The 70720-nt window shown below is 34.0% G+C and overlaps 7 protein-coding genes across 8 annotated transcripts; 5 read left to right on the top strand and 2 right to left on the bottom strand.

Annotated features, from left to right (window-relative positions):
* Nucleotides 1–3625: 3625 nt before the first annotated feature.
* LOC115988133 (protein CHROMOSOME TRANSMISSION FIDELITY 7-like) lies at nt 3626–7767 on the bottom strand. Its single transcript, XM_031111778.1, has 6 exons — nt 7269–7767; nt 6413–6677; nt 6012–6107; nt 5670–5738; nt 4401–4753; nt 3626–4028 (listed from the first exon to the last, which is right to left on the bottom strand). The coding sequence occupies exons 1-6, from the start codon at nt 7427–7429 to the stop codon at nt 3875–3877; spliced, it is 1098 nt and encodes a 365-aa protein (XP_030967638.1). The 5' UTR covers nt 7430–7767; the 3' UTR covers nt 3626–3874.
* Nucleotides 7768–22177: 14410 nt separating this feature from the next.
* LOC115986683 (uncharacterized protein At2g38710) lies at nt 22178–28623 on the top strand. Its single transcript, XM_031109918.1, has 5 exons — nt 22178–22679; nt 25024–25143; nt 26542–26656; nt 27237–27330; nt 28079–28623. The coding sequence occupies exons 1-5, from the start codon at nt 22576–22578 to the stop codon at nt 28282–28284; spliced, it is 639 nt and encodes a 212-aa protein (XP_030965778.1). The 5' UTR covers nt 22178–22575; the 3' UTR covers nt 28285–28623.
* Nucleotides 28624–31656: 3033 nt separating this feature from the next.
* LOC115987069 (vesicle-associated membrane protein 727) lies at nt 31657–40985 on the top strand. Of its 2 annotated transcripts, none has more exons than XM_031110517.1 (6): nt 31657–31825; nt 32439–32699; nt 32786–32984; nt 33073–33193; nt 40427–40489; nt 40579–40985. In XM_031110517.1, exons 2-6 carry the CDS (start codon nt 32510–32512, stop codon nt 40720–40722), a joined length of 717 nt encoding a protein of 238 aa, XP_030966377.1. In that variant the 5' UTR covers nt 31657–31825; nt 32439–32509; the 3' UTR covers nt 40723–40985. The 2 variants fall into 2 exon arrangements, with proteins under 2 accessions (XP_030966377.1, XP_030966378.1); XM_031110518.1 differs by having other exon boundaries at nt 31708–31860.
* Nucleotides 40986–48496: 7511 nt separating this feature from the next.
* LOC115986844 lies at nt 48497–51435 on the top strand. The gene is made up of 3 exons (XM_031110183.1): nt 48497–49437; nt 50369–50523; nt 50760–51435. The coding sequence occupies exons 1-3, from the start codon at nt 48774–48776 to the stop codon at nt 51012–51014; spliced, it is 1074 nt and encodes a 357-aa protein (XP_030966043.1). The 5' UTR covers nt 48497–48773; the 3' UTR covers nt 51015–51435.
* Nucleotides 51436–52909: 1474 nt separating this feature from the next.
* Nucleotides 52910–59310, top strand: LOC115986845 (ribonuclease H2 subunit A). Its single transcript, XM_031110184.1, has 8 exons — nt 52910–53165; nt 53259–53330; nt 55212–55335; nt 55426–55513; nt 56111–56248; nt 56330–56417; nt 56511–56631; nt 58935–59310. Exons 1-8 carry the CDS (start codon nt 53075–53077, stop codon nt 59110–59112), a joined length of 900 nt encoding a protein of 299 aa, XP_030966044.1. The 5' UTR covers nt 52910–53074; the 3' UTR covers nt 59113–59310.
* A 2360-nt stretch (nt 59311–61670) lies between these two features.
* On the top strand, nt 61671–64858 carry LOC115985337. Its single transcript, XM_031108289.1, has 8 exons — nt 61671–61786; nt 61966–62096; nt 62454–62591; nt 62660–62807; nt 62895–63346; nt 63440–63693; nt 63739–64127; nt 64312–64858. Exons 1-8 carry the CDS (start codon nt 61671–61673, stop codon nt 64856–64858), a joined length of 2175 nt encoding a protein of 724 aa, XP_030964149.1.
* Nucleotides 64859–66425: 1567 nt separating this feature from the next.
* Nucleotides 66426–69540, bottom strand: LOC115983591. The gene is made up of 2 exons (XM_031106311.1): nt 69279–69540; nt 66426–66930 (listed from the first exon to the last, which is right to left on the bottom strand). The coding sequence occupies exons 1-2, from the start codon at nt 69373–69375 to the stop codon at nt 66590–66592; spliced, it is 438 nt and encodes a 145-aa protein (XP_030962171.1). The 5' UTR covers nt 69376–69540; the 3' UTR covers nt 66426–66589.
* Between the last annotated feature and the right edge of the window lie 1180 nt (nt 69541–70720).

Raw genomic sequence — 70720 nt, 5'->3', positions numbered from 1 at the left:
TGCACTTCAAAGCGTTGACCACGCGAGAAGGATTGCTAAACGGAATGCAGTTCTAGGGGCTTTTAACGTCAGATGTGTGCCCCGCGCGCTTGTCAAGGGGCTAACTCTCACAGGCCTAGTAGTCCGGTTCGCTAAATCTCCCCCGGAGAAAGATGTCGAGGGCCAAACCAGAATCTTTTGAAGCGATTAAACAAAGCCTTAGCTACGTCGAGTCCTCGGACCTCCGGCTTTGGGAAATTGACGCGCACCGACGACACCTCAAGAAGATCTAAGTACTAGACAGAACAAAGGTCTTGCATGGTCCTCGGACTCAAACCTATAGGGAAACTAGCTACTCCAAGGAGATCTAAGTACTAGACAGAACCTACTCCAAGGAGATCTAAGTACTAGACAGAACCAAGGTCTTGCATGGTCCTCGGACTCAAACCTATGGGGAAACTAGCTACTCCAAGGAGATCTAAGTACTAGACAGAACCAAGGTCTTGCATGGTTCTCGGACTCAAACCTATGGGAAAACTAGCTACTCCAAGGAGATCTAAGTACTAGACAGAACCAAGATCTTGCATGGTCCTCGGACTCAAACCTATGGGGAAACTAGCTACTCCAAGAAGATCTAAGTACTAGACAGAATCAAGGTCTTGCATGGTCCTCGGACTCAAACCTATGGGAAAATTAGCTACTCCAAGGAGATCTAAGTACTAGACAGAACCAAGATCTTGCATGGTCCTCGGACTCAAACCTATGGGGAAACTAGCTACTCCAAGGAGATCTAAGTACTAGACAGAACCAAGATCTTGCATAGTTCTCGGACTCAAACCTATGGGGAAACTAGCTACTCCAAGAAGATCTAAGTACTAGACAGAACCAAGATCTTGCATGGTCCTTGGACTCAAACCTATGGGGAAACTAGCTGCTCCAAGAAGATCTAAGTACTAGATAGAACCAAGGTCTTACATGGTCCTTGGACTCAAACCTATGGGGAAACTAGCTATTCCAAGAAGATCTAAGTACTAGACAAAACCAAGGTCTAGCATGGTCCTCAGACTCAAACCTAAGTCCTAGACGGGACAAAGGTCTTGCGTGATCCTCAGACCTTAGGCTTTATGGAAACTAACATGCGATGGTACCTTTCTAAGCGTTCAAGCTAAGTTCAATCATGCCTCGGTCCTCGAACCAGACACCTAAAGCAAGTTAAAGTTATAAATATCAGCGGAAACGTGGAAAAGAACCCTATTACCCGGTGATCCCCTCGGACAGCTTACTTTAGGTTACACGTCCTCGGGCAGTTACTCTGTTCGCAGCACAGAACATGCGGTTGTTTTTCCCGATTAGCCTTATATAATTGACCTACTTAAAGTTGGCGTTGCTGTTCCCGTCAGTTTTGATAAGTTCAGAGTAACAACTCTTTACCATCAATGGCATCAGTTCTAAGTACTATTTGAAAGAAAAGACACCAGCATATCCATTCATAAAACAATTATTGCAGAAAAGAAAGGATATGCAAAGTGAAATAAAATCATCTTTTTATTAGATAAATGAAAAGTACAATATACATAAAAAGACTTAGACAAGCCTATATCAGAAGCTAACTATATAAAAAAAAATAAAAATAAAAAAAATAAAAAAAGATGGTACACGAGAACGATAAATCCTCAATCTAGCTCCAGTAGCAATTGAGCAAGTACGGATGGCATCGGTGGTGGAAGAGAAGAAGAAGCGGAGGCACCCGATCCACGACCTTGCTCTAGCAGCAACCAAGCAAGTCTGGATGGTACCGGCGGTGGAAGAGAAGAAGCAGGAACGCCAAATCTCCATACTTACTCTAACAGCAATCGAGCAAGTATTGCTTTAGCAGCAATCGAGCAAGTATTGCTCTAGCAGCAATCGAGAAAGTATGGATGGTACTGGAGATGGGAAACCCAAACCCTCACATGCGTGACACACGGTGCTGGATGAAAGCCCAAATTTTGTCGCACCAAAAATCTGATGTGACCTACACCTGCCTCGAATTTTGGCTGAAGGAAGAGAGGCTTCTTTCTTGTCCAGTCAAGGGGGAGAAATATCTTTAGCCTTTGTCTCCCTTGCCCTGACTGGGCCATTCAGAATCTCGAAGACACCCGAGGCCTCTGAAGAGGGTTTGGTTCCTTCACCCTCACCTTAACCTTGACCATTTCACTCCCTAAATCTCAGTCACTCTCACAGTGGGGACTTTGAGAGTATTTGGAGAGTTAGAAACCTAAAAAAACTCAAGAGTCTGCGAACAAAGGGGAATGATCTCCCACCATGCGTCTTATGTAGGGGGCAAACCTAGTGGCAATCAATTCACCCAAATCTCCAAGAAGGAATTACAAGCGAGATAAATCTCACTCAATTTCCAAAGTAGCCTTCAGCCGTTGGATTCGAGTCGCCTCATGAGGAGATCCTAATAAAAGCGCGCCTCGTGCACCGAAACGACAAGAACGCGGCTTGGATAGACTAAAAGAATGTCTCATAGCCAAGAACATGCCTCAGGCAAGTGAAGAGGCTCTGGCATTAATGGAGGACAAGACTTGGCAAGCTGTGACAAAGGCCCAATGTCACCAAAACCCTCCTCTCCGTCCGAGGAGTCGGACAGCAGGATTTTGAGGGGCCCCCATCACACCTGAGGCACCAGAAAAAGCTCCTCGGATCGCGCCGAGGACCAATCCTCTCTGGTAAACTCGGTCCATGAAGAACACCGTGATAACCGTTGCCCATACACTAAAGCCTAGCTTTTTGGCCTACCCTCTACAAATTCATTGTACCGGACTCACTGATCTAAGGTTCCATGCATCTTGGACAAGGCCTGAAAAACGTGACCCTACAATAATATTTTTCATAATTTTTAAGTTGGATATATTGGCACATCAGCTATTAACGTAGGAGTTTTTTTTTTTGGTTAAGGGATAATATATATAAAACTAAGAAGCCAAAATAGCTAGGTTCGCGGCTGTAATTAACGTAGGAGTTATGACTTCCCATTTGAAGTCAGAGATAGAGTCAATCCATTATTGGTGGTCAAGCGAAGAAATAGTAAACAAACACCAATTCACCTAAAAGAAGTATAATCAAGTTTGGTAGAGCTAACTTGTGCTGACAGTAATAGTTTAATTTATTAGACCTCTCTTTAGGTCTTAAAACACAAATATTGTTGTTCTGAAAAGATATCCACAATTTTTTAAGGATGTCCACACTTAACATTACTGAGTGTGTACAATAGTGTGCAAATAATTATTGTTTTTCTTAAAAATGGTCCTATCTACTTTATTTTTCTCTTTCATATTTATTTCCCCTCATTTGGGTTACCCTAACGAGTTACAGATATCTTTTACTCCCCCCCCCCCCCCCCCCCCCCCCACAAAAAAAAAGAAAAGAAAATTGCATGCATACAAAGGCCAGTTCATCATGAACAAAAAATCAACTTTTCTTTTGGTTATTGCTCAGGGAATTTAACTTGAGAGATGAAATGAAACCATGTAAATCCAGCAATGCCAATCTACAAACGCTCACTTTTCTCACATGGAAATGCTAGGGGTACTACAATTTTACAATCTTTCTCACCCCAAAACTGAACTATAGAACATGATACAATCTCTTTCTAACCAGATTGTGGAAATTATAGAACTTTATAAATGCAAAATTAGTCCCACTGATTGTCTAATTTAGTCTTATGATACAAACAATTAATAACACAGCAGATATGCATCTGCATGACTCAGCCGAACCAAGGTGGTAAATACTTCCATCAAATATTAGCAATAGTTTCCCTAAAAATTAATGCAAAAGCAAAAAAAAGTTTTGCAAAGCTTCCATTGAAGTAAACAACTTCATCAGGAGATGCTTAGTCTAGAAATTTTTAATTAACCATCTGTGAGTTTAGACTGTTGGTTTTGTACACCAAGAAAGATCCAGTGCTAAAATAATTGGATGCCAGTGCCTTTCCAGCTGAGGTTGGCTGAGAGAGTGCCAGTTGAGAAAGTTCAAGAACAGAACCCATGCAGAAACTCATCCTGCAATTAGCATAAAATAAGAGAACAGCCAAAATAAGACCAAAACACATTGGCAACTGATTAAGAAAAAGCAATCAGTTCAGTTTACTTCCAAGGGCTGCAAAAAGGTTTCATATTTGCGTTGAAGAAAAAAATGATTGTGAAATGTTCCACTCCATTTCAAGAAACAAGTGGTACACATTCACATTTGTCATTAAGATATCCGAGGTTTAAACTAGTCTTGATCTTCATTTAGCTGACATGATTTGGCTGTATGTGATAGAAATACTTGAAGATGCCATATATAATTCAGTTACTTTATCAAAAACCCCAGTGAAATAGAACACATAGAGATGAAGTGTGTCAAATGACTCAAATTATAAAAAACCTTACCTCACAGCATCCAGTAATTGGCTAGCTATGTGCTTTCTTCTGTTAGAGGGAGTGACCCAAATAGCTCTAATGCCACAGACAGCAGGTACCCCTTCGTTTTCACAAATGATTGCTCCATTGAGATTCCCATCCAAAACCTCAGAACTATTAACAGAATGGGTTCTTTTCTTGACTTCCCTTTTAAAACTGATATCCCCAAATTGGAGGGAGGATGAACTTTGTCTTGCCACTTCCTTGGCAGAAGTGCCCTCAGATCCCCCATTCAATGAGCATGAGCAAACTTTGAATGCTTGTTTTATTGGTTCTGCAAGTAGGCAACCTACAACCCTTTGGGAGGAAATAAACAGATACACCTGCCAACATGAGAAACAAAGCAAAGAACAGCAAGTCAACACCTCAATGCACTATCTTATACAACAGAGGCATGACCCCTGATTCAAGCACTGTTCTTCCAAAAAAATTAGAAAATATAGCAAATGACTCTAAAATCTACAGATAGCATACCAGAACCCTCTATCTGGTGCAACTAGACCATAAGGAGATTCATCTATTACAGCGGCAGAGTGGGGCTTTAAGGGGAGGTTTGGCCCAATCAATTGCAACATGGAATTAGGTACATCCAAATAGAAGACAACTTAAAAGTGGTCACCAATTGCGTTATTTGAAAGTCTGTCATGCCTTGAAGAAAATGGATGCTGATCCAAGTTATTATTAATTCATCAGATGACTGCCAGGAAGTTAGAATTAATCATACTCATCGGGAAGCAAATAGAGTAGCTTTGCTGTGTTAGAATTGGGTATTGTTATGGATAATTTCAGTCATGCGAAAACAGATTTCCTCCATCAGTAGGAAGAATTTTAGGAGAAGATGCTGGGGAACTATCATTTCCATATACTTTTGAGTCTAGATTATTGTTTTTCTGTTTCTCAGAAGGCAAAACTAAACACACACACGCTCAACACACAAAGAAGATAATAAAGTTCAGTTCAAAATCCACACACATGTATGTATGAGAGAGAATTCAAGGATGATAAACTTATGCAGACAGAACGGGAAGGAACCATAAAGCAATCATCATAGAAGTTGTAGTTTGTTGAATGTGAATTCATAAAATTGATGTTCTATTCTGGAATCATTGAAATCTGAATGGAATCAAGTAAAATTTAACAAACAAATCAATAACAGTGAAAGAATCCTCTGGCAATTTCTTTCATTATAAGAGGAAATGAAACCTTATGAAACTATCAAGTAAAAGATAATGCCGATACCTTACAACTCTTATGGAAAATCCATCCACTTCCAAGATCAATCTCCATCATTTTTACCACTTCCTCCACCTGCCAGTACAATATTGTCCCAATTTATTACCGCAAAGCATTAACTCACAAGTCCCATTTGCATACCAATTAATATAAACTAACAAATTTTCTTTTTTATTGGTAAATTACACATGCATCTAATGGATTCTAAATCAGCAACGTCACCCTCTACATATTCTTATGGGAGGAAAAAGTTCCATTTAAGCCAAAACTCATTAGTGTAGGCATAAGCTAACAATTACAAACCATCTTATTCATTAATTTCAAAGAAATCACAAATTAAACACAAACCTTGCTCCTATGTGCAACAGGATCACAATCTAACACCAAAATGATTCGACCACCTTCAATTGAAGGCATATGGACAACCCTTTCACTGCACCAACCCTATAAAAAATATAAATAAATAAAAAATAAAAAATAAAAAACCTCCAAGTTAGCAATATAAAAAATAAATCACTAAAAAATAGCAGTGCTAGAGAGAAAATTTTCAAAACTTTTTTCCCACAACTTGCCAAGGTAGTAAATTATGATTGGTGTAACACTATTTTCACATCGACCCATCATTGATAATACTTTTATTGTAAACCAATTATAAAATGTCACATCAACAGTTGTGGAAATATCATGAATTTTTTTGTCACTAGACTTAAAATCAAACAGCGAATCACATAGTTCTTAATGTAATATACCTTGAATGGAATCCCAAGGGTATAGTCTCTATGAAATCCCTTGTGAGCCTTCTCATCCTCTTCCTCTCCAGGAGCATACTTGACCCCACATGTTGAACATGTGTGTAAATTAAAATCAGACTGACCCAAATCCAAATGCAACTGTGCATAAGTTCTCTTCTTGTTCGTCTTAATTGCTCTTTCAGAACTCTTCGATTTCGCTATTGAACACAAATTATCTGAATTGGGTTTCTTCACTAGTATGTCACTGATTGACCCTTTGTTACTGTACACCCAAAAAAGTGTCATAGAATATATAAATTCATCATTATTCTTCAAAGCCCATGTGTGCAAACAAGTTGAAACACCCAAATGTTTAACTTAATTGATTATTGTTTAGATTCCCAGATAACAAAACAGTGTATTAAAGCCAATGAATATATAAAATTCATCATTATTCTTCAAGACCCATGCATGCAAACAAGTTGAAACACCCAAATGTTGAACTTAATTGATTTATTTAGATTCCCAGATAACAAAACAGTGTATTAAAGCCAATGAATATATAAAATTCATCATTATTTTTCAAAACCCATGAATGCAAACAAGTTGATACACCCAAATGTTTAACTTAATTGATTATTATTTAGATTCCCAGATAACAAAACAGTGTATTAAAGCCAATGAATATATCAAATTCATCATTATTCTTCAAAACCCATGTATGCAAACAAGTTGAAACACCTAAATGTATAACTTTTAATTGATTATTGTTTAGATTCCCAGATAACAAAACAGTGTATTAAAGCTAAATAGAAGCAAAAATGAAGAGCCTAAGTTATAAGATCATTCAAAACCCATAAACAAAGAGCTTTACCTATCTGGGTTTTGAGCTCTGCGTGAGTAGGTGTTGAAGAATTGGTGCTGTTTGTTCTCCCAGATGGTGAGTTCGTCAAAAATGGGAGGTGGGTCTGGAGACTTGGGTGCTATAGAAGTAGAAATTGGGTTTTTGAAGAAAGTAGTGATCTTAGCTTGCATTGTTGTATGGCAATGTGTTTGGTTTTCTTGCCTAAATTTGCCGGAAAAGTATTTTCAGTGTTTGGTATTGCATGTAAAACCTATTTTCAGAAAACCCAACAACCACAATCACCACCGTAAACCCAGCCACCACCGGCAACTTGCAAGCACGAGAGTGAGTGAGGAAAGAAATTTTCTGAGGAGAGTGGAAGTGGTTTGAAGGTAAATTGAATGTGTAAAATGATTTACGTATATCATCAAAATGGGTTGTTAGGGCCATGAAAGCAGAAAATTAAGCAAAGCAAATCAAATCAAAGAAGACCATCGGTCAAAAACTAATAGTAAATAAATAAAGAAGATCGGCGAAACATTATTATAGACTTGATCGATCGGTACTCCAGAAACTCGGGTGGGACCCGAAGATGCGCAATATATTTTTATATATAAAAAAATAGTGACTTTCATTTCTTTTCTGTTTTTTTCTTTTTCTTTTTCAAACAAAATTAGTACTTAAAAGAAATTTTTTTTTAAAGTATTGAATCAGTGACTGCATTCTGCTCTTTGGTTTTTGATTCCTTATCATGTATCCATTTTATGGTTTGTTTTTTTTTTTTTTTTGAGAAATAAATACAATATGCTACTAACTTCGTAATTCGAACTATTTTCCCTTTAGATCCACAAGCACTTTGTAAATCGGGAGGTGTTAATTCAGGTACAAGACCTTTAGCATTTTGATGGTTCGTATTAGACATTAGATATTATAGATGGTTAAATATTCATTCACATTAATTTACATCAGTTATTTTACACATATATCTATAATTGATGCGAGAATGTTTATATTTTAACACATAAAAAATGATGTAAAAAAAAAAAAGTGAAATTGTAGATGTGTAAATATCAAAACCCATTACAAATCTAAATGTGTATTCATTGTCCCATTATACACTCAAATCTAAGAAATCTAATCTTAACCTTGAAATGGAAGAAATTTTTATTTTAACATGGACTTTATTTTTTCATTTATATTTCCTGTACCGGAATTCCCAAAGAAAAAACAAGAGAAAAGAAATGAAAGTTAGGCAAATAATGTAAAAGTGATGATTATTATAGGAAACAAAAGTAGTCACTATTTTAGTTAGTTAGTGTTTGTTTGAGAACACTTATTTAGTTGAAACTAAAAATTTTTGTTAAAAATATTGTAAATAAAGTTCAAAGGTAACTAAAATAGTATAATAGAACCCATGAAAAGTATCAAAAAGTGCAATAATACTCATAAATAGTAGCAAAAATAAACTAAATAGTAGCAAAAATAGTAATAAAAATAAACTAAATAATAATAAAAATGACCTTTTAAGTCAATGCCAAACACGCATTTATTATATTTATTTAAAGAGGAAAAAAGAAAAAAGTTAACTATTTAATTTGCAGAAAGATGCCGTATGGTTGTGTAGAAACACTTAAAAAAGACATAGCAATAGCAATCACGTGAGAAAGAGTGAGTTTTGTGAAGAGTGGAAAGCGGAAAGCTTTGCTTTGTGTTTGTGTTTAGTTTTAGTGTTTTGAAGGGTTTGTGTTGTGTTGTGTTATGAGTTATGATTTTCTCTCTCTTCCATGATCCTCAATTATTTCAAGAACCATCTTTATTAATCTTTCTCAGACTCTCTTTTTTTCATTTTATTTCCCATTAAATACAAACCAGCGAAGACCAAAAACAAAACCAAACTCAACAAACAAAAACCTTATATGTTCTGATCATTTTTTAACCTGAAAAAACATCAATTTTTTCATTAATTTAACAAAACAAAAACAAAAAACGTTTTTTTGTTTTTGTTTTTTTGTTTGATGTTTCTTAAAGAAAAGAAAAAAATGGTGACGGCTAACCGTGAAATGGTTGTGTTTTGCTTCGACACTCTCTCTCACTACAACAGCGAAGATGCTTCTCCTACGATAGAGGGTTTATATGAAAGTTGCAACATCCGAATATAGATATATTTATATATATATATATATATATACAAAAAAAAAAATTTGAAGTATTTATACTATTATTTAAGGGGCTTTCCTTGTTTGGATTCCTCTTTTTTTTTGTTTCAAAAATGTCTCTACATCTCTATGTTTAAGTAGAGACGAAACTAAAGGACAATCAAGTAAAAATACTACTCTAACTCCCACTAAAATATTGCCTAAAAAATAGAGTAACTCTTCTACTATTTTCAAATAACTTTATCAACTTATAAATTAGATTTTCAAAATAAAACACATGAAGCGTGTGTGATAAGACTAGTAGCATTTAATGTTGTTAAACTCATGTTGCTCCAACTCATCTATCACGTCATTGGCCACATAATCATTTTTTTTCTTAGTTATTTTTTATTTCTAATTTTTTAGAATATTAAATATATAAATAGATTGACCCAAAATATATATATAGATATATATATTGACTTTAAACATATATTTTTAGCAGTTTTAACTTTACATATGACTTTTTCTTTCTCTCTCTCTCTCTCTCTCTCTCTCTCTCTCTCTCTCTCTCTCTCTCTCTCTCTCTCTCTCTCTCTCTATATATATATATATATATATACACAATAAAATCAACAAAGAATCAAAAACCAAAAACAATGTCTATACATATCTATTTATATTATATATTATAATATAATAATGGAAGTTTGCAATAAATTTTTGTGTTACATCACTAGAATCCTTTCTTTTCTCTTCTTTTTTTGTAATTTTTTACTTTATTCAACATTTCATCATCTTCAACTCCTGGCTTTTTAATTCAACCATTCATCTCCTCAAATCATTGTCTTCTTTAATTCTTAATTTGATTCCCTTTATAGATTTTTAGATTTTCTCTTTTATATCTTCTTAAATTCTACTGTTTCATTTTGTTAAACATTTCATCTACTTCCACCCTTCCTCTTCCATCTCATTTTTCATATAAATTTCTTATTACTTCATTTCCAACTTTCTCTCCTATTCCTTCCAAGTTGTTCATGACAAAAATAGTCAATATTCTTGGTCTCTCTCCAATTTTTATTTTATTTTTATTGTTTCAACTACACTTTTTTTTCACTAATGGTTCTTTTTGTTATTATATTGTTGATTTAATTATCACATCCCATTTGTTTCTCTTTTTGGCAAATTTGTATCGATTATATGCAAATTTAGGTCTTTCGGTATTTCCTGATCACCTAATCTTTTTCTTTATCCGATTAGTTTGACTTGATTTGGGTTAATACTTAGTTGTTTTGTAAGTTAGGATTTGATTTTTTTAGTGATCCATTTGGATATTCAACTATGAGACTTTACTAAGTTTTGTTTATACTTTAATCCTTTTGGGTAGATAAATTTGTAATTTTTGAGAGAAGGTACTCTTAACAGGTGTATTAGAAGTACTTTATAGTGCCACTTATTTAGACAAAAGCAAAGGTTAGTCAAACCAAAATAATTAGATGAGTGACAACACATAGCTTTTCCAATTGTAATAATATTATTATTATTATATAAGGATACATATAGAAACTTAATTATGAGATTTTGCTAATAATTTTTTATTTAATAATCTTATTGGATGGACGAATTTGTAGTTTCTGTAAAGAAAATAATCTCGATAGATTATCAACAACAAATTGTTTTCTTAATCAGTCCAATTAATCATTGTTAAGCGATGATTGATATACCATTTTATTTGTTTGCAAAGCATCTTCATATGGGTATGTTTTGATTTGGTATATATTTATGAATATATTGAGATAAGCAATGTATTCAAGAAAAGAAATATGATCAAACTTTGTATACTTCAAAAGAGATAGATTGGTTTGGGATTAAAGATAACATTAAAATAGAAGGCTACAATTTGAAGTTTTATGAATGATGGAAATACTCTATTTTTCTCGTTCATTTTTAACTATCATGATTGAAAATTTTAATTCTCCCTATATTCTACTACTAGCAAATTGACTCATAATATGAGTAAGTGAAAATTTCAATACAAAAAAGAAAGTAATATATATAAGGGGCAAAGCTTGAAACCAAGCCCAACCCAAATGAGACTGCCTTAAGATGGAAGCCCAATACAACTAAATTGTAGAGGTGGGTGGTCAATGTCAACACTTTGATCCCTGGCAGCTACATAGGGGTAATTAAAGAAAGATGATCAATAAAGACAGCAATACATGAGAAGATTTATGGTAGGAAAAGAGATATTCTTATTTAAGTCATTCCTTGGGCTAGTCAAGAAACAATTGTTCTTTAGGAAAACGCCTCTCGATTTTACAATGTTCACTTTCTCTCTCTAACTCCCTATTTCTCTAATCCCCCCTTCAATGTGGATCTTCCTTCCTATATATAGTTGTTTGGATTGCATCTCAGCCTTCCACTTGGAAGGCTGTTGATCTTTCTCTAAATACTTGTCCCATTACTACCTTGCTGGTAGTGGTAAAGGGGGCTATAGGCTGTGGGGGCACTGTTGAGAGATCAATTTGCCATTAATGTGGCAAACTGAGTTGGTATAGTGCATTAAATATGGAGGTGATGGAAGCTCTATTTGAAAGTTTCCTCCTACCTTTGCTTGTACGTCACTACAATCCTCCTCAACCTTCAACCTTATGGTCTTGGTGGCTTATCTCTAGTATTTCGAGAAGTATTTGTTTCTCAAGCTTCTCGGGCAGGTTGTCCTCCTCGATTTTCCTGACATGGCTATCTTGACTATTCTGGGCCTGGTTTGGCGAATAGTTAGGCCCAGTTTCACCTTAGGTGTATCCTACTTGATGATTCCCTCTCTTCGGGCTTCCTCCTCCCACAATATATATAATTTTTTATTTATAGAGAACACAAAATTTCATTACTTAAAAAAGAAAATAAAGCAATAAAACATTGTTTATTTAACAAAAATTTATTAGATTATTGCCCTTCTTGGTTTGGACCCTTTGGTAAAGGGATATATAAACAAAGATCATTTTTAATTAATAATTTAATATGTCTAAAATGAAATTTTCTTATGAAAAAAAAAAACCACTTTGTTACAAATGATTAATCATAATATATGATTTTATGAATATTTAAAAAAATAAATTATCAATTATAATTTATTAAAAAAATAAAATATTCTTGTGCAATGCATGAATTTACAACTAATTATGATAAAAATGGTGACATACAGGTTGCGGTCAATTTCACTTGAATTCTATACATTTTAGGTTGTTAGAGCATTCTCATCAAGAATGCTAAATATTTTAGCATTTACCACTTCAAAATCCTACTTTATCAATTTTAACACACCATTTTAAAATCCACCAAATATTAAACATTCTATTTTTTTTACAACTTCATTTAAATAATAATATTTTTATTTTACCACTTTCTCTCTCTTTCCACCACTTTCTTCTCAACGGCTAGCCATTGACAACCACCACCACCATCATAAACCATTAACATTCCACAGCAAACCCAGAGCCATGGCCAATCCACTGCCACCACAATCAGCATCCATCCAAAAATCAACCCCATAGCCAAAAAAAAAAAAAAAAACAACAACAACAACAACAAAAACTAAACTAAACTTGAGAGAGAGAAGCCTCACCGTGAGAGGAAGAGAGGGAGGCGAAGGATAGAGAAACCCATCAAACCCAAGACCCACACCTTAGCCACAGCAACCCACCTCCACCACCACCCACCCACTTCCTTCTCAACCCCAACCAAAACCCACCACCCCGATCTCAACCCCAGCCAAAATCGTCGCCGAGCACCACTGATACCCACCAAACATTACAGCCACAGCTTCGGTCATAACAAGAAACCACCACCACAAGAACCACAAAAAACTACCAAAAGAACCACAAGACACCGGCCACAACAACCACAAGAAAACACACAACACACCGATCTCCACGTCAATCTCCTCCACGCCGTTCTCCTCGCCACCAAGCCGATCTCAGACGTACGATCTTGTTGTGAGGGAGTGAGGAAATGAGAGAGAGAGAGAAAGAGAGAGGGAGTGAGGAAATGAGAGAGATGTAGGAGACAAAGATAGAACTAGAGAAAGAGAGAGATGTAGGAGACAGAGAGTTGGAGAGAGAGAATAAATAAATTAATAAAATATTATACAATACTATTACAGTGCGCTCTCAAAAATGAGAATGCACTATAGCAATATTGCAAATTTTATAACATTTACCAGGTTTGATGGAGTGGATTTTTGGGTTTAAGATGCTAAAAAATATCATTTATAGCATATGCAAGGCTTGATAAGAGCACTTATAGCAGTGGTGTTATATTAGCATATTGCTATATTTTAGCTCTTCAAACACCAAAATCATGCTCCAACAGTGGAGCTAAATCTTTTTTTTTTTAGCTCCATTGCTACAGTGCACATCTATAGATAGATGTGCATTGTTCATGAAAGCTAAAAAAAAAATTATTTTATTCTTGCCGATTGATTAAAATAATAAAAACTCTCTCTCTCTCTCTCTCTTTCTCTCTCTCTCTCAGACCCACGCCTCCGTTGGCCTCAACGTCACTGGCCTAAGCTGACCCAAGCCCCAAGCCGTCGATCCACGCCTCCACCCAGTCCTTCATCTCAACACTCACCCAACCCCAAATCATGCTCCGCCGATCCATGTCTCCGACCCAACGCCTCCGCCTAGACCATTGCTTTGGTTTTTTGTCGATTAGACCCACGCCTTCGCCCAGTCCTCCATCTCAACACTCACCCGACGCCGATCAGACCATTGCTTTGGTTTTCTGCCGATCAGAGCCATCCGCCTTAGACCCACTTCTCTTCCATCGATCAGACCCACGCCGACACTATCCTTCTCACCGAAGCCAAGCTCTGTGATTGGTGATTTTTTATTTTGTTTGTGATTTGTGATTTTGTTTGGTCTGGGTTAAGGAAAAAGATTGGAGATTTCGGTTGGTGGTTTTTTTCTTTTTTTCTTTTTTCCTGCTGTGGACTGGTGGTGGTGGTGGTGGTTGTGGCTATGGTTATAGCTGTGGCTGATGGTAGAGGTGGTTGTGGTTGGTGCTGTGAATGTTTTTTGGGTAATAGGATATATTATTTTATTGTGATATTTATATTATTTTATTGTATTAAAAGTTAAAATAGATCCACGACTACAACATGTGTATAAATAAAATAGATAAAATATCTTTTAATAAAGCTAAAAATTAAATTTTTAGTTCCACAATTGTGATGCTTTAACAATGCTCTTAGACGGCATGGGAATCTCCATAAAGCAGGTAGAGGACCAGCATATAGGGACCTAGGATTGGAAATTGGGAGCCCTATTTGCTCATTAAGAAGGGAAGCATTTTTTTTTTTTTTTTTTGATGCGCATTTTGTGGGGATGCTAGCTAGGCAATAAATGCAAGTTTCTCTTTGGTCTGTAGTTGGTGTCCACTGCCTCGTGGCTTTGGTATAGAATTAATCAACCCCAATGATTGGATGTCATATAAATTGTGACACTTAGAGCATCCATATCCAGATTTTATATTTCATCTTATTTTACTATCTTAAAAAGTTACTTTATCAATTATACCATATCATTTTACAATACACCCAACATCCCAAAACTCTATTATTTTACCATCTTATTAAAATATTGTTCTTTTAATATTTTTTTATTATTATTTTTCCAACCGTCGTTTCTTTTTTCAAAATCAACTATTCCCAGCTTTTTCAATGCTTGCATTTCCAATAGTCATCCTGCCGGCAAGAGAGAGAGAGGGGTTGAACGGACTGTGCACTATTAAAATAATTGTTTTTTGGATGGCATAGCGCTACAGTGCGATCTCATTTGTGAGATCGCACTGTAGCAATATGCCAAAAAATTTTGGCCAGTCCCAGGTATAGCTATCCAATTGCTAGAGTAATTTGGCCCAAATGCCAAATATATTTTACAATTTGGCATTTAAGAAGCCCACTGTTGATGCTCTTAAGGAACCAATGTGATATCTTTCTTCTTCTTTTTTTCTTTTTTTTGGGACTGCCGTGCAAGTTTCTCCAAGGAATTTGCTTCCACGCGAATGCTATTGTCATAGAAAATGCATTTTGCGTGTTAGGCAATGTACGGTGTTATCTAACTTGCCATGGGCTCGACCATCTGTCTATCATTGATAATAAAACTCTTTGGGAGGAGGTTGTGCCACGCACCAAATGATTCACTCGAGTGGTTTAAAAGAGGGAATCGTGGCTCCGTACATCATAGCATGGCTGCTATGTCTCTAGACTCCCACCAACAACCAATAAAGAAAACTCCTCTAGATTGGGCGTTTGATAATGTTTTTTTTAGTAACGTTATTTGTATTTTATAAAAATAGATATATGAGTAAAAAAGTATATAAAAATATGTGTAATGTTATTTAAAAATTAAAAATATATATTTAAACATATGTACCAAACAGGCCCATACAAAGGAAATTCTCCTAGGTAGGGGCCGTTTGTTAATGTTGTTCTAGTAACGTTGTTTATATTTTTTTTGAAATACATGTGGCTAAAAAAATGTGTGAAAATACGTATAATGTTGTTTAAAAATTGAAAACAAATGTTTAAACGCATGTACCAAACTGGCCCGTAGTGTTTCAAGGGTGGAGCTTGTGTCTAGTGACCAACGTCACTAGACACATTGTGATGCGGACACATGTTCAAGACTGACCACTGGACACAAGCTATACCCATGTTTCAATGGCAATATTTAGATTTTAAATCAATTGATTTAAAACACCTTGATTCTAAATCCTTTGATTTAAATTTTGTTTTTCTTTGGATCTTCTTATAAATGGAAGGTTTTGAAATTTCATTGTTTGGATACCTATATTCAAATTTGAATTTGAATCAATAACTTTTTTTTTAATAATTATTTTTTAAAACCTTTCGTATTTTAATTTTAGTAGCATTTTTAATACATACATGTAGGGATAGATCGATTGACAAGATGATGACTAAATATCTTCTATTATAACAACTAAAGAAAATGTCTTACCAACTCTAGAGAGAGAGGAAGCCCAAAATACATGTGTTTCTTTCACAACATTCAAGATCTCAAACTATATTAGCATACCCCAAATATGTATTTTACACAACATCTAAAAGAACAAAGTAGCACTCGAAAATAGAATCAATGGGGACTAAGTGGAAGTTTTTTCTGGTCTTTCTTATCATCATCATTTGAAGACTTTTCAAATACTTAAAGTCCTTTGCACAATAAAATACTTATATTCGAATTTGAATTTGAATCAAAAAAATATTTTTTTTAAATAATTATTTTTTAAAACCTTTCATATTTTAATTTTAGTAGCATTTTTAATCCATACATGTAGGGAATGAAGAAGCCATTGATAGATCAATTGACAAGATGATGACTAAATATCTTCTATTATAACCAACTAAAAAAAATGTCTTACCAACTCTAGAGAGAGAGAAAACCCAAAATACATGGGTTTCTTTCACAACATTCAAGATCTCAAACTATATTAGCATACTCAAAATACGTATTTAACACAACATCTAAAAGAACAAACTAGCACTCAAAAATAGAACTAATGGGGACTAATTGGAAGTTGTATTTGGTCTTTCTTATCATCATCATTTGAAAGACTTTTCAAATACTTAAAGTTCTTTGCACATTCATGCGTTAGTTTCTCAACTATTTTAGATATTTCAAGCTAAGTGAGTCTAGAAACCTTTGAAACACTGCATGTATATCTTCACCAAAAGGTTATGGTTGCTCTTGATTTTTCTTTGCTATGAATTGCTCAGAACCCGCTTTTGTATTTTTCTAAGGAGTAAAAAAAAGAAGCAATGAGTTAACTTAAATAAAATAATTTGGACAATAAAGCAATGGGAAAGGGAAAAAATAAAATAAAAGTTGGGCATTATGTAAGCATTGTATTAGTGATAAAATGTGAGTTTTACTTAGCTCAACTGGTAAAGTCATTGAGGGTTGAATAAGAAATTTGGGATTTAATTTTTGCCTACACCAAAAATCGATTGGTGTCTTGGTCTGATGATAAAGAGCTATCATTAAAAGCGGATGCTATAGGTTGAAACTCTCTTAAAAAAAATATTAATGATCAAATTATGTTTAATTAATAGCCTAACAATCTATACCCACAACATAGTAAGCACATGAAAAAGACAAGTTCATATATAAGTGAGGGCATAATAGTTTTTTCATTAGAGTTATTTGGAGAAACTGAGAATTTCTTCAGTTTTAGCATATCAGCGTACTAATCCTACTAGTAAACTGTGAAATATAGTAATATACCAAATTGCATCAACAAAACCATCAAACTGCACTAATCGAATGTAGAAGACTACAATGCATTTTGCTTAAGCTTCAAAAGTTATTTAAAAGATTTAAGATTATGAAACTTGTCTGAATAATGAAAAAGTTAAACAAAATGAGTAATGCTATTTTCACCAGGTTTCTCACTTGTAAGATAATCCTCATTCAAGCAAAGTTTTCACTTTTGGAAATGAAATTCATGGGAAATGAGGGGAAAAAGTCTAAGCAATAGCACCCTATGATTTTTAAAAATGATAGAAATCAATACATTACATGCAATAGATAGAGTATGTTAATCCTGCAACCACTTCACAAGGTACAAGTCTGCATAAATGTCCTCAAAGTCAAAGATAAATCAATCCCTGAAATCACTTTGAGTAGACCTTGTACCACAGCAGCCCAGTGAGCACCAATCCCAGAAATGAGCCAAAATTTTTCATTCCTCCACCACTCTTCTAATCCAATACCAGCCCATTTCACCTCTAGGATAGCAAGTGAGATAAGGCATATGGTTATGATAAGCGAGTAGACCAAGAAGGTCACACTTAGAGTTTGCACAATGACATGGCCAGAGAAAAGTGAGAGTGCATGGAGGAAACAATAGACAATGAGCCATGTAAGATACCAACATTAAGTTTAGCCATGCGTTGGAGAAACTTGAGCTGCCTAGAATCTAGCAAAGGATTGTTTCTAGGAAAGAAAATCTACTGCTATTAAGAAGCTATAGCCAATACATATGGTACTAAGCACTAACAATTAACTCGCATTCATTCAGAAGTCACAACCATTTACGAAAAACTAGGTTCATCACACTCGTTTTTCACGTACAATAATACTCTTTTATTTTTTATTTTTTTAGTTTAGTGTTAAAATGTTTAAAAGTGATATATAAATAATTGTTTGTATTTTTTTTCCTTAACAAAGAGGTAAGGTAACGTGGAATAATATTTAAAAATAAGAAAGAGATAGTGTCCTAAGTTTTAGGCTGAATGGAAAAGATAAAGAAAAAAACCTAAAACTTAGGAACATTAAATTACTTTTTTAACAAATTGGTATTTTTTAATTTAAAATTATTTAACTAAAAAATAGGGGTATTTTAAAAAGTTTAAAAATTTGTGTGAGGATATTTTAGTACGCAAAATTTTGAAACCCAAACATGAAATCCTATTATTAATAGAATAGATAGATATATATGTTCAACCCAATATCGGTTTGGATAAAAAACCCTAAATTTTAAGATTCTTATGCCACACTTAGGGCCAATTTGGTAAGAATATTTAAATATAATTTTTTGTTTTGCAATTAATAAAATGGTGGATCCCACACATGAATATATTGTTTGACTGATGTTCTTTATATACAGTTTTCAAAAACTTGTCCCATATTTTCCTTATTCAGAACATGATTTTGAAAACGGCTGAGATGATGTTTTCAAGATATAAAAAATGTTTTTAATGACATAGTTGTAGATAAATTGAAAACTGTAGACTCCATAGATTTGTCCAAACTCTTTTCTATTTCTTAAATTAAGGAGCTTATCTTTATCACAAAAAAATTTTCACATTTCAAATTTAAACTTATCATTATAAAAAGAAAAAGAAAAAAAAGAAGCTATATGAGCTATATTCCCTTATAATTATCTACACACACATACACTGAGGGTTTTTTTTATTATTATTATTTATTTTTCATAGTCTAGTGTCATAATTTTCCTTTTAAAAAAAATTGGATTAGTTTGTTTTGAAAACATGGATTAGTAGGAGAGTGTCCTATTTTGTAAGCATTTTAAATGGAGTTTGAGATATATTTTTACTGGGTTGTCCTCAAGTTTTTTCTTTGTTAAACTTAAAGTTTAGAAGTACTTTTAAACAACATAAAAATCCTTTTTTTTTTTTTTTAAACCAGTCCAGTTTAAAGAAGGGAATCATCTTATATATATATATATATATATATATATATATATATATAGAAAGTAATCTATAGATTTTACAAGTCACTTTTATAAAAAAAATATAAAAAATAGAAATGGTCTCCCAAACATTTTTTTTTCCGGTAATTTGAAATTTTTTCTTTAAAATGGTATACAAACAAGTATAGTGTAAAAATTATTATTTGGAAACTAGTTCCAATTTCAATTTTTGAAAATTTTTTTTATACTATTTTGAAAATAAAAATAAAAATTCTCTTACTAAACAGAACCTTATATATTCATAGTTCTCGTACTAATTTTCTAAAGTCAGAGATTACCACGAAGCATGGCTTTAACATTATAGAAAGCCCCACCAAATTAAACCCAACAATTATAAAAGCAAAAACACAAGCGCATCTGTCAAAAAGCACAAGATTAAAAACAAAAGCCCAATAGACTGAAGTAAAATTTTCGTGTAAAGAAAATATATAATCGAAGAAGAAAAATCATGCAAAGCTCAGACAAAACACAAGCAGCCACTTAGCTTAGACAATCGAACAAGAAAAATCATGCAAAGCTCAGACAAAACACAAACAGCCACTTAGCTTAGACAAACAAAATACTTCTAAGGACCCAGTAACCATAGTAAATAAAGAAAGATATCAAAATCATCTCAGTCAATAAATCACACATAGCTCACAAAGTCATTTTCAATTAGTCCATCATTGTTGAACTCTAAAAACATTTAAAAAAATCCAACAATTCCTTAACAAAACTGAACCAACACAGTTCACTAAACCTCATTTATAACTCCAAAAAAATTAAAAATTTCAACAACATTGCCATTCCTAAGTCCTAGCCTTGCAATAGATACAAACCCACGTAGACAAATCCAAACAAAACCCACACAACCCAAATACAAACAAAAAACAAAAACAAAAACAAGAAGAAGAAGAAAAAAAATTAAAAGAATGACAAAGTTTGGCTACAAACTTGGTTGTACCCAAGGGTTATAACTCTCACTTAAAAAAAAAAAAAAAAAAAAAAAAAAAAAAAAAAAAACATGATTACATACTTTGAAAACCTAATCATTAAATTGTATGTTTTTTATATTCTTAACTTGAATGTCAAATTCTGTACTAATAAGATATTATTTACTATTTGATCCATAAACATACTTATTATGAATAAATTTAGACAATAAAAACTTGAAATTTAAATATTTGATTGATGACATAATTGTTAATTTTTTATTTTTTGAAAATCTTGCAAGCATGGAGGATATAAAAAGAAAATGTTATCTAATGGTAGATTTATGAAAATTCACATTCAATAAAAAAAATATTGAGTAGCCAAATAGCTATTGGCTACAACCAAGCTTGTAGCCAAACTTCCCACAAACAACTCATAGAAAATACAAAACCCATAGACGTTTTTTTTTGTGGATTCAGATTTAGTACTAAAGAAAGAGAGAGATACAAAGTTTAAGAGGATGAGAGGAGTTGAGAGAGACAAACCTTAATGCCAATGTGGATTCAGCTTCAACGTTATTGCAGCTTGAGGAAGGGTGGAGAAGAAGCAAGCTGTGGGAGAATTTGTCAAATTTCATTGTTTTTTTAGAGAATTTTTTCAAATCAACAAATTTGACTAGATTTGGGCTAAATCCAAATTCATCTCTTTTTAAGTAACTTAAACAAAGAATTTAGATTTAGACCTCTCATATCCAAGTCCATAAGGTCAAATCCAGCTTCTAAACAAACCATAGGGGGTTATGCCAAGTTCAGCTATACTCCTTTGACAAACTTGTCACATTAGTAGTTTAGCACCAACATCAAACTTGAAAAACACGTACACAAACTAGTACTCTTGTATCTCAACCGACACATTCAAATTCTTTTATCCTTTTATTATAACTATCAAATTATAAAAAAACACACCCACACATTCTATCTCTCTCTCTCTCTCTCTCAAAGGAGAGATCCATTTTAGCCTTTTTAGGACGTCTTGATTGAAAATAGAATTTAGAACCCATGCGCATATCTCAACTCACAAAAATGATTCTAATATTGTCGCTTTTGTCAGACGAAAAAAAAAAGTACCATGTAAAGCAAAAGAAGAGAGCCCACCAAACCGAATTCCTAAAGAAAAAACAAGAGAAAGCAATGAAAGTTAGGCAAATAATGTAAAAGTGATGGGTATTATAGGAAACAAAAGTAGTCGCTATTCACTCACCAAAAATACTCATCAAAATAAAGTAGTCATTGTTTTAGTGTCAATTCGAGAACCACTTATATAGTTGGAATTAAAAAAAATTTTGTTGTTGAAAATACTATAATTAAGCTAAAAAATAATTATAATAATATAATAAAATTTATAAATAATACTAAAAAAATATAATAATACACATAAATAGTAATAAAAATAAACTAAATAATAGTGAAATAATGATAAAAATAAATTAAATAATAAAAAAATCTTACTTTTTAAGCCATGCTTACGCACACTTACTATATTTATTTTGATTGAAAAAAAAAAGAGGTAACTATTTAATTTGCAGAAAGAAGCCATATTGTTGTGCAGAAACACTAAAAATAGCAATAGCGTGAACGAGAGAGAGAGAGAGAGAGAGAGTTTGTGAAGAGTGGAAAGCTTTGCTTTGTGTTTGTGTTTAGTGTTTTAAAGTGTTTGTGTTGTGTTATGAGTTGTGATTTTCTCTCTCTTCCATGATCCTCAATTATTTCAGGGACCATTTTTATTAATCTTTCTCTCTCTCTCTTTTTTCATTTTATTTCCCATTAAACACAAACCAGCGAAGACCAAAAACAAAACCAAACCCAACAAAACCTTATATGTTCCGATCGTTTTTTAACCTGAAAAACATCAAATTTTACATTTAACAAAACAAAACAAAAAACGTTTTTTTGTTTGTTTGTTTGTTTGACGTTTCTTAAAGAAAAGAAAAAAAAATGGTGGCGGCTAACCGTGAAATGGTTGTGTTTTGCTTCGACACTCTCGTCTCTCACTACAACAGCGAAGATGCTCCTCCTCCTGCCTTCGATGAGGGTCAACAGTATACTCTCTCTCTCTCTCTCTCTATATATATATATATAACATATGGGTTTTGGGTTTTTTTTTTTTTTTAGTTTTATTATGCGATTAGATTTTGTTTATATCAAGTGCTATGATATGGTGGCAAAAAATTAGTGGGTATTTTTTAATTATTATTTTTAATTTTTCTCTTGAGGTTGTATATAGTGATTTGGGGCTACATTATTGTCTGGCTAATTTTATTTTATGTTATTAATGTGTTGGTTTGTTTATCAGGATAGCTAGTTTCTTCACTGTTTTAATTATGAGATTTTGGAGTCAAATTAATTTCTTTTTAGTGTTACTTTCCTGAATGCACATCAATTGTTCCATGATATGTAATGGGGCTTCAGTCTGTGACTAAAATATTTACTTGTTAGTGTTTTCCATTCAGTTGTATTCCTAATGCACAATTGTTAACTTAATATTGTAGTTTATGCATTAAAATTACCCCCAAAAAAAAAAAAAAAAAAATTGCAGCTAGTGTATCAACTTTGTACTGTATATCATATTAAATTATTTTTATTTAGGTCAGAAGCCTTTACAATTTGTAGTTGGTACTCCCTATTCCTTGATTTACCATCCATGGGTAGTTAACTTCACCATTTTATTGTTTAAGTTTTTTCTGTTACATGTTTTTTCATTCATTTGTGTTAAAATATATTAGGATATTACGATAAATATATAGATTATAGTTTTGTAAAATACTGCAGACTACCATGGTTACCATACAAAGTATAATGTATTCCTGTATATACCCTACAATTTGGCTCCTTGTGACTTACAGTTTAGAATAGTAACAATGTAACGATTAAGGGAAAGAGGGGTGGGGATTTATATCTTCCCTTGTTTTGATTTGTTTTTAAAGGAGAGGGGGGAGGGATTTGGGGGAAACCCCTCCCAACCCACTATTTGTAATCTCCCAATTTGAGGTAATTTGGAGGGGAAGGGATTCTAGATTATTAAATTCTTCCATTTTGCCCTTAATATTTCTAACTGTTGAGTTACTTATCAAAAAAAAAAAAAAAATTAACTGTTGAGTTTAATAAAGAAGGGTATATTTTTCCATTTCTTTATATATTACAATCAAATAAGAAGAGGGGTAATTTTTATGTACTTCCATTTTCCCCTTATTTAAATATCCAAATAAGATATCTACTCTATTAAGGAGGAGGAGTATCTATCTTCCTCTTCTTCACTCTCTAAACATAGTGTAAAGGCTCTAAACCTTTTCAGCTTTTTTTTTTTTTTTTTTTTGGAGGAATAGGGGTGGGGGGGGGTTTGATAAGTAAGGTGTTGGGGTGTTTAAATGTAGAATATGGGTGAAAATATAACATTTCCATTTTGTTGATCTCCTCTTCTGCCTTTTGAAGCTGTGACTCAAACCTGGTCAGACCCCTAAAGTCGTTTTTCATTGGAGTTGCTGCTGAATGCACTTTTTTCTCTTCATAACAGCTTATTGTTGCTGCTTGCATATGCATTTAACATGTGATAAAGGATAAGTGTCTCCTTGTTGTTTGATACCTACTGTTCTCTACTTTCTTTTTCTTTTTTTTTTATAAAATTCTTTTGTTAACTAAGACCTATATAATATTGGCCACCTGACTGTTATTGGTTACATTAGACAGATTTTTCAGTTACTTATATTCATCTGAGCAGTGAAGTAACATCGTAGGGCTTTATGTTTTTTTTGCATTTTTTTTGCTTTCGACTAAGAACATTCTGCTATAGCAGTGCTGGATGTCATAAACAAGTTCTAGCTTTTATTTTTTTTGGTTGCTTTTACATTTTTCCCCCTAATATTATTTTTTGCTAGCGTACTGACATGGGGATGGAGTTGTAGTGGCTCTTCAAGTTCACTGCACTAGTTTGAAATGGCCGTTCCTTTAACTGCTTTTTTTGCTTCATTTTTCTTCATCACTGGTATTACAATATTTTTGCTCAATGTTTGGCAGTAACATCTCCCATTACATGGCTTGTGCATTCACATTCCTTGATTCGTTTACTTTTGGTTTTGATGAATCCAATAATACTATCATGCATTTCCCCTGCAAATTTGTTTTTGATGGTGCTTGGATATACGTTTAAATTGTTGTTTATTTCATGTTTTCTTAAAGAATGCTATGAGGAAAGAATTGTATGGTTCTGTAATTTGCACAGTAGAACTTTGTTTTTGATGGTGCTTGGATATACATTTACATTGTTGTTTATTACATGTTCTCTTAAAGAATGCTATGAGGAAAGAATTGTATGGTTCTGTAATTTGCACAGTAGAACTTTGTTTTGCATGATATCCTTATTGAACACAAATAAATACTCTGGTCCAGCCCATTGTTTGTGACTTGGAAGAAAGTGGTAAATGGTGGGGAGCCTCGCTTACGTGGATGTATTGGAACTCTAGAAGCTCGTTGGTTGATTAATGGCTTCAGGGACTATTCTCTAAACAGGTACTTTCCTCTAAACTATTTAGTTGCTGTTCATTCTGGCACATGTACTTAACACTCATGGACAACAACACCCCCCCCCCCCCACTCCTCTCAGAAAAAAAATTTGGAATCAAAATTTTTTATGGTGTTTGACTAAAAAAAAATTTTTTGATGGTTTTTGGCACACACAGCACATGTATTGTGTGTATTTTTTTTATATTGTAGCAATTGACAGTATTTTGGAAAGTTAAATTTTGGTGTTATGAGATAAAAACAGAGGAGAGAAAACCATAGTATGCTATTGTCTGAGAGAGAGAGAGAGAGAGAGAGAGAGAGAGGGAGGGTGGGAGGGAGGAAGAACATCTTTGAAGAAACTTTACATGGTAAGAGAAAGGGGAGAGACTAAAGAATTAAAAACAATAAAATTTCTGTGTTGTTCTCTTTTATCTGTTATCATTGCAAGTAACTGAAAAAGTTTGGGTTAATTACTAAGTCTTTAAGTTGGAAGAGTGATGGTAACTCAGGGCTTGGCTTTGTATGAGAGTTCATATATATAGTCTATGAAGGGCATTGAAAATAGAAATGGAAACATATATTTGTAATATTGAAAGTGATGTTTAGGTTGGTCCTTGCCTATTTACAAAGTTAACAAAATTGGTGATCACAACTATAAATATGAGGGTGCCCAATTTTTCTTACAATTGCAGAATATAGTTACAAATTATTGGGTACTGAAGCAGCTTAGATCTATGGCTCTGGAAAATCTTATTTTGCTAAAAAAGACTTCAATGATTGGTCTTATCACCACTGAAGACCATGCTGCTCTTTTTGTGCCCCATTTTTTATGCTAACCATATTAACCCTGAGCTAGATGTGGTTTTACTTACCATTTTAAGAGCTGTTAGATCTCCTTATCAAGAGCTCCTATGGATGCATGCATTTGTTTGAATCACTTTCATACTTTGAAATTATTATAGGGCATGTGGCCCACTGGAACCCAGAAAAGGTAATTAAAAAAAAAAATTCAGATGGCTTTTCAGGTTCAATGAATATGAGAAAGTCCTTCTAATGGTTTAAAGCTGGCTAACAGCTCTCAGCCTCTCACTATCTTAGAAATGAAGCTTCTAATTTTTCCCTTTGTCAGGGGAAGCCTCCTAGAGATAGCTTTGTTCTGAGATTCAGATTATTTATCTTGGAAATTGGCAAGGGGCCTATGGTTCTTTCTCATTGCGTTGTGATTGAGATCTAGATTAAGGTTAAGCCTGAGGTTAAGCAGGGTTTTCCTTGCCTCATCCAGAGGATCAATGAGACTGGAGAACAAGGATATTGCAAATTTTGTTTTATCTATTTTTGGTCCGTCCTTGTTGCTATTCCCATTCCATGTCTCTGAATCTAATTCTTATCTGTGATTTTTTGTAGCGCTTTGAGGGACCGCAGGTTTCCCCCCATACAGGCTAAAGAATTACCTTCTTTGGAGTGTACAGTTTCCATTCTGACTGATTATGAAACTGCTAACCATTATCTTGATTGGGAGGTATCTACCTATTCACTTTTTGACTTTTGTGGCACCTTAGGTGGATGGATGGACATATTTAATTTGTTATCCTCTGCTATGATCTATTGCATTCTAATGCAATCTGATAGCATTTTCTTGCCCCAAGGATACCCTGGGCTGGTCCTGAGTTCTGACAGTTTGGTGTGTTATAGTTGTGTCCCTGGTTAGGGATGATGTAAACAGTGAGGTTGATTGAACTTGTTAAACCTAATTTTATGGATAAGTTGATTTTAGAATATCTTGTGGGAAAACATTTTCCCTTGTAGATATTTCCAAATGCATCCATAATGTTTGGATTGTGGAATTTTCAGATTGATTAATTGTCAAGATCTGGTGGTAATTCGATCTAGAATTAATTGTTTTAAATATTTCAATTGGTAATGTTCTAACCATGGTTTCCCAACATATAGGCTAAAGCATTACCTTTTTTGGAGCGCACTGTTTCCATTCTGACTGATAAAAATGGAAAATACTAGTGTTCTACTTTAGTGAATTCTTGTAATATATGTTTATTTCTTGTCTTTTCTCACTCTCTGAACTTAGTGGGTTCTTGTTACAGGTTGGAAAGCATGGTTTAATTATTGAGTTTACTGATCCTGATAACAATACAAAGCGAAATGCAACATATTTGCCTGAGGTGGCTGCTCATGAAGGTAACAATTCTTACTTCGGACAAATCAATTGGGTGAAAATTTTTTCAATTATTTTTCTATTGTGAAAAAATAATAATGAAAATGCTTTGACCTACAGATTTGTTCTGATTGTACTATAATCTTCTTGAAATATATTAGTTCTTTGTGTCAAATTTGATGTTGAGTGGATGAACCATCAGGCTTGTTTCTCTGTTTAAAAGTTTGTTACTTCACTTGCTTTCTTTTTATTAATCGCACAGGTGTTCTTACCACTTTCCACTGAGGACATGAACCAAGATTCTCCATAAAACTCTTGTTTAGTCAACCCAAATTATTAGTTCAACCTTAATATGTCATTTTTATTTAGTGAACACTTTTTTTCCTTTTTTTCACTTTCTTCTGCTAATCTGCTCTGATGGTTCTTCTTGTTTTTCTTATGCTTTATTACTACCAGATTAGAATGGTAAAGTATTCATCTAGATTAAAAATTTTGCCTCTTTCTGCCACATTTTGTGGTGGAATGCCAGGTGACATGATGAATTGCCTTTATGTAATTGTATTAGTTTTCTTGGAAGCTAGAGTTCCATTAGTGGCTAGGGTATCTTTGGAAGAATAAGATTTTTTATTCTATGGTTACCTTGAGGTGGATTTAGTTCTCTCTTTTTCCCCCCTCCCTCTGACCAGGAATGTGATTGTACGTAGAGCTTGTTTTTGTTCAGCTAACTAAGGGGTTTGTTTTTTGGGTCTCTCTGTGTGTGCTTTGGATTAGGTTGGACAAAAACGGAGGCAATAGACTCGCTGATGCGAAAATCTGGTTACAATGGCACCATTACTGAGTCACTTCGGAAGCGTGTACGACTGACCCGATACCAGAGCACATTGTTTACAATGAATTACAGTGAATATGTTGCCTATGTCAAGGCAACCCGAGGTGCAGCTCCATCCATTGATGGGGCTAAGCCTGGGAACTATTGATTCTTCCAAATATCTTTTGCTAAGACCACAAAGTTAGTTTGGTCTAAGACAAATTTCTATTTAGAAGAAAAAAGAACTGGGTTGGAATGGATTTGTTTGTTTTCCAGCCCAGACACATAAGTAATTGTTGTGACCTGTCCATATCATTCTTCAAATTCATTTGATTTTGAAGAAAGAAACCAAAAGAACAGGTTTCCTTGATTCCAGTTCCCAGCTTTCACATTCAGCAGCTTCTCTGGGATAGCTGTGCTATTGTAAAATTTCTCAGTAACTTATAAATCATCCCAGACTGTTTTATCTATAATCGTGTTTGTCTTCAGCTCCAGTTTCAAATGATAATTGTTGTCCCATAAGCTAAGAATTGTGCTTGTGATTGTTGGTGGTTAAAACATTTAGTTCAGTTTGTGCATTAGTAGTGACAATCTGTAGACAAGAAATATAGCCATGACAAAAACCTTAACCCAGGAATCAATTAATTGCCCCAAAATATTATTTGCAAGTTTGTATGTGGTTTGCTATAAAAGGAAAAAAGTAATGTGTAACTGCTGCATATTATATATTATCGCATTATTTACATGAAATTTCCCTTCAAAAATTCATATAAAAGTGGAGAAAAAAAAAGATAAATCAAAATAAATGAACATGACAAATTTACATATTTTATGTTTGGGATAGGCGAGTACACTAATTGGACCAAGTGATACCATGTTAATACCCAATTGCTTGATATTTGCCTTTTGTTTTGGCTCTTGCTTTTTTGTAAAATATTTGTTACCAAAAATTTTCTAAACAATAAAAATTAGTCTTAAAAAGTTCATTTGCAATTATACAATCCTTTCGGTAGCTGTAAAGAAAACTATATATATATATATATATATATATTTTTTTTTTCATTTCCTAAACTTTTTCATTTACCAACTTAACTCAAATAAATCAAATCAGCACCCACTACCACCAAAATATCTCAAATTCATAAAGAAAGTTCAAAAATACATTCAAACTTCAATTTTGACAAAAACAATTCATCCGAGTTTGAACCCTATTTACAACACCATGAAGGCTTAATGCATTTTGGGGCCTCGATTCATTTGGGGCTTAAGGCAAGGGGCCTAGATGCATTTGAGAGTTTAAGACGAAAATTAAATTGAGACCTATTATATATTTAAATATAATTATTTTAAAAAAACTAATTTAAATATTATCTAAACTTTATTCTTTTGTTTTAAAATTTTTTTCTTTCAGAAAGTCTATAGACATAAAAAAAATTAGACAAAAAATTTGATAAAACTTTTCATACATGTTAATGTAGCAAATTGATAGTGGTAAGTAAAAAAGTAATGTTAGAGGTAGACTTAGATGAGAACTAGTAAAAGATTATCAACTTAGTTATTGTGAAAAATATTGTGAAATTTTTTGTATATTGCCCTTTTTTTAGAAGTGCTATATTCACAACATTTTCACAATAAATCCTAGGTGTTAAGTTGTTACTACTTCTAATTTAAACCCACTATTGAAATTACTTTTTTTACCCACCAATAATAGTCAGTAACAACCTGCCACTTAAAATTTATTATGAAAGTGTCATGAAAAATATTGAAGATATAACATTTTTTTCTTGTTTTTCATTTGATAAAAAAATATTATTTATTTATTGACTAATATTTGAGCTTAATTAATACTATTACAATTAAAGAAATAGTTAAAATTTGGTCTTTTTTATTTTGGAGCCTTAGGCGATCGTCTTATTTGCTCATACTATAGAGCCGGCTGTTATATATCATCACTTCATTCCAATGCCAATTTTTTTTTTTTAATTAAGATTAAAAAAAAAAAAAACCTTAAAATTAATGTTAGTTGTCGCACAATCAACACCTATGTCATACCAAGTCATGCCAATTGAACTCCACTTAAAAACCCATCCGAAATCATATCTATGCCTACGCAATATCAAGTCATGCAAGCCCTAGCCAAGTTCATTCCATTGTTGAACCTCACCTATCGAAAATTCTACCTCAAACTCAAACTCCAATATGAAGCAAGATCAAATGGTCACTTTTCCCTATTTTAACACCTCATTCTAAAATCAACATTTTGAGTTTTCATGAGTGATAGAAATAAAAAGGATTTAGGAAAATTTGGGGGGGGGGGGGGGGAGATAAGGAAAAATAATAATAAGAAGAAAATGAATATTTTAAATATTTGTTAAGTAAATTTTATTTAAAAAATAATATTTTAGAAGATTAATTGACAAAAATGTGACGGAGTGATCCCCTCAAGAGTTTAAAATTTTTAATTGATAATAGAAGGAAAGGGGGTTGTGCTTGAAAACAAACAAATCTCCTGGGTCTTTTTTACAATTTACTCTTAAAATTAATCTCAATGTTAAGAAAAGAATTGTAATTTTTCTTTTAATGTAATCCTGTGGTGCTATTGTTTATCTTATCATCCATTAGACTTAAAAAGAATTGTAAATTTTTTTAATGGACTTTGTATCTATAATTTCTTAAAATTTTCAATATTTAGTCACTAAAGTGGTTGTTTTAACTAGATTATTTTTGGCCTAGTGTGTATCATTAAAGAATTTGTTCCATCTCATTAAAAAAAAAAAAAAAAACTTGTTCCCGTTTCTCTACTGGTAATTTCATTAAAGAATTTTGGCTTGAAATTCTACCATAATAATATTGTAATCAAAACCTTCATTCAACAAGATTTTGAGTGGTTATCTTGATCGATTGTCTCCGTGCTCACTTGTTTGATTTATTTTTTATTTTTATGGGACTTGTTTGATTTGTTTGTTGATAGTTCTGCATGGTGATTACCAACCATAATAATATCTTAATCATAGTCTTCATCTTTTTCTCTCTCTTTTTTCTTCTTTTTTTTGTGTGTTTTTGGTCTTGAAAACTGTTTTTTAATTTTTAGCTAACAATCCAAACAAATATTTTGTATTATGTTATCGGAAAGCTGTTGTTTTCCCTAAGTTTACCAAATGGTCGAAATGTGTTGCTGACTTTGAAAACAAAATAAAACTTCTTTTTTTTTTACATTTGTTCTTGAAAACAAAGTTTCTGTAAATACAAAATAAAAATAATTACCAAACATGACCTTACATTCTTCTAATTTATCTCTCCACGAAACAGACAATTGAAAATTAGTGTTTTAATACTAAATTCCATTAGAGTTAACAGAAAAATAGACGGTAACAGAAAAATAGACGGCAATCAAGGTTTCGATAGTTTAGGAAGTAAAATTTAATCGAGTTAATAGTTAAAGGTAAAAAAAACTATAATTACCCCTCAATGATAAGCAAATACTAGTATGAGATTGGAAACCAACAGAACCACACTGTTAATAAAATAAAGAGTTGTGTTTAAGGTTAAATGTGGTTTAAGGCTTTAACCTTAAACACCTAGGCCACGTCGTCGCTTGTTGGTTTTTGCCTTCTTCAGTAACTACCGTACCCCATCAACAGTACAATACAGACCTTCACAAGTCTTAGACGCTAAGCAATTTTTTTCACCTTTCCATCCAATTGCTTCAGGTTCTTTCTTTCTCTCTCTTTCTCTGATTCTAATTGTAATTATCTCTCTCTCTCTCTCTCTTTCTTTGATCTTCGAATAAATTCATTCTTTTCTCAATATCCCTTTTTTTTTTTTATTAGTTAGATTAACAGTTTAAAAGCTTCTGCTTTCTGTGGATGGATTATTTTATTCTGGGCATGTTTCAAGAATTAATTTTTGGGTCCTGTTTCCAGTCTCTATTATAATATGTTTGGATGCTGGGAAAATTAAGGATAAACTGTCTTTTATGATCAAATGTTGTTTTGGTTCAAGAACATTAAAAACCCATCTCACCTAAGTCAAATGGTTGTATTTGGATTATTTTGCTGAACTTTTTTGGAGACAAAATTGTTAATTTTTTTTTTTTTTTTTTGGCTTTATGACATTTCCTTTCCTAGGAACCCTTAGGTTTGGTAATGAATTGCTTTGTTTCCACTACTTGGGGGGTGTGTGTTCATTTTTTGCATGAATTATTTGGTAATTCATAATCAGAAGCTAAATTAAATACTGGGTTTTGATGGATCTTCATGTTGATTGTTTGGTTGAATTGGATTTGGTCGGTTGGTTTAACTCATGGATTTATGATCTGGTTAGGTTATTGTTGCAATAAGGGACTAGTGAAATCTCTTTGTGGGTCTCGACAAGTTTGAAGCTATTATTCTGAAATGAGTCAGAGAGGCTTAATATATAGCTTTGTTGCAAAAGGAACCGTTGTGTTAGCGGAGTACACGCCGTATACGGGGAATTTTGGTACCATTGCTGTTCAGTGCTTACAGAAGCTGCCTTCAAATAGCAGCAAGTACACGTACTCGTGTGATGGGCATACATTTAACTTCCTCCTCGAGAATGGATTCGGTATTGGTCTTTTGGTAGTTGTCAAATTATAGTTTTAGTTTCTGACTGCTATGTGTGTGGTTGAATGTGTTTCTTTTGGCGTGCAGTTTTCCTTGTTGTTGCGGATGAATCAGCTGGGAGAAGTGTGCCATTTGTGTTTCTTGATCGGGTGAAGGATGATTTCAAGCAGCGTTATGGTGCAAGTATAAAAAATGATGGTCCACACCCACTTGCAGATGACGACGATGAAGATGATCTGTTTGAAGACCGATTTAGCATTGCTTACAATCTTGACAGAGAATTTGGGTGTGTATAAACTTGTTGAGGTTTGAATTTGAAGTGTTCTTGATCACATTATTGTATTAGTCTCTAATGCTATGCTTTTGTTTACCAGGCCAAAGCTTAAGGAGCACATGGATTACTGTGTGAACCACCCTGAAGAAATGAGTAAGCTATCCAAATTGAAGGCTCAGATTTCTGAGGTCAAGGGGATTATGATGGACAATATCGAGAAGGTACGCATTTACTTGCTTGTTGAGTGATACAAAAAATGAAAGCAATTAATGTGTAGTTTTAGAAGAGATATATAAGTTCCTTCTAGTCTACATTAGCAAAATGAAGATAACTTATACATCTACGTCAATGCATTATGTTCCGTTGTTATAATAAACCTTTAACACTGATCCTGGTTCTTTGTTAAATGAACTGTTGTATTTGTTTGGGGTTATTTAGCGGAGGGGTTCTAGTAATAAGTAGATTTGTCATACTGTTAACTAAAATTTTAGTGGAAAAAAATTGTGAAAGCTTGTTTGCTACTTTTTCCTTAAGAGAGTCCTTTAGATTTCGAAGATGGTCATCGTTGTCATGAGGCAACAACTATTTTTGGAGAGATACTTGAACATTCAATGTGCCTCTATGTATAACATTTGGTGAATGATTAAAACAATTATGCTAGCTAAGATAGAACGCTTGGTGTTGGTTTGCAGAACTTAAATGCTTGTATTTATGAATTAGGTTTTGATGCTCCTACAGTGTATTTTTGCAGGTTTTAGTTTTGTGTGAGGTGATATAATTGGGTTAAAAAAATTCCATTGAGGAATGTTGGGGAATGGGATCCCCACAGTCAACCTACCCTATTGCCATACCTAATTATATTGCTTTATCATATCCCCATGCTTGCTAGAAATCAACATATAGTAATAACTATCTGATTTATAAATTGTTTTTAGATTTTTTTTTTTTTTTAAAAATGAGTTTATGGATTGGATAGTGATTGACATTCAATTTATACAAAATATGGTACGTAAGTTAAGAACACATTAAAACATGTAATCCAATGGTACTTATCCAAAAAAAAAAAAGGTGTAATCCAACTGTGGAATTGTTAAAAAAACTAATTAATTGATACTTATCAAGTGGTGTAATATTAACAAAGAGTTATCCTAGGTGTAATTAAAAATCAAGGACCTAAGCGGCTAAGCCGTATATATTTGCTTCTTTTGGAACTATGTGATGAGCTATGATAAGCTAAATACATAAGCATGACAAAAGGGAAATAAAGTTTAACAACCAAGGCCTTGATTGGTCAGACTAAGATCAGAGACTTACAGCATTAGTAAAATCACTTATCTAGGTAAGGACCTTCATATAGGTCAAACCATGAATGTGTGTGTGTATTAGAGTGATATATGTGGTTATATTTCAATCATGTTTACATCACTCAATAACTTATCATTTGATGAGTATTTTGAAGATCCATTTTAGATCATTGGATATGCGTGTGTAAGAATCAAGAGGTTAAATGACATGTGGTTATGAGTTACGTTTACAATCTTAATATCTTTTCATGGGATGAGTATTCCACTATTTTGACAAATCCACTTTAGATTAAGTTGTGTGTGGGCGCGTGTGTGATCATGTGATCTTAAGATTGATAAGAATAATATGATTTTTGAATGTGAATATGCAAGAATCATTAGATTGAGTGATATATGTTGTTAAATATGAGTCGTGTTACACCACTTATTAACTTTTCATTGGATTAGTACAAAGAAAAATCCATTTTAGATCATTGGGTGTGTGTGTGTGTGAGATATATATATATATATATATATATATAAGATTTATAAGAATAATATGGTTTTCAAATGTAAATATGTAAGAATCAATATATTGAGTAATATATCTAGTGTAACCTTTTCAAATGTTATTGATGCAATCATGGAAGATTAATCTGTTTCTACTTTGCAAATTCATCTATTTAAAACTTATTTTATGAGGCCCACATGTGAAGTTCAATTGAAGTAATAAATCTTATATATATATATATATCTCACACACACACACACACACACCCAATGATCTAAAATGGATTTTTCTTTGTACTAATCCAATGAAAAGTTAATAAGTGGTGTAACACGACTCATATTTAACAACATATATCACTCAATCTAATGATTCTTGCATATTCACATTCAAAAATCATATTATTCTTATCAATCTTAAGATCACATGATCACACACACGCCCACACACAACTTAATCTAAAGTGGATTTGTCAAAATAGTGGAATACTCATCCCATGAAAAGATATTAAGATTGTAAATGTAACTCATAACCACATGTCATTTAACCCCTTGATTCTTACACACGCATATCCAATGATCTAAAATGGATCTTCAAAATACTCATCAAATGATAAGTTATTGAGTGATGTAAACATGATTGAAATATAACCACATATATCACTCTAATACACACACACACATTCAAGGTTTGACCTATATGAAGGTCCTTACCTAAATAAGTGATTTTACTAATGCTGTAAGTCTCTGATCTTAGTCTGACCAATCAAGGCCTTGGTTGTTAAACTTTATTTCCCTTTTGTCATGCTTATGTATTTAGCTTATCATAGCTCATCACATAGTTCCAAAAGAAGCAAATATATACGGCTTAGCCGCTTAGGTCCTTGATTTTTAATTACACCTAGGATAACTCTTTGTTAATATTACACCACTTGATAAGTATCAATTAATTAGTTTTTTTAACAATTCCACAGTTGGATTACACCTTTTTTTTTTTGGATAAGTACCATTGGATTACATGTTTTAATGTGTTCTTAACTTACGTACCATATTTTGTATAAATTGAATGTCAATCACTATCCAATCCATAAACTCATTTAAAAAAAAAAAAAAATCTAAAAACAATTTATAAATCAGATAGTTATTACTATATGTTGATTTCTAGCAAGCATGGGGATATGATAAAGCAATATAATTAGGTATGGCAATAGGGTAGGTTGACTGTGGGGATCCTATTCCCCAACATTCCTCAATGGAATTTTTTCAACCCAATTATATCACCTCACACAAAACTAAAACCTGCAAATATACATTGCAGGAGCATCAAAACCTAATTCATAAATACAAGCATTTAAGTTCTGCAAACCAACACCAAGCGTTCTATCTTAGCTAGCATAATTGTTTTAATCATTCACCAAATGTTATACATAGAGGCACATTGAATGTTCAAGTATCTCTCCAAAAATAGTTGTTGCCTCGTGACAACGATGACCATTTTCGAAATCTAAAGGACTCTCTTAACGAAAAAGTAGCAAACAAGCTTTCACAATTTTTTTCCACTAAAATTTTAGTTAACATTTAACAATTTTTAGTCAATTTTGTCTCAGGTTAAAACTAGAATTATTGCAACTTCGTCCTTTTGTAGTTTAGTTGAGTCTATAATTTTTTTTGGAGACAGTATCTTAAATTTTATTTTCTTTGAGTCAAAGTTATTCTTTTGTTAGTTATCATTACCTTATTAGGTTCTTAGTTCACCAGTCAAAATAGGAGTGTCCTAATACTATTGGTACAAGAATGTGTCTTTATATATTTTCGTTCTCAATGTTCTGAAAGAATGTATGGAGTTGATCAATAAAATAAAATATTGAGTGTTTTGAGTATTGAGTCATGCTAGCCCCTCTCTCTCTTTGATATTCTATCACTGTTCATGGTACTTTATAGGTACTGTTCATGTGTGTTGTTCACACACACTGTTAATAGATTGTGCACAAACTCGATTTCTTCTTCTTACCTTTTTTTCTCAAACACTGTGTTAGAATTGTGTGGTTAAATGACTAAATTTACCATAGACTAATAGCTTAAGTTTTTGGGACAATCGGTAATTTAACATGGTATCAGAGCAGGAGGTCCTGAATTTGATCTCTGTCTCCTCCACTTTACCTTCCATTTAAAATCTCACGTGTTGGGCCTCACCTATTAAAAAGATAATTTCGGCCCACATGTGAGGGGGAGTGTTAGAATTGTATGGTTAAATAATTAAATTTACCATATTCCAATAGTTTAAGCTTTTGGGACAATCGGTAATTTAACACACTGAATCAAATATTTTCTCTTCACTACAAGACCCTACACCACCAAAAATCACATGTAGACAGATTCCCCAATTTGTCTTATCCTAGTTGCACTTATTAATAATTTTTCATTAGTATAGTATTTTAACAATTTATTTTAACTTATATTGTCTCCCTGTACTTTTCATACTCACAATATACCATGATGATAGAGATTAAGAACTATCTTGTGTATGAAATGTTCAAATTTAAGTATTCTTATTCTAAAAATATATTTAAAAAAATGAGTTATATATTAGAGTACTTATATCTGACTGAAAAAAAATTTAGCATATATATTCAGCACAATGAGAATCATCAACTATTAAAAATGCAAAATGTGGCTGTACTTTCCTTTCTTATGCATCTGAAATATCAAATATCTTGTTGGTAAAACATGTAAAATTCTTTGATTTATAAGGGTAGTAGCTAAAAACCATAATGAAATCTTATTTGTAGGATCATGCTGTTTTCATTGAGTCTCTAGATTCACCACCATCCAAAACCTCTCAGAGATATATAAATTAAAAAACCTAAAACAGACTTCACCAGTAAAAGAAAACTAAATTGAATCAAGGGGGGAAAAAAAGAAATAGTGACTTTAAAAACTCAACTTCTTTCAAATTTTAAAATATTTGCATACAATTAAGCATGCCAATACTAAACCCAATCTCAATCTCCAGAGAATGTATTGCATAAACCATAGATGATTAAACTTGATACTAATTCATAACTAATTCCAAAAGAGACATGCAAAGGATCATTTATCAATAGTAAATATAGAACTAATTCCAATAATTCACAATAATTGATTAGAAAGTGAACGCAAGTTAGTGAATAATAGTGAGTTATGGTAATTAAAAAATGATGACTTACATTTTGCCAATTTTGAAATGGTTGGTAGTTCAATATACTAATTTATGTACTATAGATACGTGAAAACTAATAATGAAAAACATAATGTAGTTGACCTCATCTCTAGGAGAACAAACTGTGAGCATGGCTTGAAGAATACTATGCCTGCTCCATTGCTAACCAAAATCTCATGGGCTGTAAGAGGTTCATCTGCAACAAAATGAACCTATGCCAATTTTCAGATTCCAAATCTCAGGATTTTAGCTATTAGTCACAGGACCTTCCAAGAGCATATTTGTTTGTTTGAGGTTTCCACGTGGCATGGTCAGTTATGGCCAACATTTTGGAAAGCTTAATTTGTTTCACTGACATTGAGAGAGAGATTAATAGTCCAAAGTTTTCCATATGAAAAACGTGTCATGAATTTAATGTTGGGAAGAAACAGAAGTGTTTTAGTTGTAGGAATATGGATTTATGCAATTCAAATAAGTGTTATTATATTAGAATTATTTTAGTTATAGGACTATAAATCTGTGTTAGTGTTATTTTATTAGAATTGTTTTGGTTATAGGACTATATATTTGTGTAAAACATGAAATATTCTAGGGTTTTGAAAATTGAACTTTCTCTCAGCTTCACTTTATATATTATATGAGATTAGCCATGTAATCCAACTATCAAATTAATAAACTTTTTATTAAATTTAAAATATTTAAATGGTGTGACATGAATAAAGAGTTATGCCAACAAGCTTTAGCTCTAATGACACCTCCTCTTCTTGTAATAGCAAAGTGGAGGATTTTAAGTCTTGGCCTCAAGACCCACAGGGAGTGTGTGTAACTTACTAATAATAATAATAATGCCTGGTGTAATTGTTGTTAATGCTACATTGCTCAATAACTTTCATTGAATGTGTATTTTGACTTATTGGATTGCATTCTCTCACTATGCCTATGTTTCTACAATATGAAGATTAGTGGAGTCTAAAAATTATCTCATCTATAAAGACTTTCAAATTTTAGAGGTTGGGCCTTGGTGCAATGGCAAGTGCCTTTCACCAAAAGCGACAAGTTGCAGGCTCAAGTTCGAGAATCAGCCTCTCCAAACAAAATTTGGGGTAAGGTTGCCTACCATGACTTTTCCCAGAACACACAAAAGTGGGAGCTTTGTGCACTAGGTACGACCTTTTTTGTATCTTGAAAAATATATATATATATATATATAGATGGTATATGACATTTGATTGACCAGAATTTGGTGTACATATCACATGCAGGCATATATACAATGCTTTGAAGGTGCTGAGGATATTGTTAAAGTGAATGTGTGTTCTTGATGTATTTTGCAGTTAACACATTCCAAATTAGGACACAAGTATATAAGAGGATTCCTTAGCTTTCTAAGGAATTTGCTTGATAAGATGGCAATGTCTGTAAAATGAGAGTCTTGTAGCCTTCTGCCAGAATGCATGGGCCACAAACACAAAGAAAGCTTGCTAGTGCCTGCTAAATTCCCAAAGTTTACACACTGCCAATCTGCAGTTGGATAGTACAACCTTGAAAAGGGCTAAATGATATTTAGACTTCCTTACTGTCATTTTTGTGATATGTGAAATTCTATAGTTCATTTCTTGTATGCATAAGTTTGGGAGTTATTGACAGAAATAGATAGTTAGACAGGGAGCCTGCCTGAAATAATGGTGGTCCAATGGTAATAGTAACCTACATTATATTGGTTTGGTTGATACTTGTATGATCTTGTGTAGCATCTTCTTTTGTTGGTAGCTTTTAGTTTTTGAGATTGGTTGGATGATTTGGTTTGTTTTTTATTTACCTTAATATTTTATGCACTGTTTGGTTGTGAAGAAGAAAATCATCTTTTGTTTTCTCTCTTTTTTTCATAAACGGAAAATTTTCCCCATTTGCAAAACAAATTTTGGGATGTTAGAACTGTTTCTTTTCCTTTAACAATATGGCCCATTATTTTTCTGGAGAAGACATTTCAACTGTTGTAAGCAAATTAAGATGGTTGTTCAGGCATATTTTTCTGATTGTAACCACCCAACTGCAACTTCAACTCCAGAACCTTATGGTGGCAGTCAAGCTGACTTCATTGATTGATGTCTGGTTCTTTGCTATGTCTGAAATGATTACTCACAAGACTTGACTAGAAGAGTAGCTAGTAGCTACTGAACTTCTGGATTGGGTTAAACCTAAATTTTTTGCACGTGGAGATATTTGGTTTCCACACTTTTTCCAGTTTCGTAATGTAGGGAAAACAGACTAACCCAATAATAAGGGAAAACACACACATTTGAAGGAAACAAAGTGACCAGCCAACATCCATAAGATTAAACTCAAGATGCTAGTTCTTAAACAAATTGAACCTTAACAAGAAAATTTGGACCCAGAAATTTTTTTTTTTGTTAAACAGGAAACTAATCCAATGATATGACACATTTCCTCTTGGTGTAATGCAGGTTCTGGATCGTGGGGAGAGGATTGAACTTTTGGTGGATAAAACCGAGAATTTACAGTTCCAGGTACAAGACATCTGTCATTCAGTTTTTACACACCTAACAATGCTGTTGATGAATTTCTGACTAGTTTTCTGGGATTTGTTTCTGACCAGGCTGACAGCTTTCAGAGGCAAGGCAGGCAACTTCGACGAAAGATGTGGCTGCAGAATCTCCGATTGAAGTTGATGATTCTAGGAATAATCCTTGTGGTGATTTTGTTAATAGTGCTTGTTATCTGTGGAGGCTTTAAATGTTGATGGGGAAAGGCAAAACGGAGTCCTTAGTAGCAACTTGTCTGTTTTTAATTGGTGTACAAATTGTTATTTTCCTGTATATGGAGACTGTTGCCAAACCTTTACCTTAGTACTTGTTATAACCTGTAATTAGACCCCTGTAGTCTCTACTACGTACCCGAAGGTTTTGTTAACCAGTTAATAATCCAGAGATATGGTTTATGGACCACTTGTTATTTGTTGTGCACTTGTGCTTAAGATGTTATACAGTTTTTTTAACTTATATATTTTATGTGTGTTCTATATTTCTTTCATATTTTGGGTGTCAATGTGTTCTTTGTAATCAATGCCAAGAAACAGCTGAGCACATCTTCAATATCATTTGATCTCTCTGAGACTGGCACTTTTAACACTTCTCATCTTGGGTTCTTGACTCCCAAGTGACATTGTGAAATATGTTAAATTCCCTCGTCGGAAATTGCAGGTTGCCATGCCAAAGAAGAGCTCACTTTGTTCGCCTCAATTTTCTCTGACTATCATTTGGAGAATAAGGAACCAAAATATCTTAGCTGGTCACAAACCTGATCCTAGAAAAGATGCTGGTAAGTTGAAAACAGAGCCTGTTCAGAACATCTCTCTGCTTGATCCTCCCACCCATTTGATCTGGCATTGAATTGGTCTCCTCCTCCAAAAGATTGAATTAGAATCAATTTTGGTGCTAGGCCCCATTCCAGTTTCACTGCTGCTAAGGGAAGAAATGTAACTGCTGGGATCCCATTTGCCCCTTCTAATTTTCTCCCACCATTTTATCTGACACTTGGAGAAGCACACAAGCCATCAAACTGGTTGTTTTTCACTAGCTACAATTTTTCACCGTAGCATTGGAAGATCTTCATTCCCCTCCCCTTGGTTCCTTGCCTCGTTCCTCTCTGAGTTTAAGTCTGCTCTAGGCTCTTTTTCTTGTTGGAACTTCTCTTTTCTTTTTCGTTTTTAAGGATAGGCTGAGACCATCCTTTGTTTCCTCCCATAATATATCATTACTATTCAGCAAAAAATGAAGCGGGGAAAAAGTACGTCTTCCACAACATAGGTGAGCACTAATCTTACCTGTCTCACATTTCTTATGGCCACTTAGAATCCTAACATTTTCAATTTCCATATGCCCATTAAAGAACTATCTAAGGTGATCAATCATATTCCATTATTTAGTGCAACATAAAAAAGAAAGAGCAAAATGCAATTCCTTTAACACTCATTGAAGGACTAATTATTTTTTTTATTTGATTTCGGATTAGGATTTGTGTGTTTATTTGAAACTTCTCTTTATTTTGGGGTCCTCAATGGAGTATCACTTTCTAAGGGAAACTTAAAATTATTATACGTAAATTGCTCCCTTCATTTGAAAAGTGGAAATTGATATGTTTGGATGCCATATTTGTAGAATGCACTTTCTTCATCATTTTTATTGGTTGTGTTATTGATAATCTTATTAATTTTTATAAAATGATACAAGTTAATAAATTATGAAAGATATTAAAATTATGTCTATTAGAGTTTTAAAATATTGTTACAACTTGAGGGGGTATTTTGTGTGTGTGGGGCTAAACACAAATAATGAATTCTACCTATGGATCTAAAGATTCTAAACCCCCACAAAAGAGGAAGGATGTAATTGGCTTGTGACTAATGACTATTGGCTTTGAGACATTTTAAAATAGAGTAAAGAACCAATGAAATTGTATGTAGGAGTAAATAATTTCAGAGTTCAAACTTATCATTATTGTTTTGTGATAAGATACACATTATATCCCATTTTCTCTTCCTTGACCCTAATAATTTATTTTTGCTCTTTTGGAACATTTGGTTAGCTCACGATCGATATAAACTGATTTCCCAACAATTAAGGTGCCATTTATTTATAGTCGTTCCCGATATTATCCATTCTACTCGTTACTTTTATTATTGTGCTTACATAACTTAACAAGAGTTCCACAAACCAAACAATCAAGCTAGATTTTATGGACGACTCCTCTTCTTGAAGTGTAGAAATAAATACAAATGGCAATTCCAAAAGAATTCCTGGTACTTCAGGAATTGGCGGTTATCCTTGGAGATCATTTAAGCCATTGGATTGTTGGTTTCTTGATCAACATAGACTATTCAACAAGTATTAATGTAGAATTAAGGGTGCGTTTGTTTTGAGGTGAAATAAGGTGGATGGAAAACTTAGGAGAGAAAATGAGAAATAAAACTTTTTTGGAGTGTGTTTGGTTGGTTTCTTGATCAACATAGAGTATTCAACAAGCATTAATGTAGAATTAAGGGTGCGTTTGTTTGGAGGTGAAATAAGGTGGATGGAAAACTTATGAGAGAAAATGAGAAAGAAAACTTTTTTGGAGTATGTTTAGTTGGATAGGAATGATGGAAAATAAATGGTGGGACTCAGGTGTTTTCTCCCGTCCACCAAAATATTTTCTCCCCAAAATAAAGAGAAAATTGAGTGAAGATAAATTTTTTCTTGATTGTCTTCATGTTGCCTTTATTTTTTTTTCTTCTCCCCTAGTCTGTAACACGTTGACGTTGCCTTGTTGCCTTTTTTATTTGTTTTGTTTTTTCTTTTTCTGGGCAACGTAGCCTCTTATCTTTTCTTCCTCTTCTTTTTTTTTTTTTTTTTTTCCCTCTTCTGGGCAGTAACGTTGCCTTTCTTTTTTCTTTTGATTTTTTAAAGTCTGCGTGATATTTTTTTTTTTTTTTTTTTTTTTTTTTTTTTTATTTTTCTAATAAATTTAGATGATTGCTCTTTTTTTTGTATGGTTATTTGTCACTTTTTTTTTGTTTTAATTGGGCATCATTCTTTAACAAGGGTATATGAGTAAATTTATTCAAACTTATTTTTTTCATTCCTCCACTTTTCCACTCCAAACCAAACAAAAATGAGAGAAAATAAAATCTTTTCTATCCTTCCACCATTTTCTATCTTCCCACTTTTCCACTCTTCCAACCAAACGGATCCTTAAGCTGGTAAGAGAGGGTTTAATTTTAGATTTGGAATTTCGAAGAACACTTTCCTATAAATTGATTCCCCACAAGTATACAACTTTTTAATTTCCTCTACTCTCGTTCCTTTATATATATATTGGTTAGGTTCAAGTTACATCTGGTATAACTTTAAATAATATTACATTACCCAATATTTTTTAATTAGATGTGAATTTTGATAAATCAACCGCTAAATTACATTATTTTTGTATATATTCCATACTTATAAAATTTAAATATGATCAAAGATTAATAGCCATGTCATCAATCAATTGTTTAAATTCAAGTTTTTGTACTTTAAAATAATGCATAAAAAATGAGTTTATGAATCAAATAATAAATTACATCCGATTAATATGAAAATTGGTATACATGTTAAAAACATATATAACATATAATTCAACTGTTAGATTTTTAAAATATAAATTCAATATATATATATACACACTATAAATGGGACTATTAATTCTATAAATATATATATATATATATATATCAAGGGACGTTTAGCAATTGTTTACATGTAGATTAATCTAGCCAATTATATACTTGATTTCTTCTCTAAGGGCTTGTTTGGTTGGGTAAATTTTAAGGAGGATAAAAAAGAGGAGAAAAAAAGGGAAACAAGATATTTAGGATATTTAGTTGGGTGGATTTTAAGAAGGGAAAACTAATGGGCCCGCCCAAATGCTAACTCCCTCGTTTGAAGAAAAAATTGGAGTGACTTGGTGGGTATTGCTTCAGCTCATTAATAATTTTACATCTTTACTCGTTAACAAAAGAAAGATTTTAAGTTTCATGATACAAACCCCAAAAAAATGATTTTTTATTTTTAAGCAATTTTTTGTTTTCATTATAAATTATATATCAATTGAAAGGTGACTACTCTAATAATTAGCTAATGTATATAACTCATGAGGGACCGAACAAGACTTGGAATTTATTAGGAACTCAAAAAGGTCAATCAGCTAATGATAATGATAATGATATGTGGTTTCGTGTGAAAGCATTATAATTTGGAGCGTGGCGATGATTATGATTTATGATTCATGATCAAAGAAACGAGGCTCCATTTTGTCCTAAAGTTACGTCATCCCAAATTTGCTCTCACAGTCTTACGGCTCAACGGCTAGTGAAGTTTCTTCGCCCCCTTAAAACGGCTAGTGAGCCTTAAACTACATTGCATAGTTTAAGCTCTACATTGCATAGTAAACTTAAAACGGCTAGTGAGCTTAAAATTAATGTTTATAATTATATAGAAACATAATTTTAATAAAAACCTCTCCATAATTACTATAATAATAAGTGCGATTGGATTATTAATCCTATTATTGAATTAATAATGCATTTAAAGAAAGTTTTAATATGAAGAATAATGTTAGAAATACAAACTATTTTACAAAAATTTTTACAAACTGTTGAGTGATTATTGGTAAATGAAAAAAGTGATAATAATGGGGGCCTAAATGAAAACTAATAAAACCTAAATACAAACTATTTTACAAATTGCTGAATAATTATTGGTAAATGAAAAAATGATATTAATGGTGGGCCTAAATGAAAACTAATAAGACCTAGCCACATCAACATTTTATAAAAATATTATAAAATAATTTGTGTCTGTAACATTACTCTTAATATAAATGCATTTGGGTTTGTTTTGCAGATGGTTTGTTTACTAAAAGTGGAATAAAAGAAGAGGGAGTTCTTTTTCTTTTTCTTTTTTTAAACCATGAATGTGGTATTTAGGTTTTAGGTGGGGGCTTAATAGGCACTGGTTTTAGGTTAGTGAACTACCCACACATCTGGTGCCATTAAAATGAATCAATGGCCAATTGTACTGTTGCTAATGGAGTGTTTAATGGAGAGAAGATCACAGAGAGCACATTAATTTTACAAAAAAATACTTAGAAAGGTAAAAAACCATGGTTTGAAGTGGAGAAAGCTCTCTCTCAAGTCACTATATATTACTTAGAAAATAATGAATATTTTTCATAATTGTTTTCACAATTTATAAGATAGCAAATTATTATTAATTTTTACATTAATTCATCACTAACATCACTTTATTGTTTACAATAACTTCTTACAATATCCTAAAATCTCATACTATGACATTTTATCCCCAGAATCATAGATTTCCCATCCTAAAATAGACAGATAAAACTCTTTTTTTTTTTTTTTTTTTTTTTAAGAAGATAGATATCAGAGCATTAGTACCAGCCTCAATACAATTTTAGCTAAATTAATATAAAAAATAAAAATAAAAATAAAACTCTACTTTTACTACTTTAACTAATTTATTATAATTAAAAAAAAAAAAAAGCATCAGCCTCAATCCTCTGTCACTATTTTATTAAAATTTATATATATTTTTTCACTTCTTTCTTTCCCATTCTGCAAGCAGTATCACCGAAAACCCATATGAAGTTATCAAACCCAGCAAATCTTTTTCGCAAGTCCCAACCCACTTCTTTGCTTCTTTTACTATTTCTCTTTCAATTGTTTGTCTTCATTTAGGATCAGCCTCCCAGTATATCTCAAGTTTCTTTTGGTAGAAACACCTATAAATAAATAAACTAACCAAATTTTCTTCTCAAAAAAAAAAAAAAACCAAACTGACACTAATTACTTGATTGTTTTATAGTAATTATTGTCACTATTTTCAAAATCTTCAATATACACCTATTTTAATCTAAATACTATTTATAAAAGTATGATGAAATTTGATATGAAATATGTTTTTTTTTTTTTTTTTTGTCTGTGTGTTGTTTGATCAGTTATTATTATATTATGAATTAATAAAAAATACCCTAGATATTAGCAATAAAAGACTACAATTTAATAGTGCCGGCAGATTGAACATAAATTTTGTTTTTCCATCCCTGTAAAGAATGAGAAAAATTTCAATGGCAAATGATTCTAGACTAGACAACAAGGCTCTATTTAGTACACTCGCTCAAACACATGTTTTCAGTTTTTAAACAATATTATAAGTATTTTTACACACTTTTTTACTCATATGTATTTTCACACATGTTTTTAAACACATGTTTTCAATTTTTAAATGCATGTAGCAAATACCCCCCAAATCTTCACAAATCTGTAACTTGTAAGTTATAATGGATGATAAAGTGATATGGTGGTGACCTACAGGAAAATGAAAATCACTAAAAGTGTGTCAGTTAAGTTGTAATATATAAAAAAGAAAAATTTTGGTTATAATTTCACTTAAGATCTTTTAAGTAAAGGTATAACTACAAATTATTTTATAATATTTTTACAAATTATTGTTGTGTCAATTTTTACTGACTTTTATCCGGACCTACTACTAACATCACTTTTTCACTTACAAATAATTACTCACCAACCACATCAACAATTTGTAAAAAAATATTGCAAAATAGTTTGTAATTTTACACTTTCCATATTTTTTTTATTTAATGTAGATTTAATAAATGTGGATTACATTTTCTTCTTACATATTTCATGTTTAAAAAATTTCAGAAGATAAAAGATTAGTAATTATATCATTAATTAAATTTTTAAATTTTAAATTTTTATAATTTAAAATGATGCAAACAAATAAGATAACAGTAACATACACTAAACTCTAGCAAAAAAAAAAAAAATGTATTAATAATATATTATTTTAGAAAATTTTAGTTACTTAATTATAATGACGCAATTTGAGTCCCTAACCCAAATGATAAATGAACTTAAATTCAAAAGGTCTAATACAATGAATTTGTAGAGAGTGGGTTGGAAAACTAGGTTTCAATGAATCAGTCAACAACTAAAATGGATTCAGATGACAAGAAAATGTATATAGAATAGTTTAATCTAAAGAAAACTGTCCTCGGTACAGTTTGAGGAGATCATTTCTTATATATTTCTCTAAAGTTTGATTATAAGTTAAGTTCTTGATGCAACGGTCTTTTTCTCTTAATTTCTCGACCTCTTTTACATCAGGGGTCTCTTACATTATATATCTCATTTTGAATAATCCTGACCCCTCCACTTGTCGATCGTTCAAGACACTACTTGAGTACTTGTCCCATCGGACACCCTCACAGACCTTCTGTGAGTTGGGGCGACCAAGCCAGCACTGTTCAGGGGTCTTCTTCACATAAATGCGGCTAAAGAGTTAATTGCAGAGCATTCAATGCGGTGGTAGTAGTTTTTTCTTAGATATTTCTCAGCTCTCATTTTGTCAAGTACGTTCACAATGCATATCTTTATCAACAGAACTTCCTAAAATGTCACTTTAGATAATAAAACTCACATTTTGACCTTTTCTTTGTTTAGCTAAGAAGATATTCGTCCTCGGCCTATCTTTCCCGGCCTTTACAACCATAACTTGCTCGTGAAGTTCTTGGTCTTACTCATTCTTCACTGTTGATCAATTCTCCGACCATCGTACCTTCTCAGACAATGTCCAAGGCCAATATATATTTGGACTTGCCTCCCCCACATTAATCATATCCCTTTGTCTGGCGTTAATCTTTAGGAGGAGGATTAGGATTGGACATGTTGACAACTTGACATTTGATGCTGACGTACTACAAAATAAAGGATGTTAATGGATATCTCAATTATTAATATAACTTTTTTTTTTTGGGTTTTTTATTTTATTATTATTTTTAATTTTAATTTTAATTTTTCTGAATTGACGTGGGAAATAATAAGAATCCGAGGAGAAGTAGAAAAAGAAGGAGACAAAAAAAGAGCGAGCCCCCCGGAGCGTCAGCGTTTACTAGTACATATTTTGCTATCTACCCCTCTCTGCACCACTGTCATTCAATAAGAAACAAAGAAATATATATATAGTCAGAAATACGTCTTCTATATTTCCTACATCCTTTGAATCAGTCCCTTCCATAACAAGCTGCTCCATCCAACCACCCTATTTATAGTCTCATCAAACCCCCAAATTCAATTCCTTTCTCAACTACCCCCACCCCATCTCTTTCCTCCATTTAACGCCTCCGTTTCGCACTCTCACTCACTCTGCCTCTCGCTCGCGCATTTTAACGATGATAAAAAAGTGGAATTGCTTTCGTAAAAAGTCTAAGAAATCGACGGCCGAGATTGTCCCCCATGACGTCATCCTCAACAACGGCATCACCACCACCACCACCGGTACTACCGCCTGTACCGCCGCCGCCGCTGTCGTCTCCACCAAATCTTCGACCGTCCGATTATACGGCTCACCGACCAGCGTCCCCGCCGCCTACATCCGATTCGCCCTCCTCCACAAGGGCGTCTCGGTCCGGTTCGTCCCCTCCGACACGCCGAATTTCGGGTCCGACGCGCCGGTTCTCCAAATCGGGTCCGAGACCGTGTCGGGCTCACTCGAAACGGTTCTGCGTTACATTGACGCGCGGTTTCCGCACCCGCCTCTGGGGGTGAGGAGCTGCGACGAGGAGGACGAGGAGGAGGAGGAAACGACGCCGTTGGTGGTGAGGGCGATTGCGCTGCAGCACAAGAGCATGACGTGGCACGTGGAGAGGCTGGTGAGGTGGGTGGAGGATCTGGCGACGCGTGGAGGGAAGGGGAGTGTGGATCCGACGGTGGGGAGCCCGCGCATGGAGATGAAGAAGCTCGCGAGGAGCTACTCGGAGCTGCTGGAAGTGTTGTTGGAGCACGCTCAGATGGAGGAGAGAGTCGTGTTTCCGATCTTGGAGAAGGCTGATCGAGGTAAGGACCGTTAAATTAATATGAACACGTGTCGAGTTTTAATTGGTTACAGTTGTTCCACTCAAAACTGGGTTACGTGTTACCCTCAAAACTTCTTGTTTCTTGTTATTGGATCCACTTATTATTAGTCACACCAATCGCACCAGAGTATTTCATTTGTTATTTTATTCTAAAGTTAAGCTAATTGAAACCGACATTATACTAGTTTAGTTTATTAGAAAGTGAAACTTTGACTTATCCATTATATGATTATGATTATATGCATGAAACTTTATGAAGGGTAGGTTTAAAACATAAACATAATTAATTGATATCATTGAGCTACTCATTTGGTTCCATTATGCTCTTATTGTTGTATTTTTTTTATTTTTTTTTTAGAAAGAACACTGTAATTATTATTAAGAAAGAATGGCCGATTTGGCCTCCATCCACACCGCAAACCCACTAACATGTCTAGCAATATTATCGGCGACACTTATAAATTCTATCTTTTGGAAAAGTTTAAACATAAATGGTAAGAATTATCTCTTTTTTAAGTAACCAAGAGAATATTTGAAAACCTGTCTAGGTGGGTGCTTTTCCTCCTAATAAAGCTGAGTTTGGAAACTTGAGCGGCACACCCCTTTCTCTAACTTTTTCTTTTAGTAGAGGATGGACCCTCCTATGTACTTGTTTTACCTGCTTTGGCATCTTCCCATTTGGAGTTATCCCACCAAATTAAAATGAAAACAAAAGTCATATTATTTACAGTCAAATGTTAAATATGTTGTGAAAGCAATCAAAGATGGTTACATTTCTCATTCTCTGGTAATTATCAATTCATCTAAGTTCGTTGAGATCATGCTAGTAAGTTTTGGGGGAGGGTGAAAGTAGCTTATTTTTTAAGGAAAGCACTTACTAAAGATACTTGTAAATAATCATGATGATGCAGGAATATGTAAAGCTGCAAACGAGGAACATGCAAGGGACCTACCCATCATGAATGGTATCAAAGAAGGCATTAAATCTATTGGAGTTATGGACTCAGGGAGCCCTGACTACCAAGAGGCTCTCTCCAACCTTTCCACTAGGCTTAAATCATTGCAGGTGAGGACTGCTTTATACATAGTGGCATTGAGAACCACTAGATAATGCTTGCCAATGAAAATATCGAATATTATAATGAGACATGATTTACACCGGTGAAGAATCCTATTTAATTTTTTTTTTTTTTTATACTTGAAGTGCAAGAAAAGATTCACAACCACAAGCACTTTGCCTTTGGTGCTATGCTATGAGTGTGGTGCTAATTTGGATTCTTTGTATTTTGTACTGTGCCACAGGAGAATTCTAAACAGCACTTCATGGAGGAGGACAAAGATTTACTACCTTTCATGGAGGCAGTGGAGCTCAACAAGGAGCAGCAGAAGAGGGTATTGGAGCAGTGTTTGGATGTCATGCAAGGGACTCACTCACATTTGTTTAATTTTCTTCTTGAAGGTCTCCTCCCTTGCGAAGCAATGCAATACTTGGACTTGTTCATTAGCTGCAATGACAGAGAACAAACAGCCTCCACGCTAAAATTGATAATTGATTAAGATCCAATTTTTGTCTTTGATAATATATATATATATATATATATATATATATGCAGGAATAAGACACTGGATATATCATGTTCATAGAAAGTAGAAATAATGAGCGTTATCTTTTTTCATTTCTTACATAGTTGAAAGAAATGGTATAGTTTTGTGATGTTGGCATGGCCTGTGGGCTGTGGGCATACTATGTAGAGTCTGGTATTGTAGTTTAGAAGGATTTTGGGTGGTTGGAATTGCTGTGGTGTTGATCGGGAGAGGGATGTGATGATGTTGAATTGATGTTACATAACCTGGTCATTATGCTCTCAAGGAATACGTATTGAAAATGAGCTTGTACAGAAGTTGAATTAAATTTAGATAGAATGGTACCTTTTGAAGTTGATGGGGGATAAATAAAAGGTGGAAGTGATTTCATGATCATGCATGTATTTGTAGGAAATTAGCTAATTTTATATGTCTAGAGTCTGGACTCTGTATCATGTGACTCCTTTTCAAAAATATAAATAAATAAATTGAATTGCTTCCCCTAGTTCCCTAGTTCCATGTGTATTATCTCTTCCAACTCTGTTGTGTCCCAAAGAAAGCTTTTTTCTCCCAAAGTTGGGCTAACTGTATCATATACTCCTTTTCAAAATATAAATTGAATAGCTCCCCTTGTTCCATGGGTATTTTCTCTACCAACTCTTTTGTGTCCAAGGCCAGCATGAGTAGGGTGAGGTTTGGGCTTCAAATCGTATTTTTGCCAGAAAGTAAAGAGAGTTTTTCCTCCCACTCAAACTTGGGCTAAATATATGCAACTTCCTTGCTTAGGCCTTTAAAGGCCTGAAGGCCTAGGAAGACTGACCCATGTGATTTGTACGGCTGTAAATTAGCGGAATCGTGTATTAAAAACTTGAAATTGACAATTTTATTTTATTTTGAGACTTCTCAAAAAAAGAAAAAAAAATCAAAGTTCTTAGAAACATCACATGTGTGCTGAGTTGGAGTTTAAGAAAGACCATATACCTTCTTGTAATGTACTAGATTATTTATAATAGTGATATGTGGTGAACATACGTCTCCATCATAATAGGTGTAATGCACTGGACTCAATCTTTGTCTTATTTCAAATATGAGTTGAATTTGAATTTATTAATAAATAAAGTATATTATATATTTAAATTTAATTTATTTTCTTGTTAAATAAGTCAAAGTTTGTTTAATGACCTAATTTACTAACTTATATTCTTTTTCAAATTCCAATTTGTAGTAAACATAACAACTAAATTTTTACCCTTTCACAAATGTAAGTTAATTATCATTAATTAAATTATATTATTTGGGTTGAATAGAATGAATTTCATTTATGAACTTACAAAAATAGATTCATCAGTGTTACATTGTTAAAAATTATATAATTTTAATTATCAATAAATTACAAATAATAACTTGGTCCCTAATAAACTTATTTACAATCCAAAAGTAAATGCATGAGTTTGGAATGAAACTAATAGAATTTAGTAGGCTTTGGGGAGACTTTGTTTAGAGCGTTTTGGAAAAACATTTGTCATCACAAATTTGACTTCTTGTCAAATTTATTTATTTTTATATATTTCAAATTCATTGCCTTTTTGGAATGAATATATATTGAAGTGAAGTAAACTCTTGACTCATAAATTCCCAAAGAAAAATAAAGATTTAAATGATTAAAAAAATGTCAACAGTTTTTTTTTTTTTTTTTTTTAAATCTTAATCTGAGAAGATGTTCAGGATCGAAATCACTTTCTTCTCTGATTATTGAATTATCAATTTTTTTTTTTTAATATTTGGATTAATGGTTAATAAAATTAAGTTGATGACAGAAATACTAAAGTACAGTGATATTATTTATTTAATTTAAAAAATGAATTTCACATAAAGTTCCTGCCAGTCCAAGCGCCCAAAGCCAAAACATTTTAGCTGCTTTGCCTTGGTGGCGGGAAATCGAAAAGGCCCCTTCTTGTTTTGTTTCTGAGAAGAAAGAGAAAGAGTGAGCGAGTGGCGACTGTGACTGAGTCTGAGTCTGAGAGTGAGCAAGAATGGGATCGGAGGAGGCCAGTAGTGTGCCGAAATGGGCATCAAAGCCTTGCATTATGGGCATTGACGAAGCTGGACGAGGCCCTGTTTTAGGTTTCACCTTCTTTCTTCACAACCCACTTTTTCTTTCTCTCTTTTCTAAATTTGTGGTTTTTTGACAAATTTTTTTTTAAAAAATTTTCTCAGGACCCATGGTGTACGGCTGCTTGTACTGTGCTCTCTCCTATCAGAAAACTCTTTCCTCCTTGAACTTTGCAGGTTTTTCTTCTTCTCTTCTCATAGTTTTTTATTTTAATTTATGGCAGAAAAGTAATGGTTATGCTTTCTTGGGTCTTTGATTTTCCTTTCGTACTGTGATGTCGAAGAACGCACTCTATAAAATTGTTAATTAAAAAAAAAAAAATTATTTTGACATTCATTTTAACTAGGATCAAATTTACACATTAATATTTAATTCGACTGAAGTTGATACAAATAAGTTGTTGTGAGACTTTGAAAATGTCAAATCTTGTCTTCAAAGATGTAAGTTCATAGGGGTGTGGTGGGTGACCTCTTAAGTTCCTTTGTCTTGATAAGTCTCTTTTCCAGGATTAAGAATATAGTAGTGAGTGACTACATAATCGGAAATATTTACTTTTTACATGCCACATAAATCTTTCTAATTGCGCATAAAGACACTATCTTTAATTATGCACATAAGTCTCTCTTTTTCTTTGAATTTCTTCTAATGAGGTCTGTTTAGTTTAGTTGTAGTCATAATCACAAATTAAGCATAGCCAATGAGTTGAGCTTGTGTTAAGATTACTAATAAAGAGAAAATGTAAATTTTATAGAATAGCGGAAAAGAATACATGTGACCAACTATGAATGGTTTTTTGAGGATGCACAACCGACCCCCATATTTTGGAACTAAGATTTGGTTGTTGTTGTTGTAGAGAAAGCAAGAATATTGATATAGAAAACACATAATCTCACCGTGGAGATGAATGCTTGCAAACATAATTTCTTTTATCTTTAGTTTTAGGAAAATCATATAGCTAACCAACCTAAGTTGGGCTTCAAGATTTTGTTGGTTGACAGTTGACTTGATATATAGCTTCAAGTTTATTGATTTTAAATTTTCTTTTATTATCTTCTGTTTATTTATGACTCTATTTAACATTCTGGTTAAGGCATTAGTTTGTATTTCATGTGACTTTCACTTCCTTGACAACAAGAAACCTAGGGGTTTGCAAGACTAAGTAGGTGCTTCATTTGCTTGATGTTCTGCCCATTTTAGAATCATTTATGCCATGATTACTGATTTTATGACAAAGGGCTGAATTAAACCAATGAGATATAGCTCAATTGACACCTTGTTCTTCCATAATCATTCGTTGGAGGGTGAGTTTGTGGGTTCAAGACCCACTAGGTTTGTGTGTTACTTACCAATAAAAATGCGGGTAAGGAAAAAATAACTCTGGATGCCTTCTTTAATGTCAATTTAATTGTGAAAATGACTATACCGGTTGTGGAGTTTGGTTTTTACATCTTTTGGGATTTCATGGGTCTTGCCAAGATCGGTTGCGGATACTCTCTTTGGTTGGTGGAATTGGCTTGGAAAGCATTCGTCTAGCATTTGGAATTTAGCTCCATTGTGCTTAATGTGGTGTCTTTGGAGGAAGTGAAATTGGAGGATGTTTGAGGACATGGAAAGTTCGAATGACCAACTATTGGCTTCTTTCAGTGGCTTTCTGTTTGACTGGTCTAGGGCTTGGGGACTCACCACTAGTAACTCCCTCCCTAAGTTCCTTAGTTCTCTCCTTTGTAATTAGTATCTTTTCCTTTATTTTTTTATTTTTCTCTTTTTTTATCTTCTCTCTTTGTATTTTTTTTCTCTGCCTTATGACTTTCTGCATAAGGTAGTATTCTTGAATATATATCTTTATTACTTATAAAAAAAAAGGGTCTAGTTAGCAGCTGTTCTGTAGCGCTATCATGTAAGGAGAAAAAGCGGCTCCCAAAGTTTTTGACTTCTACCTATGTATTTCAATTATGAATTTAGATAACAATGGTAATAATGAACTGCTTGTCCATTCAATATGGTTTCAGAAATCACGTCCCACTCAATGATTAGATTTTCTGTTTTATTCTCTGCAGATTCAAAGACACTAAAAGAAGAGAAGAGGGAGGAATTATTTGAAAATTTAAAGGCTGATGAATCAATTGGATGGGCTGTTGATGTGATAGATCCAAAGGAGCTCTCAGCTAAAATGCTAAAGAAGTTAGTAAAGAATATTTGAATCTCTAGTTTTTTGTTTCTAATAGTTTGTTGCTTCTACTGATTTTTGTTTGTTTGTTTGTTTATCAACAGGAATAAGATAAATCTTAATGAAATATCACATGATTCTGCAATTGGCCTTGTCGTTAGGGTACTAAATTTGGGAGTTCTTCTAACTGAGGTAAAAGTCATTACAACTTTTGTGAATTCATTGTTGCTTAATACATGTTTGTTGATTTCAATGGCTGTATCGAATATATTGAACCAAATATAGCAAGGACTAAGTGACTGGATGCTGTATGGATTTTGCAATGTGCCATTAGATTATCTGTCTAGTATTATGCTACTGGATGTATTATCAAAATTCAAATGAGTATATTCGTTTGCAGACATTTGCAAGGGGGGAAAATGATAGAATATGATCAAAGAATTATGTCGAACGAGGGGGATGCATACCATTTTGTGGAATATTAAAAATCAAATAACTAGGGAGTGGTGTACTGCAAACAAAATGCTATTGGTAGTAAGCGTTCTTCATTGTTGCCTCAATGCCTCATGAACACAGAGCACCTTTGGTTTTCTCTTTTTATAATTTTAATCTACTAACCTGAGAAACAGATGTAGTAACGAATTACAAATTTCTTAACATATATATAGGCCAAGAAAAAAACAGGGTGCTCTGTTGACACTTATTCTTTGAATTTTGTGGGGTCAGCTCAACCCCTTTAAATGATGCCATGATAAAAATGGAAAACATCTATGCATGCATATGTTTCAGGTTTATGTAGATACAGTGGGGGATCCTGAGAAGTACAGAACAAAACTGTCTGAAAGGTTTCCTTCTATCAAATTTGTGGTTGCAAAGAAGGCTGATAGTCTTTATCCAGTTGTGAGTGGAGCAAGCATAGTTGCAAAGGTTATTACCTTCTCCAAATTACCTCCCATTTAAAAATATACGTTGACCACTTCTGAATTTATCTTTCATTAAATCATGCAGGTCACAAGAGATAGAGCTGTGCGAGACTGGGTGCTTGATGAAACAGCAGATAACATCCAAAGAAACTTTGGTTCTGGATACCCTGGAGGTGAAAAATGCTCTAATTCTCTATTCTGTATGTTATTTGTTACTATTGGATGGTTATTGTAGTATGAGGAATCTGGTGTTGTTTCATTTATAGATCCTGAAACCAAGGCCTGGTTAGAGAATCACAAACACCCTATTTTTGGATTCCCGTCATTGGTCCGTTTTAGTTGGGGTACCTGCACTCCCTACTTCAAGAATCTTGTTGAAGTCTTATGGTCAGACCTCTTCTACCATTGTCTTGGCAATTTCTGTTTCTGTCGTTTTAGCATTAATCCATCTTAAGCATGTACCTGCACATGTATATACCATTTGTCAATGGCCATATGTATTGTTACCTGTTCTATAATCTAGATCACACATGATTGATACTATGAAGGCATACCTAATTCTATTATAATTGTTATTGACTCTGGGGTGATGTGATATTAAAAGATCAAATACAGATTTTATTGACATACTTTGTAAGAAGCCGTATACAGTTTCTTCAGAACCTATTTTTTCCAAAACCAATCCAAGGCCAGAGTAAAAATTTGGCTATATCGGTCTGGCTTCAAGCACAATAGTCAGAAGTCAGCACAAGCAGTGAAAGAATACCATGCAACTTTAAAAAATAAAAATAAACAAGACATCAAAGATAACAGCATGCAAGATATTTAAAGACGGTGGAGGATGTCCTACACTCCAGTAACTATAAATTGATGAAGGGCATTATTGGACTCTTTGACTATCTTGATTAGGATCCAGTAGCCTGTTCAATGACTCTTGATCTCCTTGGCAATGTAGTGTCAGTTTCGTTATTCTTCTATACTGAATACTTAGTTTTAGGTCTAAGCCTGTATCTGGTTAACCAGGCCTTGAGTTTGCTGAGTTCCTTTGCAACTAAAGTTTTTAATTGTTAGTCTGGTTTCTTTTATAGTTCATATAGATATTTAGATTTCTGCCAGGTCTAGAAGTTATATAGGACACTATGGATTTCTTCTCATATTGCTTTCTATCATTTATTAAAGACTGATCAAGGATGGCATCAACTCAATCAACCCCTGCTCTTTTTCTTTCTTTCTCTCCTTATTGATTTGCAATAGAAGACTGACTTAACATTATTATATTTTCCATTTAATAGGAAATTTCATTTTCTGTAACTCTTAATATCTTACATTTGGAGTGAATGAGAAAATAATAGGAACTTTCTTGATGTGCCTTTATTGAGTTGAGCCAAGAACTTTATATTATTTTCTTGAGGCTCTCTCTCTGTGTGGCCAAGCAAGGGAACTTCAGATATACCTTTGTCGATTTGAGCCAAAGCTGACGCATGTTAGAACTTTCTTGTGCAAACATATGAGTACCTTAAGAGTTCTGGAGCATCCCATTTTTAATTAGCAACCTTGTCATCTTTTGGTGGCCAATTGCATAACCTTGGGAGTGTTAAATTATTTAATTTGATAATTCACTTGAATGATGAACTTTCTTAATTTATTTTCATGGTATCTTCTACTTCATTTCCCTTCTATTTGATTATCTTTGCTAAAAAAAGAAAAATTTTCACTTTGTGCTGTTGGAAGCGTTGTTTTGAAGTTACCCTAATTTAGAAAAAACAGATATCAAAAACTGTCTTTCTGAAAAATAAAAGAGCAAGTCAGGTGGTTCATAACATTACCCTTTAAGGGAGCTTTGTTTGTCCTTTTTTTTTTTAATTCTCTTTTGCTGCTGGAGATTTTATTAGGGGCATAGCTATGACTAAAAGGTGTCAACTTCATGTTCAATCAGAAGATCTTCTTGAGCAAGTATTTTTTTAGTTTGCCCAATTTCATGACGAATACCTTTGTGGATTATCTGAGACTTCAACAGGCTCTTTCTGAACTAGAAGTTTGATTTTTTCTTTTCTCACTTTTTGGTGAAAAAACCAAAATTAGAAGAAAATTAGAACCACTTTCCATTGAAGAGGGTGCACCTCTATGACTTACAACATTAATGTCGGAGTTTACTAATTCGAAATTGTTTGATTGGTTTAATGTGTGGTCTTTCAAGTAGCATTTCCGTTTTAGATTATAGAATCACTTTACTCTTGTGCATAATTATTTTAGGTTATGTTGTGTTCATCATTGTGAACATGAAGTAATCTTGTGTTTTAATGAAGTGTAAGTTTGGGAAGCGTGTTTTACGTGTTTTCCAGCGGCTACATTTTTTTAATGGATCCATGGGCACTGTTCCTGGGACCCGCAACTTGGGAAAAATGCAAATTTAACTTTAAAACTGGATCCCACAGCACTATTCACATATTTAAAAATTATTTTGCTACTGTGTTTTTAGCTTTCAACAATAAGCGGTATTCAAACAGAATTGAAATATCTTTACTTATAGCCAAAAAAAAATGATATCAGTATGATACTGAGAATTTGATAACTATGCGTTGGTGCAATATTTGTGCAGTTTATCAACAGCCATTCCTACACCCCCTTCTCCACCCTGAATCCTTTATGTCAATTTTCATTTGATTTTAATTTTATGGTTGTTTCCACAGGGAATCTGATCAAATGGATGAAGATGGTTCTAGCAGTAGTAATGGCAAGAGGCAATTGAAATTAAGCAATGTTGGGATAACTTCATCCAAGAGGAAGAGTGAAGAAATTGAATCAAGTGGTAAAGGACGCTGCAAATTTTTCCAAGCTCGCAAACTTGAGCAACTCACTCATTTCTAACTCAACACATTTTTTACATTTTCTGGTAACTTATCTTCTTGGATTCAATTTGATGATTGTAAGATTATGCCTTCACATGCAATTTTACTGACATATATACAGAATAGATAGGGAATTCCAGGTGTGCTAGATGTACACTAATGAAGCGGGAATTGGCTTTAGTAATATGATTGAACTAGTATGGAATATTATTACAAAGGGTAGCTTCTTGTATAAATTATACCTCTCACTTAGTGGTACTGAAGTGTACGTGGTAGTGGATTTAAGCTAATGGACTACCCATAAATTTGGTTGCCCCTGATGTGTCAATGTGATCAATTGTTGTTGGCGTGCTCATATATTGGTGGAAAGTGATAGCACAAAGGACATAAGATATTTACATGGAAAACCCCTTTGCCTAAGCATGAGGGGTGAAAAACCATGGTTTTGAACTAGAGAGAACTCTACTTCCAGCCACCATATTACTTGAAGAAAAATGACAAGCAACAAGAACAGTATAATGTGCACAATGAGCTATGGGAGTGAGTGTGTTGTGCTCTCTAGCTCTTAGTTAACTTGTGTCTGTGGGGATCAGCCCTTACCCTTTTATAGGCTAAGGGCAGAGGTGATCCCTTTATAGGCGTAAGGCTCTCATTGGATGCAAATATAATATTATTACAAATTCCTTAGCATTCTGCCATGCCGTTCTCTGCCGAGTAGTGGTGCACAATTCGGTGTTTGTATTAGGGTACATTCTTTATAACCTGCAGCAGCGACCCTGCACTCACCTCTTTGTTTGGAGAAGGTATCTCATGAGACATCTCTTTCACAACATGTGAGACCCACGCATGTTGTGAAATATCTTATAAGACCATCTCATAAGATAATTTTTTCTTTGTTGTATCCAACCCCTCATCTTGCCAGTGTACACAACATTGGGTCCTTGCATGTGGACCTACTCTTCTTCTTGCCAACATAGTGCAACAAGTCCTTGAGCCTTTGTCTTGACCTTTGGTTTGCCTTCAACCTCTGCCAATACCTCAAGGACATTGTACCATGTATTTCCTAGACCGTCCTTAAATACTCGGAATATTCTTCAAACAGATGCATGGCTGATATTTAATGATCTTCATGGACACATGGATGGCTAAGATGAACTATAGTTGGACTTTTAGTGAAATAACCATGACGCTTATGCCATTAAGGTCTTAGGTCAGTTTTGGTCTGTACTCTGTACACGGAGAAATCCCTGTCTATGGCCTTTAGGATTCAATATTGCACCGTTCTTTTTGAGTCAGTCTTTTGCTAATGCATATCACTGATGCAGTTAGAAACAAATCGTCTAAAATACATTTTGACCCATGTATTATATTAACTGAACAAATTAGTGCACAAACATGCACATTTACGCATATTAGTATTTTTTTTTTTTATAGATCCTCAACAAGGCTTGATTAGTTAAAATGATTAAACTGCTAGAGTGTTCAACATGGCTAAACACAGGTTCATATGACAAGATCTAAAATTTCTGAACAATATTAGAGCTGCAGAATTCTTGGTCATACTATTCTTTTTTTTTTTTCTTTTTTTTTTCACTTTATTTATTGATAAGGTACCTATGCATCTAGTGTGTTTTAAACCTACGACCTTACTCTTCACTCAATTTGGAATGTCATTTGACTTAGAGCTCATTGGTGTACTCATTTTCACTTTCTATTATCATCTCTCTGTAGAAAAATCTTCCTAGCATCCAGTCCAAGATTCAATCTATGCTCATAATTGAAAGAAGCGAACAAATGAGTAAGGTCACTATACTAATTATTCTATCTATCCTCTGGTCTCTAGCACTGCCTCCCCCCTTCTCTTTCACACACACAAACTCCTGTTGATGCTTGTGAACTTGCATGGACAAGTAAGGGTGCATGCTCACACGCATTCACTCTCTTTCAAAAATCATCTGGTTTTTGTTTTTCCTTGTCTCTTAGGATTCATGTGTATAATTTATTTTGGAAACATCTTTACCTTGCACCCTTCAACATGTTAGGAATCTATTGCCATTGAGTTGTAGTTACATAATTGTGCTATATTGGTTGTAACAGATAGTTAGTTACTATGGGTTAATGTTTGTTACATTTACTATGGGTTAATGTTTAGAGGGATGTGTGATTAAGTAGTGGTAAAAGGGTAGTGTACATTGGGGGTTAGTTAGTGGACCATGAGTTAGTTAGAATGGTCTACGGGTATAGGGGATAAAGGTTGTAACAGAGGGATTCATTGTGAATAATAATGCTCATTCAGTTTACTCTCTCTCTCTCTCTCTCTTCCATGGAGGTCAAGTCCCCTTGAAGTGACCAACATCTTTCTCTGCTTAATCCATTAAAAAAAACCTTAACATTTGTTATCAAAGCCTCTGATCCTTTCATGCCACCATGACAGAAACTCATTCCACTTCACAAAATTCCAATTCACAAAATTCAGACAAACAGATTTTAGAGAAAATTGCACCTTTAGCGAGGATTTTCGAGAATCGTGAACATGCATTACAAGAAATCTAGAAGCAGCAAACCATTACTGGGTTTATGCAAAAGGTTGCTGAAACAGAGGAAAAATGGCAACAGATTCCAAATTCAAGTTCTCGAGCTCTTCTTATCAACAATAATGGGGGAATTTCAGAGTCTTCAGCTATGAAGCACGGGTGCGTTTCGGGACTCGGGTGCGGATGTGGGACTCGGCAATTTTTGAAAAAGTAGGGTGCGGGTGCGGGTGCGGCGGGACTCGACGATTAAAAATATTTTTATTTATATTTTCTATATATTTTTACTATTAAAATATTCTTAAAAAATACATTAATATACCTTGATTCACAAAACAAAGAAAGAAGAAGGCAAGAAACACATCTGAGGTCAGAATTTCGGCTGCTCCGGCGAGTTTCAAGGCCGATTTCGGTTTGTTTTGGCCGTATCGGTTGCCGGCCGATATGGCCCGATTCTGGCCGAATCAGCCTGGTTCGGCGCGAATCGAGCCGCGTCGGCGCGAATTGAGCCGAGTCGGCGCGAATTCGAGGGGGAAAAAAAAAAAAAAAACTCAGACGCGGCACCGACGCACGGTCAACCGCGTTGGATGCCACGTCCCGCGTCGGACTCGGGTGCGGCACCCTCCCAACCGCGTCCGTGCTTTCTAGGTCTTCACCCCTCAATTCTATCAAGAACCTAAGATTGGACTTTCCAAAATTCCATGGAGAAGACCCCACTTGTTGGGTTTATAAGACCAACCAATTTTTTTCATATCATAACACCCCAGAGCACCAGAAGGTGATGATGGCTTCATATCATCTTGAGGAAGAAGCTCTTATTTGGTTTCAGGATGCAGAACAGGTGGGTTTAGTAGCTGGGAGGTCTTCGTTAAAGCTCTGCAGACGCGCTTTGGTGTCACTGCTTATGATGATCCCATGGAGGCTCTTATTAGACTCAAACAAACTTCCACTGTGATTGCTTATAAAGGTAACTTCGAAATTTTGTCAAATAGAATCTTGGGTTTATCTGAGACACAAATTGAGTTGTTTTCTAAGTGGATAATTTTTTGGATGCTGTTGAGTTACTTGTGCTGCACTTGCACTTGGATACCTCTCAAATATTAGAGGTTAGAGTGGCTGATGGCACAGTTCTTAAGACTATAGGAAGCTATCATGGGGTCAATATCACTTTGCAAGGACATAGGTTTGTATTGGACTTTAATGTCTTACATTTGGGGGGTTGTGAGGTAGTTTTAGGTAACCAATGGCTGAGTACTTTGGGGGTAATCAGTTGGGATTTCCAGTTGTTGACTATGAAGTTTCTACATTTGGGAAAAAGAGTGTTCCTCAAGGGATTGCAGCCTGCTTCCTCGACCATTTCTGATGCTAGCAAGCTTTTCAGTGGGTCAACCAAGAAGGGTCTAGTACTACAAATTACTGCTGCAGCCCCTATTCCCTCTGACCAACCTCACTTTCCACCAGTGCTGGCAGACTTGTTGAGTGAATTCTTCAAGGTTTTTGCTGTTCCTACTAGCTTGCCACCCATCAGAGGTCATGAACATAGCATCAACCTCAAGGAAGGAACCTTGCCTGTTTGTGAAAGGCCATACAGGTATCCTCATTTTCAAAAATCTGAAATTGAAAAGATGGTAAATGAGTTGCTAGAATTAGGGTCAATACAGCCTAGCCAAAGCCCATTTTCTTCACCTGTTTTGCTTGTGAGGAAAGCTGATGGAAGCTGGCGTATGTGAATAGACTATAGGGCTCTTAATAAGACTACTATTAAAGACAAATTTCCAATTCTAGTTATAGATGAGCTATTAGATGAATTGGCAGGTGCCTTAGTATTTTCTAATTTGGACCTCAGGATAAGTTATCACCAGATTAGGAAGAAGAGTAAGGATGTTCCTAAAACTGCTTTTAGAACTCATGAAGGGCATTATGAGTTTTTGGTTATGCCCTTTGGGTTGACTAATGCACCATCCACCTTTCAGGCCTTAATGAACTCTATCTTTAGACCTTATTTGAGGAAATTTGTCCTAGTGTTTTTTGATGATATTTTAGTTTACAGTCAGTCCATGGATGCTCATGTATCTCATCTTAGAACTGTTTTGGAGGTGTTGTTGTCTAACTAGCTATATGCCAAGCAGTCCAAGTGTGTGTTTGGCTGTACTGAGGTTGAGTATTTGGGTCATGTCATATCTGGAGAGGGTGTCAAGGCAGATCCCAAGAAGATTTCAGCTATGGTTCAATGGCCTATACCTGATTTTGTCAAGGCTTTGAGAGGGTTTTTAGGGCTGGCGGGCTATTATAGGAAATTCATTAAGGGGTATGGGACCATTGCCCAACCCTTGACTGATCTCCTTAAAAAGGATTCCTTCCATTGGAGTGATAAGGCTTTGGAAGCTTTTACAAAGTTAAAGGAGGCTGTGACTCAGCCTCCTGTGTTGGCTCTTCCAGATTTTTCTAAGCCATTTATTATTGAGTGTGATGCTTCAGGGAAGGGTTTGGGAGCTGTGCTCATGTAGGATTAGAGACCAATAGCCTTCCATAGTTAGGCTTTGAAAGATAAATACATTCATTTATCTACTTATGAAATTGAGTTGTGGCTTTAGCTTCTGCAATTAAAAAATGGAGGTCTTACTTGCTGGGAAGACCTTTTGTGGTTAAGATAGATCATCAGAGTCTTTAAGTTCCTGTTGGAACAGAGGATTGCTACACCATCTCCAGAAAAGTGGCTTGCTAAACTCTTGGGATATGCCTTTGTGGTGGAATATAAAAAAGGGTGTGATAATAGGGTGGCAGATGCCTTGTCACGAATTTTTTGGACCTGTTTCTGATCTGTCTACTTTTAATTCTGATTCCAAAGCAAGTTGCCTAATGCTTTTGACAGTTCCTGATCCTACTTGGTTGAAGGTGTTGAAAGATAGTTACTCCTCGGATGAGTTTGTCCAACAGTTCATTGTTGCTGTCCAGGCAAGGACCCCACCTAAGGGCTTCACTTTTCAGAATGGATTGTTAATTTACAAGGGCAGGTTTTACATTGGTCCATCTTGTCCTCTTAAGCTTCAATTTCTGCATCATGTCCATAGCAGCCCCTTAGCAGGTCATTCTAGGTTCTTAAAGTCTTATCAAAGGGCTAAGAGTGATTTTTATTGGCAAGAGATGAAGACTGACCCCAAGAAATTTATCAGAGATTGTGATACTTGCCAGAGGATCAAGTCTGATACCTCTTCTCCAGCTGGACTACTTTAACCATTGTCTATTCCTAATACTCCTTGGATTGATGTGAGCCTAGATTTTGTGGAGGGCCTTCCTAAATCCATGGGGTTTGAAGCCATCTTGGTGTTGGTGGACAGATTAACTAAGTATGTGCATTTTGTTCCTGTCTCACATCCATATAGTGTAGCCAAAATTGCTTCCCTTTACATGCATGTGTTTTCAAATTACATGGAATGCCTTCTTCCATTGTAATTGACAGAGATGCCACTTTTACTTCTTTGTTTTGGTCTGAGTTATTTAGACTACAAGGCACTGTTTTGGCCATGTCCACTGCCTATCACCCTCAAACAGATGTACGGACTAAGATTGTGAACAAGTGCTTGGAACAATACTAGAGGGCTTTTACCAGTGATAGACCTCATCAATGGGCTTCTTGGTTACCCTTGGCAGAATTCTGGTTCAATTCCTCATTTCATGCCAGTTTGAAGCTAACCCCTTTTGAGGCTTTGTATGGCTTTCCTCCCCCTAAGCTCCAAAGTTATGTTCTTGGTACAACTAGGGTGGATGCACTAGACTCTTTGTTAAGTCAAAGGCAGGCTGTTCTGAACATCTTAAGGGATCATTTGGTACAACTAGGGTGGTACAACTAGGGTGGATGCACTAGACTCTTTGTTAAGTCAGAGGCAGGCTGTTCTGAACATCTTAAGGGATCATTTGGCTACTGCTCAAGATAGGATGAAGACACAAGCAGATGAGCATAGGCAGGATAGGTTCTTTGCAATGGGGGATTGGGTTTTTCTGAGTTGCAACCCTATAGGCAGCAGTCATTAGCTTCCAAAGGAAGGTGGAAGTTGTCTCCAAGATATTTTGGACCATTTAAGGTGTTGCAGAGAATTGGAAGTGTGTCTTACAAGTTGGAATTTCCCTCAAAATCAAAGATTCATCCTGTGTTCCATGTGTCTTGTCTGAAGTTGAAATTGGGCTAGCATGTAACACCCTTACCTACCTTGCCTCCAGTTGATGATTCAGGGCAAGTGTATACTGAACCTGTTGCAATTTTGCAAACCAGGGGTAAGTCCTTGAGGTCCAGGGTCATCACTGAAGTGTTGGTGCAATGGTTAGGTGCCTCACTTGAAGATGCAACCTGGGAGTCTCTTCATCAGCTGCAGCTCTCTTTCCCTCACCTTGGGGGCAAGGTGCTTTGAAAGGAAGGGGTAATGTTAGGAATCTATTGCCATTGAGTTGTAATTACACAATTGTGCTATATTGGTTGTAACAGATAGTTAGTTACTATGGGTTAATGTTTGTTACATTGGTTAATAGAGTGATGTGTGGTTAAGTAGTAGTAAAAGGGGAGTGTACACCGGGGGTTAGTTAGTGGACCATGAGTGAGTTAGAATGGTCTACGGGTATAGGGGATAAAGGTTGTAACAGAGGGATTCATTGTGAATAATAATGCTCATTCAGTTTACTCTCTCTCTCTCTCTACTCTGGCATGGAGGTCAGGTCCCCTTGAGGTGACCAACATCTTTCTCTGCTTAATCCATTAGAAAAAACCTTAACACAACACCAAGCATTGATCTAAACAAGGCAAATGCAATTAATACATGCAAACGAGCTTATATCTGCATAATTTTAAGATATCAAACGAAAAACATTTACCAAAGTCAACACAATACAGGGTTGTTATTTACAGCAAAACATTAATCTAAAAAGCTTACAACAAACAACCCATACAAAGTAGAAGCAACGTATATATCTTCTTCATTTTAGCAAATAAAAATGTGTAATGAGAGACCCCACGGTCACTGCAACCAAGGTTGAAATTCCTATGGAGTTTTGGTTGCAGTTGCCATATCCACGGTGATGGTTCTGACGATTATTTGCAGCACCTGCTACATATACTGGGATGAAATTTCTACCTCCTTGTGCAGGTGAGCTTGACCCACCATTATGTCCACTCTCACCAGCACCAGCGGATCCACCACCGGTGGCATGTTCAAACTTGCTGCTATGTTTTATAGCACTCCTTCCACTATTACCAATGTAACTGCTGTCATGACTATGTGCAACTTTTGCTCCCAAGTGAGTTTCCTGCAAAGAATCTGCAAAAGTATTAGAAAGTACCTAGCATAGACCAATACTTGGAAAAGGTGTCATGGAAGGACTTTGCCTTGAACGTGATTGGCAACAGATGGATGCCAAAAGGTTCTTCATGGAGCTGGCTTTGCGTTTGACATAGGGGACAAATATGGGGGAAGAAAAATAAAAATAAAACCTATGATGATAAATAGATCTTGAAGTTTTTTATTACTGACACATGCTATCAATGGCATCACAGAGAGGCAAGCCTTTGTGCGCTTCAAGCTTAAGCTAAAAAGGGATAGCTAATAAATTTGGATACAAAGTAGGATGTTAGATTGGTTGACTGGCTTCCAGTTTCTAATGTAGAGCACGTAATTCTAGCCACCAATTTTTTTGATGGAAGGGTTAGTTCTCTGTCAGCCTATGTTTCTAGTTGATCTTAAATGCTGATGTTGCATTAATTAAGCAATCCAAGAGTTTTGGCTGGAATTGCAGAATTTTTCTAACCTGAATGAAATCAACCTGGCCTGCTCTCATATTATTTATCAAATGCTGAACTGAATTTCTTCTAGGGCTGTAATTTTATTATTTTCAGTTCTACTACCAGGTCATGAGTTTGCTCTCCTAAGATTTTCCCGTCTCGTCAAAGTACCACAGCACTCTGTTCTAGCCTCTAGGTTTGCACTCCTATTACTTTCAATCTTTTGCTACTGAAGTATTTTTAACTGTCTTGTGTAGTCAAGATCTATTAGGTGGAAAGTGAAGTTGCAAGTTCAAAAACTATTGAGTGCATTTGTAAACTAAAGAAAAAAATGAAGAAGAAAAGAAAAGAAGCATCTCTATCTTGTGGAGTAGCAGCACTAGTGTATAGCTAAGTTTTGTTTTGCATAGCAGGATGGTGGAAACAATACTTCCAAAACTTTTTTGATAAGTATAGAATGATAAAAAATGCTTCCAAAACTAAGGTTGTATGGAGCTTAATTGTTATTAAGTATGAGAAGGAAAAATGATTTCATCAAAAAATTTCCCTTACTACGTAGTTAAGAACAATAAAAAATCATGCATTTACATAATAATGAATTTTTACTTATCCTAAAGAGAAAAGTGAGAACTAATGGCAGAGACAACTAATGGTGCACAAGAGATCTTTGGAAATTTTTGTGAGTGCACTGCACGCTGTTCAAGTAGCAGGCATAAGTTTCCTTTTAAAAACTTCCTAACTAACTTTTAAAAAAAAAAAAATTTATTTAGCTTTTTGCTGAAAGTATGTTAAATTATAATTTTACTTTAAAAAAGGGAAAAATAGTAAGAAAAAATGATGTTTAAAAAAGTTGTACATAAAAGTTCAAAAGCAAAAAATTAGCTTATAAACTAGTCTCAAACACACACGCACAACTCCCAATCTCTTCAATTGCTCTTGAATAGCTCATATAAATACTGAAGCCTATACATGGGAAATTTTTGCAGCAGCAATATAAGAGCCTTTTTTCAATGTGGAGACAGTGTAATATCTTAAAGTTGAAGGTGAATAACAGAAATTCTTTAGGTTCAGTGTTTTGTGTACCATTATGCTATAGAATTAATCAAATTTTCTAGACGTGGAATTCCTACTCTTTAATTTTGGTTCATGAAAGTCAACCTAACGTTTGTGTTATGGTGTTTCTGTCTTTTGAAGGGCACTTGTATAAATCTTGTCTGTTCTGCCAAGGTATTGCCTTTTGAACTTTCCCATTATAAGAAAGTTAGATGTATTTAGCACCACCATAAAAGAATAAATTTACCAGAATCCATTTTTAACAAAAAAGTGTGCACCATTTCTGCCTGATTCCTTAGTAACATGGAATTGGAATTCTTGAGAGAAGATAACAAAAGCATATGACTGTGTACGTGTCAGTTTTTCATCTCATTTCTGTTAAACCAATCACATCTAATTTGGAAGCTTGTACTTAATTTGTATTATTCCTTCCTCAATAAGTCTACAAGCACTCATTTTTTCCGCTAAAGGTTGAGGGGATAAGTTGTCAATGGCAGACAATAAAGTGGTATAAGTGATGGTCTGATGTGAAATCAATAACAGCTTTAAAAAAAAAATTTGTTTGTAGCATTACTCAACCTTTCTTGACCGTACTTTGAATATGAATAGGAGATTGTAGCAAAAGACTTATATTATATGTCTCAAAGTGCAATCCGTGACAAGGATGTGAGGAATTGCAGGTCGAACGACCATCATAATCAAAATAGAGTTTCTAATTCAAACCATAAACCATAGCTAAAAATAACCCGAAGAAGGAAAGTTCTTCTGAATATGCAAAAATATGAAGGTAAGAGAAGAATATGAGAAACATATGACAAAGATAGATGTGAGTACCTGAAGAAGCCAAGGCCTTCTGAAGAGGACTAGAAGTTGCAAAAATATAAAGGTAGGAGAGTAATATGAAAAGCACTACTATTTCTTTACTTCCCATCTGGCTAGCTTCACTCTAGTAACCATGCAAAGAGCTTCTGGACTGTAGTATCCAATCCTAGAATATTGTTTTCAGGCTGCTTCTCTCTCTCTTTGCATATAGTTTGTAACTTGTTTGCTTCGTTTATACCATTGATAAAGTGGAGAACGTGATCTTTGTCCTTATCTTTGGCTCTAAAGCGATCTTATCAGTTGAAAAATACTTTAGTATATGACTATATGGGCCAACTTTCTAAAAAAGAAAATATTGGAATCTTAGGACATTGTTTTGCCACTCATTGTGGCTGAGAAGTTGAATCCACCTGTCCCTCCTTTCCAAAAAAAAAAAAAAGCACTCTTAATTATAGAGGTAATAGCCCTTTGATTTAGAGATTTCCACTTCACTTTTGGTTTTGTGGAGGTTGGTCTGAATTATGGAACCTTTAATCTAACTGTTTTTAACTTTTGTAAATCTTGTTTTACCCCCAAAAAAATTAATTTTTAACTCGAGAATTGAGATTATTCGATAATATCTCAATTAATAGAATTTTCTAAGCAATAAGAGAATAAAAAATACAATAACGATAGTAAAATCGATGCACATAGAATCAACAACTAAAGAAATGTTAGAAATTACTTGTTTTAATTGAAGAATGTCATACAAGCATCAAAGAATTAAAGTATACTACTGCTTGCATTAAAGCAGATGACAATAAGAAATGTAAATGAACTATAAGAACTACACTATTTCTAGAAGAAAATATTTTGAAGTGTTTTTTTTTTGAAAGCGAAGTGTTGATATTAAATGATTGATTATTGATGTTTTCTCCATGGGTAGTCCTCTTTTTAGGCCAAAAGAATTTTAGTTTTTTCTTAACCAATAACTACTCCATAATATAAGGGAATAGTTTATTTTATTTTTATTTTTTTAAATCACTTCTCTATATTTTTCAAGTGTTCAAGTAACATTTATTGTCACATGTAATATAAGGAGGTAATTATTTCCTACCATGTAGCATTTTTCTAAACATAAGGAGTTAAGTTTAAAACTTCATTGCTTATCAAAAAAGTTTAAAATTTGTTATAATCAATGGTACCAACCCCCTAAGATTGTTTCTCAAAAAAAAAAAAAAATCCCCTAAGATTTACATAAAGTAATTGTCAGTTTAGATATGTCATTATTGCCAAGTCTATATGTGGCATAATTTTAAAGGACATACACGGTATGGTTATTGAACTTGCATGTGACATTATCAACAAATTATAATAACATGGGAATAACCCATTTGATTGCCATGGGTTGTAACTCGGGTCGGATCTTTGGAGAGGCTCTATTAATATTGTGGCCTATAAAACGATAAGTGAAA

The sequence above is a fragment of the Quercus lobata genome, chromosome 4 (assembly GCF_001633185.2).
Source record: "Quercus lobata isolate SW786 chromosome 4, ValleyOak3.0 Primary Assembly, whole genome shotgun sequence".
Taxonomy (NCBI): Eukaryota; Viridiplantae; Streptophyta; class Magnoliopsida; order Fagales; family Fagaceae; genus Quercus; species Quercus lobata.
Note: the sequence above shows the minus strand (reverse complement) of the source record. Positions and strands in the feature narration are given on the sequence as shown.

Bases quoted from the DNA above. Each gene is read 5' to 3' on its own strand.
- LOC115988133 (XM_031111778.1), bottom strand. From the start codon at position 7,429: ATGCAAGCTAAGATCACTACTTTCTTCAAAAACCCAATTTCTACTTCT. The intron at 6,678-7,268 runs GTAAAGCTCTTT...TTGGGTGTACAG, and splicing joins AGAGCTCAAAACCCAGATAG to TAACAAAGGGTCAATCAGTG. The intron at 4,029-4,400 runs GTAAGGTTTTTT...TGCTAATTGCAG, and splicing joins CAATTACTGGATGCTGTGAG to GATGAGTTTCTGCATGGGTT.
- LOC115986844 (XM_031110183.1), top strand. From the start codon at position 48,774: ATGATAAAAAAGTGGAATTGCTTTCGTAAAAAGTCTAAGAAATCGACG. The intron at 49,438-50,368 runs GTAAGGACCGTT...ATGATGATGCAG, and splicing joins CTTGGAGAAGGCTGATCGAG to GAATATGTAAAGCTGCAAAC. The intron at 50,524-50,759 runs GTGAGGACTGCT...ACTGTGCCACAG, and splicing joins CTAGGCTTAAATCATTGCAG to GAGAATTCTAAACAGCACTT.
- LOC115987069 (XM_031110517.1), top strand. From the start codon at position 32,510: ATGAGTCAGAGAGGCTTAATATATAGCTTTGTTGCAAAAGGAACCGTT. The intron at 32,985-33,072 runs GTGTGTATAAAC...TTTGTTTACCAG, and splicing joins AATCTTGACAGAGAATTTGG to GCCAAAGCTTAAGGAGCACA. The intron at 40,490-40,578 runs GTACAAGACATC...GTTTCTGACCAG, and splicing joins CCGAGAATTTACAGTTCCAG to GCTGACAGCTTTCAGAGGCA.
- LOC115986683 (XM_031109918.1), top strand. From the start codon at position 22,576: ATGGTGGCGGCTAACCGTGAAATGGTTGTGTTTTGCTTCGACACTCTC. The intron at 22,680-25,023 runs GTATACTCTCTC...ACTCTGGTCCAG, and splicing joins GCCTTCGATGAGGGTCAACA to CCCATTGTTTGTGACTTGGA. The intron at 25,144-26,541 runs GTACTTTCCTCT...GATTTTTTGTAG, and splicing joins AGGGACTATTCTCTAAACAG to CGCTTTGAGGGACCGCAGGT.
- LOC115986845 (XM_031110184.1), top strand. From the start codon at position 53,075: ATGGGATCGGAGGAGGCCAGTAGTGTGCCGAAATGGGCATCAAAGCCT. The intron at 55,514-56,110 runs GTAAAAGTCATT...CATATGTTTCAG, and splicing joins TGGGAGTTCTTCTAACTGAG to GTTTATGTAGATACAGTGGG. The intron at 56,249-56,329 runs GTTATTACCTTC...TAAATCATGCAG, and splicing joins GAGCAAGCATAGTTGCAAAG to GTCACAAGAGATAGAGCTGT.
- LOC115983591 (XM_031106311.1), bottom strand. From the start codon at position 69,375: ATGGGAAGTAAAGAAATAGTAGTGCTTTTCATATTACTCTCCTACCTT. The intron at 66,931-69,278 runs GTACTCACATCT...ATACTTTTGCAG, and splicing joins GAAGGCCTTGGCTTCTTCAG to ATTCTTTGCAGGAAACTCAC.
- LOC115985337 (XM_031108289.1), top strand. From the start codon at position 61,671: ATGCAAAAGGTTGCTGAAACAGAGGAAAAATGGCAACAGATTCCAAAT. The intron at 61,787-61,965 runs GTGCGTTTCGGG...CACAAAACAAAG, and splicing joins TCTTCAGCTATGAAGCACGG to AAAGAAGAAGGCAAGAAACA. The intron at 64,128-64,311 runs GTAGGATTAGAG...CTGTTGGAACAG, and splicing joins GGTTTGGGAGCTGTGCTCAT to AGGATTGCTACACCATCTCC.